This window comes from Falco cherrug, chromosome 1, assembly GCF_023634085.1.
Source record: "Falco cherrug isolate bFalChe1 chromosome 1, bFalChe1.pri, whole genome shotgun sequence".
NCBI classification, from domain to species: Eukaryota; Metazoa; Chordata; class Aves; order Falconiformes; family Falconidae; genus Falco; species Falco cherrug.
Window position 1 is genome coordinate 43,618,053 of NC_073697.1, and position 72,089 is coordinate 43,690,141.

The 72,089-nt window shown below is 38.6% G+C and overlaps 1 pseudogene; it reads left to right on the plus strand.

The window, feature by feature from the left end:
- Nucleotides 1-8,428: 8,428 nt before the first annotated feature.
- On the plus strand, nucleotides 8,429-11,686 carry LOC102052114 (uncharacterized; annotated as a pseudogene).
- Nucleotides 11,687-72,089: the final 60,403 nt, after the last annotated feature.

Genomic DNA, 72,089 nt, shown 5'->3' on the forward strand with positions numbered 1-72,089 from the left:
AGCAGCTTTCCAATTCCAATAAGCTCAATGCCAAAGTTCTGTCTCCTGATGAAGAGATGAGGATGTATCTTTGCTAGTTATTTAGAAACACATATTAAAATTATATTTGAAAGTTAAGTATGCTTAGAACAGCACTATTTGAAAAAATATAAAAGGAAATTCAGTTTTGCTACCCTGGTCAAGCAATTCTGCAAGGTTGAAGCTTTTTCAAGTTACCTCTGTGAGAAAGGCTTTGCTTAATATCTTGGAACCAGTAACTAACTGAATAGGCATTTTTCTTAAAATGCTATAGAAAAAAGGAAGGGCTGGTCTATTAAGTGTGCTACAAAACACTGTGCCATCTCAAAGAAGCTAAGTTACTTAAAATGGTGTTGAAAATGCTTTTGCCAGCATGAAGCACACTGCCCACAGAATAAATGCAGGGACTGTGGTCTAAGTCCTCACACTTATTTGTGTCTATTTTGTCATTTTTTTCCAGAAGATAAGACACTTCAAACAGGTTCCAAGCAGAAATGTTAATTTCTAAAATCTGAACATAATTTAAGAAAAAATAGCTTTTGTAGTTATTTCTGTTTTTACTTGAAGGTGATACAGTTGAAGTTCCCGTTCTGATATTTCTGCAATTAAATTCTTGTTTTCTTCTGTTTTATAAACTTCATTAATTTTCCATGTATAACATGAAAAGAGAAGAAAAAGTTGGAAAGTTACCAAGTGTTTTCACTGACTGACCTGTGCACTTTAAAGAAGTACTTTGAAATTTTAAATGAAAAAGTCATGGGTAAACTACTTCCTTCCCAGTCCTACTCACCCTTACCTCACAGCTCTCTTTAGAGGTCAGCATCTCTGTAACTGGTTTGAACCATGACCAGATCTCTCTGTTATAGTTGCTATATTATATATATAGTTGTTATATTATATATAACATATATATATAATTTATATATATATATATAATTTTTATATATATATAATTTTTATATATATATATATATATAGTTGTTATATTGTAAGAATCTAATCAGGTTAAAAAAAAAATAATTATATGTAGTGGGTTTTAACACTGGCTACCTAACTAATGTATCAAAGTAAAAGTCTGGGTCTACATTAGCATGAATAAAATATTAGGCGAGGGAAAACATATTGAGTAATATGGTTTTCCAGATCCTCAGATACCCACCCTTGTATAGTTTACAAAATGATATTATTCTCTCCTCTCATAAGCAAATTGCATAGAGATGTACACCTGTGCATCAGAAAACAACTTTAAACCCTGTGGCCAGCACAGGAGAAGAAACTCACTATCCTACTCCTAAACGCAATTCAAGTCATGCAGTTGAGAAAGTTTTGCAGTCAAATGTAGTGATACAATCGCAAGACAGAAGCCTGAGGCATTCCTTGGAAAAATCAAACAAAATAGGAAGGAAAGACAAAAGAAACCAGAAGATGAAGTCCCCTCATTCCCCTCATCCTGAAGAATTGCATGATAATAAATTAAAGAAAGCTAGGACTGAGTAAGACTCTAGCATATTTGAAAATATGGATTAGTATGACATTTTTATTGGAGAAAAATCTAACAGGTCAGAGATATTTATCAAGGCATAGGTATACAAACCTCTTTATGCTATCATGATAGTGTCATCCAGGTTGTGATGAGATAGGAACATAGTGAACATATGAGTTTAAAGAAACAATTTAAACTCATAAAGAGTAATAATAACACTTTTCAACTACCTTCATCATCTGGCAAGGTTAAAAGAGATATTTCCTTCTTCTTGAGACAAGTAAGAAACACAGCTTGTCATCTTTTCATTTTCAATGTATTTTTTTATTATTTCTCAGAGAAAAATTACCATTCATCAAATATGACAAGCCTAAATGTCTGGACCGGTGATTTTAATGCAGATTTCTGGGAAAACAAACATGTCAAACACCTTTTCTTCAGCAAATATTTAGGCTGCTAATCCAGTTTTCATCTGAAGCCAGAACTAAAAAAAAAAAAAAACAAACCAAAAACCACCAAACCCTCAAAAAGTATTGTTTTCTCAGAAATCCAACAAATGTTTCCAAGAGCTTTAGAAAATTTAAGGCATAATTTTCTGCCACTGTATCACCTTTCATGTCATCTGTTAAAGGAAATCAGAGAAATTTTTTATCTATTACTATCCTGTCTTAGTGTAACAATGGACGATAATAAGGTTCACATGTGAGACCATATTTTTTATTTTAACTAAAACCAAAATAAGACAGTCCTAAAGCATGGGGGGAAAGCCCTGCATGCATACAATATACAGAAATGGCAATTATCACCTAAAAGCTTTCAGCCCTTTGGGAACATTGAGGTATTTATTTTTATGTTAGCTGGAGCTGTAAGGCCATAAGGCTAGGTTCAGAAAAGTGTGCTGGTGGAATTAGCGTCCCACACAACTTCCTTAAGAGCATCTGACACTTCAAAATCCATTATTCCAGGTCACCATAGTAGTCTTCTGAAGACTCAAAGCATATTTCATCCAACTTATTTCCATGGAACGGTGAAGTCTGCTTCTAGCCCAGATCCAGCTAACTCAGAGCAACACTGAAAAGAGTGATAGCCAAAAGCCATTTGGATTCACATTTGAGAAATTCTAAGTTCCCTCACTTGCTGGAGGAACTTGCTTTGTGTCCTCAAGAAACTCATTCAGCCTAGGAACTAGAAAGTTTTTGAAATCCCAGCTGCTGTCTGATCTCTCCAGCTCTCTTGAGTGTCTAAGATGATAATCCTTGATGGGTTTAGCACAGTTTTATTAATGATTGGCAAAGTACTCAGGATAGATAAACTGTTTAAATAATTGGATAAGTGCAGTAAGATAGTACCTAAAGATCAAAACTAGAGTGTGTAATTCATTCAGCTTCCCTGAATATAAAAAATGAAAGAGAAAGACTCTGCTGATATAAATTAGCACTGACTTTGAGCAACACCAATGTGCATCAATCTGTACTCTGCCCCTGTACAAGGACACAAAGGATGGCTTAGATGTCAAACAACACAAAAGGCCAGATGCACTACACCGTGAACACCTCCATGACTTGCACAGGATAAAGTACCTGAAACCAGAACAAGTATATCATCTTGGTAATTCTGATGGATGTTAACTATGTCTCAGTCTTTCACACTACTAAGAGACAAAGACTGGCAGTTCACTGGCTTGGCTGTGAACTGTTCCTCTTGGTTTTTTCTTCTGATCTATGAGGATTATGTTGCTACATGTGGCTTTGCATATTTCTCTCATGCCACTGGTTCTCTTTCAACAGTTTCTTCAAACACTCTGTAAGTTTCTTTACAAACCGATACACTGACATGCTTCTTTACACAAACATCTTATAGCTTTGCAGCTCCCAGTATCAGAAAGGGCAAAAGAGAACTAAAACAACTGCAAAGTTCAGAAGTTCCCTTATTCTGTTTCATGCTGTCAATAATGTGATTCTTTTCCACTCTTCTGATGTTCACTCAGGGCATCACTTGCAACATTTCCAAAAATTTCATATATAGAAGGAAACAGTACTTTTATAGTGAGGTATCCTCTCTCACACAAATAGGCATAACAAGTGATAGAGTGACTAGAAATTTTTTCCTATTTGTTCATACCTAACACTGGGCACATTTATTTGGAGTGAAAGTAATTAATCATTGTGAACAACTTACTTGAATCCTCCAGCAGTGGCCTTTGTACACCTTGAAGCTGGAAAACTGGAGACATCTATGTAGAAGCATACGTATATCAAATGCATATCTAAGTATGTCTTAGAAAGGTAAGATAAATTGTTCAGTGAAGAATTACACTTGGAAAGTCTTGGTCTTTTGCTATGAAAGGAAGACAAACTCAAACTGTTTTAATCAGCCTGTACTCCACGGATCTGTAGGGTACTAGGTAGGAATCTGCCAGAAGTAAATAAGAAAAAACATGTTATTCATAGCTTTAAATTTGCTACAAGGGGAACTTATCTCTGCTGAAAAATATGCAGGGGGTATGCGAATCTCAGTGACTGGAAAACCCTGGGCATACATGCTGAAAATGGCTTCTTCTGCCATCTCACACAATTTTCCTGTGAGTCTCTCTACACTTGTTTTCCTTCGAAGTTTCATTGAAAAAAACCCCAAACCAACCAACAAACTAAAGAAGAATCTCAGCTTTCATTCAAAGCAGAGAGCAATTTTCTGTCCCTCAGCTGCAGCAGAAAGCTTGAAAATGTCAAATGAGTGTAATCCAGAAACCGAAGGCCAAATGGACTGTATTTTTGCTTTCCATCTTAAGTCCTTTGAGCCTACCAACCTCAGTTAGTTGCCATGAATTTATTTTCTAGTACTACAGAAGCTGACTTTCCAGCCAGCCAGTAACATATACATAATATTATCATAATTTTTGTTACTTTATTATAGTCATATTTAGCAGAGCAATCATTGCATAACTTGATATATAACACCTCGTTGTATTCTATTTCTCTAGAATCTTTCCCCTTCTTTCCCCCCCCCAATGGGGAAAAAAGTGTACAGAAGATTAATAAGACAGTTTGTTGGTAGCTTTAATTACCTAGATATTTTTTCCCCATCTTACAGTTTTGCACAGAGCAAAAGAAAGGAACTCACTGTGCATTTCACACACAAACACAGCCAAATATTTTGGTTCTGCTCCCAGAACTGAATCACCGACACTGCTGTGAAGCAGCTGAGAGCTGGAAGTGTAATCTTGGTATCAACATACCAGGAAGCATACAAAGTAGCCCAGCTTGGTGTCTCAAATTCCTGGAGCTGGAGCTGCTATGAGTAACTTTCACAATCTAGGCCAGGTTTTGCCCACTGGGGGGTTCATTATTTCAGTCACCTTTTCTTTCTTACAGATCTCTAGCTCTGCTTCTGCCTGTGTACTTCTTTCTCCTTGTCCTTTGCCTCCCTCCTATCTTAATCTCCCTCTTTCTCTCCCTACCTCTTTTCTTACATAATTTTTGCTTTGTTTTCTTTTTTCCTTAAAGCTTCTTCAGACAAGATAACAATTTACACTGAAGATAGTTGTTTCCAAGATATATAGGAAAGGGTATGACTTAGCACAGGCATCAGGACTGCAGATTGAGGATTGCAGCAGAGTATCTTCTACTTCACTCCAGTTAAAGACCTGGCTATATTTATATCCAGAACTGGTAGAACTGAGGAATGAACACCTCCCATCTCCAGTCTCTGATATAATTAGAGGACAGAAGTAACAAGTTGAAAGTATCAAAATACAGTTATGTCCCTTTGTATATTTTAAATACAAACATATACTGGTGCATATGCTGTTTCACAGTCTTTAAAGTATACCTGATGTCTTATATTAAATCTTAAATAAAAAATTATCTTCACTCTGACCTCCATACTGCCCATAAGCCACAACCTAGGGTGCCTATGCTATTTGTAAACTTTGCCTGAGTTTCAAATGCAGGTATTATCTAATTTCTCTTTTCTCACTACCTTTTGTAAGTGTTTGTTACTTTACAGATGGGGGAAGCTAACTCAGTATGAATATATTTGGTAATGTACTTTAGCACCATCAGTATCTCAGTGTTATGGTTCTTAGTGCACAGCTATGACCTCCTACAAGTCCTCAGCCAGCAGATGTTGATAGTGTAAGACACCCTTCTGTTCTTTGTCCCTTGTAGAGTAGCATGGTTACAGAAAGTAGAATGGGAAGAGACAAAGGGGATAGGAAGGACCATTGTGATCTCCATGCGTCACAGTGAACCATGTTTTTAAGATCTTGTTGTAAAGAAAGGGAAAAAAAGTAGCAGCTCAAGGATGTGAACATCCAGTATCTTTGTTTTCATTTCTGTATTGCTACTGGCACTCAGGGTGCAAACCTTCTTTTTTTCCCACTTATCTTTGAAATGCCCAACACTGCCATCAGAAAAGACAGTGACTCTGCCTTGCACTATGGAAACAAATAAATATATAGCAAGTAAAAAGTTCAAATCCAAGTCTTGGCAGCTAAGAAACACAGGTTTTCACCTAATCTTTTCCCCTTTCAAAGCCAGGAAGAGGCCTTGCACCGGAGGTTTTACAATCTAAATAGAAATAATATATAGAGAAATTTCTCTTACAACCTCCCAAGCTGTTGCATCTCCATTATCTATATTCTCTGACCTTGACAACTTGAGTCTTTTTTTGTTTGGCTCACCTTTTCATTTTGGCCTTTGCACACTATTCTATATATCTTTCCCCATGTGTCTCTAGTGCATCTGGCAAGTTCTTTATCTCAAATTCTTTCATTATCACTATTCTGCTGCTCTCTATTATTAGGTGTTCAGAAATTGATTTCTGCTTTCGTCCTGCCCATTGCACAAACATCCTTTTCCAACCTATTCAGTTTGCAGATAGGTTTGTTCCTGCTTTTTTCCGTGGGGAGATACTGCTTCCCACAAGCTGGGAAGAAACTGCCCTTTCTCTCCATTATCCCAGGTCAAAACCTCTCTTAAGTCTTACCTTTGCCTTGACACTTCTAAGAAATATTGATAGTCATATGTATAAGAATACATGTTCCTTTACAGAGCAATAAAACATCAATATTTCCCTGTACTTTCTGATCTGTTATAGCCATTTCTTGTCTCTAGTCTCTTGTTGAAACTAAAATCTACTTTAGATCCGCATTTTAAAAGTTCTTAAAGTCAGATCTTGGCTTATGTGAAAGGTTGTAAGTGTCACCACAGAAATAGTGAGGATAGATGGAAAAGTGTTATTATCTCCCTCTCACAGAGAGCTGAATCAGGAAGCCAGCAAGCAACACACTGGCGCCAGAACTGGCAAATTAGTGCCCATCTTCCAAATTCCAAAATGGGCTTTCCATAGGAAAACAGTCTTTCTTGGTTACCAAATACGCATTGGAACTGTGCATTGCACCTCTTTTAATGTTATGCTGTGTATGTATGTGATTAACCTGATGTCATGTTATTGGACTTTCATTGCCATTATTTACTGTCAGTGAAGAGGTCTTTCTGTTAACCCTTTAGCCATGATACATTTAAGCAAATGGTATTGTTCTGCCACTTTTCAGAATCCTCCATTTATCATTCCAGGACTGAGAGGTAAAAATAAACAACTTATTCATTTAATCAATATGATGGCCAGTTTTCTTTATCCCACATTCCCCTTTATTCCCCTTTACTCTCCCAGCAGTTGTCTTCATGATTTCAGAAACGCCTGACTTCCAGGGACTTTTTACCCATTTAGCTATTCACTTTCCAGTGCCTTCACTTCTTTGCTTGTAACAAAGACAGATGTGTGTTGATTTTTGTTAAGCTGTTCAATTTCAGGTGTAGTGTCTTATTTATCTATTTATTTTATTTTACTTGCAGCTACTGAAGTATAAATATGGGCAATACCAGTATTTCACACTGCCTGTTTTGTTCATACGTTACAGTACCTTACCAAACTATGCATATTGGTAAACTTTAATAGTTCCCAAGTCTCCAATAAGCCAGGTTGATTTGAAGAAGTTTACACTGGAATTTAATAATATTTTCATTGTTAATATGCATACAGTAAACCTAAAATCTGCAAGTAGCAAGAATTTTTAATAAAAATTTTCCAGCTTTTAGTAAGATGAACTGTACCTACACCATGTTATAGCAAGATCTGCTTAAGATTTATAACTTCTGTGAATGGATGAGTTTTATTATGTCTGTTTAATAACAGAATGGATTAAGGCAGAAGACAGTCAAGCCAGCATTTCTTGATGTACATGCTTAGTCCCTTCTGTGTGCCCTGAGACCTTACCACTTCATTTTATCTTTGGAACTGCAGTACCTATACCCCAGGGGGACTTATAGAGAAAATCATACCACTGATTTAAGGGTCTAAAAACACATTTCGATATCTACCTTCAGGGGCTAAATTTTATTGAGAACAGCATGTTCTTTGAAAGCAGTGTTTCAACACCCAGGACGTCACATCACACTGGGACTCAGCTGGCGTAAACTGGACTGGAAGGGCCCATTAACTTCCCCATGGGGAGTTAAGCATTACCGATGTGTGATCTCTTAGAAATGATGCAGTTCAGGAAGACTGTCCATGTGAGTGTGTAAAGTACAGTGTTTGGTAATAGCAGGAGTGCTAGCAATTCAGCACTATCGGTTTTAAACTCAGATAATTGTTTCCCAACTACTCTGTCTGCCCAAGTTATGACTGATTATAATAGTTGTCCTCAGTTTCCTTACGTGTAGACCTGCACCATTTCATAGTCCCTCTGATCTGCCTGCATCTCTTCCATCTCGGAGGGGGGGGGGTGGGGGGGTGGGGCGGGCCGGGGTGCAGGCTGCTTCTACCTGTGGTGACACAGTGCATTTCTTTCTGGAGTTTGAAATCATGTGGGAGCCCATGCTGCGAGCGGGCTGTCTCACAGCTAGTTCACAGCCCACCGGGCTCGGTATGAGGCCCCCCACCAGCCACAGGCCAGACTCGGAGCCAACTGCCGCCCGAACCAAGGCACCGGCCAGGCCCAGGCACCACTGTGGTGTTTTAGGGCTACAGTCGGACAAGGCCGCTCGCCTCAGCTCACCCAGCCGTGCACAGCCCACTACAACAGGCCATGCGGCCGCCACGTGCACCCTGCCCCCGCCCCCACCCAGCGCGCAGAGGCGGGGTGCAGGCTGCCCGCAGGTGGCACGAGCCACTGTGAGGAAAATGGCTCCCCAAGCGACTTCTGGCAGGCCGCGCCACCGGGCAGAGAGGGGCTAGCCGGGAACCACCCTGCTGCCAGGAGGAACTGCGGGCCCCTGGCGACCACTGTCTCTTGCGACACTGTCCCAGCGCGCACTGAGTCCCATCATTCCTTGTCCTTCCTTCCCTTATGGCTGTTTTCTTCTGAACACCTCGCGCCAGTAACCGTCCATGACTGGCAGCATTTCCCTCAACCAGGCCTTCCGCACACAACAGGTGCCACGTCGAGAACCACCACACCACACCCCCCGGGTGCAGGCAGCCCCGGGCCGGAGCATTCCATGGGAGCTGTCCTGAGGGGAGACAGTCTGTGCTCTGGGGAAGGAGCAGCCATTATGGGTGCTGTCCTGAGGGGAGTCAGTCTGAACTCTGGGGAAGGAGCAGCCATTATGGGTGCTGTCCTGAGGGGAGCCATGCTGCGCTCTGGGGAAGGAGCAGCCATTATCTGTCCTGTCCTGAGGGGTGCCAGGCTGCATTTTAGGGAAGGAGCAGCCATTTTGGGTGCTGTCCTGAGGGGAGCCAGAATGCGTTCTGGGAATGAGCAGCCATTATGGGTGCTGTCCTTAGGGGAGCAGGACTGCGCTCTGGGGAAGGAGCAGCCATTTTGGGTGCTGTCCTGAGGGGAGCAGGACTGCGCTCTAGGGAAGGAGCAGCCATTATCTGTCCTGTCCTGAGGGGAGCCAGGCTGCGCTCTGGGGAAGGAGCAGCCATTATCTGTCCTGTTCTGATGGGTACCAGGCTGCACTTTAGGGAAGAAGCAGCCTTTATGGGTGCTGTTATGAGGGGAGCTAGTCTGCGCTATGGGGAAGGAGTGGTAATTATGGGTGCTGTCCTGAGGGGAGCCAAGCTGCATTTTAGGGAAGGAGCAGCCATTATGGGTGCTGTCCTGAGGGGAGCCAGGCTTCGATCTGGGGAAGGAGCAGCCATTATGGGTGCTCTCCTGAGGCGTGCCAGGCTACATTTTAGGGAAGGAGTATACATTATGGGTGCTGTCCTGAGGGGAGCCAGGCTGTGCTCTGTAGAAGGAGCAGCCATTATCTGTCCTGTCCTGAGGGGTGCCAGGCTGCACTTTAGGGAAGGAGCAGCCATTATGTGTGCTGTCCTGAGGGGAGCCATTCTGTGCTCTGGGAAGGACAAGCCATTATGGGTGCTGTCCTGAAGGGAGCCAGGCTGCGCTCTGGGGAAGGAGCAGCCATTATCTGTCCTGTCCTGAGGGGTGCCAGGCTGCATTTTAGGGAAGGAGCAGCCATTTTGGGTGCTGTCCTGAGGGGAGCCAGAATGCGTTCTGGGAATGAGCAGCCATTATGGGTGCTGTCCTTAGGGGAGCAGGACTGCGCTCTGGGGAAGGAGCAGCCATTTTGGGTGCTGTCCTGAGGGGAGCAGGACTGCGCTCTGGGGAAGGAGCAGCCATTATCTGTCCTGTTCCAGGTGCCAGCCTAGGCCTGAGAACAACAGTGCATGGCAGAACCCCAAATCATAAAAGCTTTGCAATATCTGGTCCAGGCTTTGCAAGGACAAGTAGGGAACTTGAAGGGACAACTGAAAGAGGAAGGAACGCAGGCAGATTATTTACAATCTGCTTTGAAAGAGCAGCTTCTCTTGGGTGAGGACAGTTCTCCACTGCCTTAAAAGCTTATTGCATATTCCAATAGTTAATTGGAGGATTAAGTACCAGAATTGGACAACTGGATATCCCCATCTGTTCTCTGCGGCTCTTGGTTAACACTGAGTTTAAATAGGAAGATGATGAGGATGAATTCCCTCAAATTACTACTAAAGAAGTTCCGTATTCTGCTACTGAATTAGCAAAATTGAAAAAAGTGTGTGGCCAGACTCCTAAGGTGTCAGAGACAGAATGTGTTTGGAGAGTGTAATTGTCCGGGGGTATCAGATATTGTTAAGCCAAAAGGAAGCTGAGGGCTACTGGGGGGCAGGAGTGTTCATGACCACTGGGAACTACCGTGTGCCCTGGTCCCTGATACAAAGAGCAGCTTCTTGCTTTGGTGGTCTTAACCCTTTGGAAACAGGGGATCCCCTTGCTGGTATAGTGTCAGTTGACCAACTAGTAGAAAATGTGCAGAAGGCAGCATGTCTGCAAATGTTTTATGACCAGGAGCTTAGACCTAAACAGTAATCTCCAATGATGATAGCGGTCAACCCAGAATGAATGACTGCTCTCATAAGGGGCCTCCCTGACTCCTTAAACTAGACAGGTCTTCAATTACAGGGGAAAATACAGTCAATGTCCCAGGGCAAAAGGGTTATTGCTGCACTAGAAGGAATAACGATCCCTAATCGCAAATTCCTGGAAAAGAAAATGTAGACTTGGGGAGAAGTTGCTCATGATTTAATAAATTTTGGATGAAAATATGGCTCTGTCAGTGTTCCATGCACAAAATGGACTGAGAAGGTTTAAGGTGCACAGAACTGAAACATCCCCCACACCCAACTAACAATAAAAGGATGCCTTTCATAGCATCACCAAGTGGGAGAGAGAGAGGACACAGATGTAAGGGTCTGTGGACCATGGGGTGGCGGAAGGGTATTCCCCAAGATCTTATGAACAGGTTGCCAACTGACAAACTGGAGAAGCTGGTGTCAGGGTGGCCTGAAAGTCTACCAGTTAAGAATGAGAGCCCAGTTCCTAGTGCCCCCTTAGCAAAGCCAACTGCATCCCTAGGCCAACAGCAAACTAATGCCTTTGCCCCTTGTTGTGAGTGGGAGAGTGAAGGGTGGGTATATATGAGGCAGCTCACTGAAAATCATCAAGGTGTTCTGTTAGTAACTTGTTCTGTGGAACCTAAGTTGGTACCAATGATGTTCCTGGTAGATACTGGAGCTGAAATTTCAGCTATTAAAGCTGAAGATGTGGCACAGAGCAGCATGGCTTTGTCTAAGCAGTGTATGTTTGTTGCAGATGCTTTTGGTAATGTTCAAGCGCAAACATTGGCTACTGTTGGTCTGTGATTACCTGGGGAGGGTACAGCCACTCCAGTAGCGATGGTTGCGGGGCCATTCCCGCTCAACCTTTTAGGACTCCATGTTCTGAAGGTAAAGTGTGGATTGATGATAAGGGGAGGAATTGGACATTTGGCACCCCATCTATAGATACATGGCTATTACACGCCTCACCTTTGCTCCCTCCCTCATAACTGATGAATGTCAAACCCTCTCCATTACCCTTAGGGGCACAGGAAGGGATAACCCCAGTATTGGAGGAGTTAAAGGAAACAGGGAATTGTAGTTCCAGCCCACCCTCCTTTTAACTCCCTGGTATGGCCTATTCGTAAACCAAATGGAAAATGGATACAAACTGCAGACTATTAAATGCTTAATGCTAACTCAGGCCCATTAACAGCTGCCATGCTGAAATTTGCCAAGCTTGTAGCATCTATCCAGCTGTTAGTGTTTGAGGCTGCTAACCACCCGGCTCGTGGCCCAGTCCACCCTTCTGACCCAGTCCAAACTCAATGGGGTTTTGCCCAGTCGGGATTATCGATACACTTCTGGCAAAAGGGCCCTGAAGGACCCACTCGACCTGTTGGGTTCTACTCTCGCAGCTTTAAGGATGCCAAGAAACATTATTCCACCTGGGAAAAGGGTTTGTTTGTGATCAGCTTAGCCCTGTGAGAGGCTGAATGCACCATACATAGACAACTGATAGTGCTCAGAGGTCCTTTTAAGGTGATAAAGCCTGTGTTGATTGGGACACCACCCCCTGACAGGGTGGTGCAAGGAGCCTTGGTACAGAAATGGTGTGGTTGTTTAAATTGGACTAAAGAGAAGGGGGTATGGTTGGGACAAAGCACCTGTGAATGGACGTTATCACCTGGTTAAGGTTGTATAACCACAGAGTGTAAACCTCATAGTTGTTCAGGGTATAAGGGCAAGTGGAATCAGACTCATGTTCAATTATCCAATAGCACTTGGAGCCCTAATGAACTGGCTAGTGGTGTTTGAGAACCTATCTATAATTAAAATTGCATCATACGGTTACAAGCTGTCGTGGTTTAACCCCAGCCGGCAACCAAACACTACTGGCAACCAAACACCACTCAGGCACCTGTGCTCACTCCCTCCCACCTGGAGGGGTGGGGAGGAGAATCAGAAAGGAATGTAAAACTCGAGGGTTGAGATAAGAACAATTTAATAATTTAAACAGAATAAAGAGATAAGAACAACAGTAATAACAACAACAACAATCAACAACAACGATGATGATGACAATAAACAATTAAAATAATAAATAACAGTAATAATAACAATTAGGATGGAAAGGTGGGGTAAAAAAGGGTAAAATCCAAAGGAAGGGAAAAGGAAAAAAAAAAAAGTGATGCACAGTACAACTGCTCACCATCCACTGACCGATGCCCAGCCAGTCCCCAAGCAACGATCCCCCCCAAGCTAACCCTCCAACGGTATGGAGTATGGAGGTCCCATGGTATGGAATACCTCTTTGGCTGGTTCAGGTCAGCTGACGTGGCTGTGTCCCTTCCCAGTCTCTTGTGCCCCTCCAGCACTCTGGCTGGCAAGGCCCAAGAAACCGAAAAGTCCTTGGCTTAGTATAAACATTACCCAGCAACAACTAAAAACATTAGTGTGGTTATCAATATTGTTCTCACATCATAGTCACAACACAGCACTTTCCTAGCTACTAAGAAGGAACTTAACTCCATCCCAGCTGAAACCAGGACACAAGCCATCCTAGAAATTATCACCAATAAGACTGTCCATGCCCAAGATCTGTTGGCAGATCAGGCCATGCAGATGCAAACAGCAATATTCTAACACCAAAATATTCTCGATTACCTGCTAGATGAAGAAGGGGGTGTCTGTGGTAAACTAAATTATTCTAATTATTGTTTAAAAAATTATGATAACGGACAAGTTGTTAAGCATATTACTTCAGTAATATGAAATCTGGCCCATGTCCCTGTCCAGACCTGTCCAGAGAGTTGGGAATTGGATCCTTTCTTTTGGCCTCTAGGTACCCCATGGGTCAAACGCATCCTTTTCTATATGTTATGTGGTGGCGCATTGTTATTGTTCCTCCCATGTTTAATTCCATGTTTTGTACAGTTGACCCAACGTGCTGTTTCAAGTATGCAATTTGTATCTGCCTGATCTTTTGATGGTGTCAGTCATATCCACGTGGCATTTCAGTCTAAGTGTGAAACTTCAGTTGTAAAAATTGTATAAACTATGTTCTTTTCCACACTACTATTTTCTCTACCTTTCCACCACCATGGACAAAGAAGCGACAATCTTTGAAACATGGGGTGGTGTGTGAGACGATACTGTAGGCTGACTGTCTCACAGCTTGTTTGCATCCCTGCTGAGCTTGATGCAAAGCTACCTGACAAAAACCCTGCAGTTGTGGAGCAGGCAAGGACCAAACAGCCACCCAAAACCAGGCATCAGCCAGGGTCAAGGAATGGCCATAGTTTTGGGGAACAAATGCAGACATGAACAACTACCTGAACCTGCCAAGGCATGCACAGTGCATGACAAAGGACCATGCGGCCATCGTGTGTGCCCCTCGGAACCAGTGCTCCAACATGGGGAACATGCGCGGATGGGCAGTACACGCCATTGTCAGGGAAATGGCTCCCCAAATGCCCTATAGCAGGCCACGCCATCGGGTGGTGAGGGGCAATCCGGAGGCCCCCACCCACCGACTGACAGGGGAACTATGGACCGCCAGGCCACCACTGGGTCTGTAGTGGCCACTGTCAACTGCAGCTCTGTCCTGACTGCTTGCTGGTTTTTATTCTTTTATATCCTTTCTATCAGTCTTTTCAACACTGCTCCATTAAACTTTCCTGTTTAGTGGCATTTTACCTCATTTGTGTCTTCATCCCCCTCTGGGTGTAACATCAAATCTCCCCAGCTTGGGCTGTCCCAGAATGGAACATGGCCCTACTGGAGGTGTGTGCTTTAAGAAAAAATGCATACACCAAGCCTCACAAATTACTTTTATTGCATGTGGAGATAACTTACTAGTAATGATTAGATTGTCTCCCAGGTCATATACTTATGCAGGGCATAAATCTTATATATATTTATAAGACAGCTGTATAGGGAGCCTTGGGTGAACACTTCAGATACAAATGTCTGCATTCATCTAATATTAGGTGAGAAGACTCCCACAGAAGAGATCTAGAAGTTTGGCACCTAGATTGCCTGAAATCCAGGATGGCTGAAGTGAACTTAATGCTGCTGTGAATGAGAAAATAATTGGGTTCAAGTGGTATTTTGAATGACTTTTGTAAAATATGAAAAAAATCCCATACTGGCTGAAGCTAGTAACTTTTATTGCAAAGTTTTATCAGTAGTTGTTCTATGCGTTCTTTTCTTGTTTTAGGTTTCTAGGATCAATAACAGCTATGATAGGTAATTTATTCCACAGTTCTCTTTAAAGTTCCAGTTCTTATACTGTTGCTAATAATTCTAGATATACCTTAAGGTATGTTATTTTCATAATTTAAAACAGAAAAATCTTTCTTACAGAGAGTCATCAGCAATCATTTTAGCTAAATTATATATGCAATTAATAATACAAATAAATAAAAGAATTTCTGTTGAAGAAATTAAGTGAAAAATGAGTGGCAGGAATTACTATTCTTTTACATAAGGCAATGCCTTGCTTGTCTGCTTTGTAGGTTGATGAGATCTGCCTTAAACACAGAGTGATAGATAATTGCAATGAGTTATAAATTGAATATGAGTCAGCAATAGAGGGAGTAATAAGAGAGTACACGTGGGAGAGCATCTGTTGGTGTGTGTGAATTTGCATGGCTTACATATCAATTTGGCTGTTGCTGAACTAGTTATAGACTGCATACTGACATTACTAAACAGTTTCATCTACACAAATCATCTTTTCTTGATGCCTAATACATGGTTCTGCGTCTAAATAACAAATGTTCAGCCATTACATCATTTTCCAAATATTGTTGGGGACCAGAATGGCATCTCTGAATCATTGGAACTGTAACTTGTAAATGGTTTGAGAGCCTTTCTTTTGAGTTCTGACTAGGGCTAACCTCAGGGTATGAACCACATACAAATGTGGAGATTTGGTGCAGAAAAAAACTCACAAAACCCACAGATGTGGAAAGCTGACAGTGACCAAAACCTAATACAACATACTGCCCAAAGAGGTAAGGATATAATGGGGGGTTTCAGAGCTTATGATTTAAGTAATCCATGAGACAGTTTAGGTGGCTTTAAGGAAAATGTGGTTAATTCAGCAATGGCAGTAGTCGCGAATACAACAGATGCCCACATTGTTCATTTCCTTAGCAACAGTCTATATGATGAGGCAGAGTAAGCCTTCAGCAAATTTGCAGATTATGATAAATTACAGGAAGAAGTTGAGGTACCAAAAGGTAGAATTTCAGACCAGGAAAATTTGCTAGTCTGGAGGACTGAGTCAGAAGACAACTTGCAAAGTTCACCAAGGAGAAACTGAAGTTCTGCATGTGGGCTGGGAATTGCTCCAGAGTTCTGCACAGAGCTCTGCAAAGCCAGGGCACTCACTGCTGAAAAGGACCTGAGAGTTACAGTGGCTGCTGAGTCAAATATGAGCCCAAGGTACACTCTCATCTTGAAAAGCATTTTGACAGATACAGGTTATCTGTTAGGAAGAATGGTTTCCAATAGGAGGATTGTGCAGCACAAAGGTTACTCAAAGAGACCGAATTCTCCACTGTCAATTTTTTTTAGACTTGGGTAGGTAAAATTACCAGTTAGATGGTTCATGGTTGCCCACAGTGCTACTTTGATCAAAAGGTTGAAGGTCTCTTGAGATTCCTTCCAGACAACATATCTATGATTCTCTTATTTACATTTGGCTCTGTGGCTTAGAGGTGAAGAAACAAGCTTTCGGAGCTAATGCAAGTACCTCCAACCCTCACATTTCAATGCTATGCACAGATCTTAGCTCATGTTCTGGGAAAAGTACAAGGCTATCCTTATTAAAGGAGGATTATTAGTTCAGGAGCAACATTACGCTGACACGGCTACTGTGTTTCTACATCAAGAGCCATTTTTCTTGTAGTTAAATTGAGTGTCTCTGTAGAGCACTGATGTAAAAGGTTTTAAAAGAAGTTACAGACGTTTCAGTCCACATTGAAAGCAGCAAATTCAGTACACAAAGCTTGTAAAGTACTACATTAGCTGTTTTAAAAGAAACTAGAATGTTGAGGCTGGAGCAAATTTTGTGTAACTTTAAACTCATTTTGAACACCACTGATACAAATTTCATTGTAGAGGTAGAGAACTGCTGCACATAATGGCCACATTGGATTGGTATTTTAGATGACGACAGTATGGGAGACGGAGACCTGCTCTTTAAGATCCTGAGTGTTACTTTCATAACTAAATGAGGTGTATGAGTCCCACTGACTGCTTGTATTCTCTTCTTGAAGTCTAGTCTTTGAGGCTGTATCTGTACTGTTTATGAAACCATACCCAGGGTATCTTCCATCACACATGATATTTAACTCTTAGACTGTACAAACTAGCAGGTGTCAAAATGCCCAGGAGAGTCTCATGGGACTGCAGAGGCCAACGGCCATTCCCGGTTGGGAATAAGGGCACCGCTGAATGAGACTTAATTCCACAATCCTGAAATGGCCTTAAATCACCTCCAAGGTATGCATCTTAAACCCCTGTAGTTTCATGTTATGGAAACAGCACAAAGTATGTCAATCATGTCATAAGCTTACAGGATTACTACTCGGAGCCCAGAGGGAGCGCAGATTGAAGTGCTATGTTGCTGTGGATGTACTCTAATCTTGTCAATAACCTCACAGACAACCTATGGATTAACTATGCCATTAGGAATATCCAGACATTCCATGTCCTTTGAATTTGAAAAATCATCTCTCTCTGTACTTGGAATTATGCTTTCAGAGGGCAAACCTGAATTTGAAGGGAAGCCTTCAAAATAAAATATAGACATTGAAAGTGTCTTTGCAAGAAACAGGAAACTAAACGGTTTCCTCAAGTCCTTGGCTCATTGTCAGTGTTTGTCAACAACACTGTCAGTGTTTGTCAACAACACGTCCTAAGAATTTTTAAGGCTCATTCATGATTTTTAACAGGTATTCTGAGTACTATGGGTAAGGTGAGTTCTCTTCCCTAGCATAAATCTCCAGGCAGAATGCTACAGAGATGAAGGGCATTAATTTTCAAATATTGTGGACACTTTAAATGAAAAAGAAGAGAAATTTTAAGAAATCAATTATTTGAAATACAGTTAAAACAATGCAGTTAGTGACTATGATCGTGTTTTGACTTACAACGGCTAGTTGACAACATTTACTTGTAGCACCTCAGGGGATAACAGGGTAAGCCAAACTTTGATGATTATGGTGATGATGATTATTGTTCTTACTGTTACTGTTGTTGATGAAGTTGGTTTTGTTCTGGTAGAAGCTAAAAGCTTAAGTCAGCAATTGGATCCCACTGTGCTGGCAGATCTTTATACATATCATGAGAAATCGGCTTCCGTTCAAAAAAGCTTCTCACCCTCTGTGTGGAAGAAACAGTATCTTAAGAGAGGAAATGCAAGAAAATGAAGATGAAAGAATTAGCACTCTAAACAGCAATACCAGCGTGCCAATAGCTAAGCCTTTGTTCAGTATTTTATAAGGATTAGGATGGAGGTGAGCTTTAAAGAGGGATTTTAAGGTGGAAAACGAGTTTTGATTATGCATAAAAGGGAGCGCAGGAGGACATATCAGGAAAATAAAAAGGGAGAAACGAGAAACAGATTCTGAAGCTAGTGGAGCAGGTTACAAATTGTGCTAGTTCGGCAGTTTGCGCAGGAAAAAGAATGCTTTTAGGTCATCTTCCTTAATCTTACCTATCCAAGGAGTAAATACATATAAGAATTTCACACTAAGTACTTTTTATACTTGATAAAGGAAATGTACATTTCTAAGTTATGAATAATTTCAGATATCTTCCTTAGACTAAAATGGTCTGTGCCCTAGAAATTCTGCACTTTGTTATTTCTTGAACAATATAGAGATCCTAGGTGAGTATCTCAGATGTAGACATCTGTGATACTGATCTTTTAGGGTGGCCGGATGCATGTAATACAATTTCTCCCGTTGTCAAACTTATTTAAGTGAATAACCCTACAAAAGAACCTGGATATTAAGTTCTTATTGGTTTTAGGTACTTAACTGTCATTGAGGACATGGCCACATAAACACGGAAATTAAACAATGAGGTTTAGTGTTCTTGTAGTCACAATGGGGATGGTAATATATTTAAGCAGTAAACCAGGAGATTTTCTTAATGTTATTTAGAAGGGGTTTAAGAGGAAGAAAATGCCACTGACTGGGATAAGCAAAGAAGATCATAGAATCAAAGAACTGTTAAGGTTGGAAAAGACCTTTAAGGTCATCGAGTCCAACTGTTAACCTAGAACTGCCAAGCCCACCACTTCGTAAGTGCCACATCTACACATCCACGTCCTTAAGTGCCACATCTACACATCTTCTAAATACCTCCAAGGATGATGATGCAACCACTTCCCTGGGCAGCCTGTTCCAATGATCGACAACCTTTTCCATGAAGAAAGTTTTCCTAATATCCAATCTAAATCTCCCCTGGTGCAACTTGAGGTCATTTCCTCTTGTCTTGCTATTGCCTGGGAGAAGGGGCCAACCCCCACCTTGCTACAATCTTATTTCAGGCAGTTGTAGAGACTCTTCAAAATGTCAAAGTCAGTATCTAAAAGGGTGAAAACTATAGTTTTATCTTCATGGAAAGGCTACAACTTTACAGAATCAAGCTGGGGAAAAGGAAAAAAAAAGAAAAAAAAAGAAAAAAAAGAGTATTTCTAGCATCAGATCATTGTATGCTGTGCTTAGAATCTAGAAATACAATGAAAATCCATTTGTTTCAAGAAAATAGCAAGTACATGCAACCTCTAGGTCCATATGAAAATTCATGCCTAGCAAAGACACTTTATGACAGTTATTCTTGAGCCCCCTAGTCCAAATGTATTCAGTCAATGCATCTCTCTGTTTCTCAATAGCTTTCTTATCAAGGTAATGCAGGTCTAATAATACAATCAGAGTAATACTTTTATTTCCAGATTCTACTGGAAACTATGCTAAGGCACATGGAAAATAAGGAGGTGATTGGTGACAGCCAATATGGCTTCACTAAGGGCAAATCAAACCTAACACCAGGACCCCCAGGTCAGCAGCTCTCCAATGAAGACAGGCTGAGAGAGTTGGGGTTGTCCAGCCCTGAGAAGAGGAGGGTCCAGGGAGATGTTCTGGTACATAAAACGGCCTCCAGGAAAGCTGGAGAGGGACTTTTTACAAGGGCATGTAGTGATAGGACAAGGGGGAATGGCTTTAAAGTTAAATAGGGTAGATTCAGACTAGATCTTAGGAAGAAATTCTTTACTGTGAGGGTGGTGAGGTGCTGGCACAGGCTGCCCAGAGAAGCTGTGGATGCCCCATCCCTGGCAGTGTTCAAGGCCAGGCTGGACGGGGCTTTGGGCAACCTGGTCTAGTGGAAGATGTCTCTGCCCATGGCAGGGGGTTGGAACTAGATGGTCTTTAAAGTCCCTTCCAACCCAAACCATTCTATGATTCTGTGATTCCCAGCTACCTTTTTGGATTATTTTCTTTATTTCAAACAAATAGGTCAAGCTGTATTTTGCATCACATCTTGATTTCTTAAGACAAATCTGTTCCTTCTAGTCATTTAGATATTGTCATAATGCCTGTTTGGTGATGAAGAGTCATAGGCTTCTGGATGGCTGCACATTAAACACTGCAGAGCACAGTTTCCAAGTTCTGACGCTGCTGTAGGCAAGAGATGCAACTTCTCTTGCTACCTCCAAAGGCTATTAGAACATCTAGCAAGATGACACAGACAAATAATATTTTTGTACCATGGTGTATGTTAAATTCTACAACATTGTCCTCAGAGGAACTTAATATAAAAGATTTAAGGCTTAGGGGTGTAGCCTGTCTAAATCTTTCTTTAAGACATGAAAGGTGTATGGGAACCACTTACAGGAAACTCATCCTAGCTATTTAACCATTATCCTATGAGTGAACTCTCAGTTTTCAGTATAAGAAAGATCTTAAGCATGTAAATGCTCCCTTAACTTCAGAGTAATTACTCTTATTTTTCAAGTTATGCACAAAAAAGCTTAAAAGCTTTTGTGGTTTAGACTTAATCTCAGTAATAGTAACCATTGTATTACTTTTTATGTTGGAGACACTTCTCGCAGAAGTTACCGCAAGTTATAATTTCTTTCTCCATTGCTGCTTGATCAGACAGTGGAGAAGTTAACTATATGCTTAACTGTTTTCATAAACCAGGACCTACGCTAGCGCAATGTAAAGAAGACTTCAGAATACTTTATATTATGACAGACAGAACTCAAAACACAACTTTGGTTGTGTTAGCTATCGGTATTTCTTATATATAAGAATAATAGTCAATTCTGCAGCAGAGATTCCTTGAGGGGTGGTCTCTGGGATGGTCAGATTGTCCATCTAGGGTGTAAATTAACACATGTATAAGCATACAAGCCATGCCTATCAATTGGTTTAGTACAGCAGGAACTATATATATACATATATATATATATATAAAAAATATAAGTATATATGTAATTGGTTGCTACCGACTATTTCACATGCATTTTCACACCTTTCTAGGACTTACATTTAGAGTCAGTGGCCATGCCTAACACCATTCCATTGCAATATGCCTTGTGCATGTCCCAGAGGACAAGTACTCTAATCTCCTTGCAGAGATCCTTATGGCACCATATAAAAAGCTGGAATACAATTCCAGGAGTGCATTAAGATCGCCTGCAGACATCCCAGAAAGCACGTCTAAGTAGCACTTGTTGTTGTGCCCTTATTACACACTTCAGCTTCCTCCTGAAGAATGCATCTCTAAAAGCATCACACAGAAGTCTCCTAGCCTTTTCATTCGCTAGATTGCTCTGCTACACACACAGCATTATACCTGCCAGGACCAAGCTCCCTCACAGTAAAGAAGAAGCCTGTGACAAACTGTTTCTAGTGTGAGACTGATTACAGATGTGTCTGCAATTGTGACCAAGTTCTTCATCAGCCCTCAAAAAGATATGTCTGGAAAACTCAGTACAGCTACAACCTCCGGCTTTACTTCCTCCTTGACAGCTGCTTATTGAGTCTTATGATCAAATACTCCCTACTGAGAGGGACCATGTGCCAACACTTCTGGCTGGCTGTAGAGATTTTGTTTGCCAAAGAACTAAAAATCATTTGGCAAGCAGAAAAGTTAGAGCCAGACTAGGCAGCTGGTCAGTGCTAGCCAATAGTCAGGATAACAAGCCTCTCAGATGTTGTCGTGTCTCCAAAAGTTAGTGTCAGAAGTGAGAAGTAGGATAAAACTAAATTTTTTTTATGGCTATAATGTGGCGTACTAGGGTTATCAGCATTGTGCCTGCAGGCCCACCCTGAGCTCCTAAATCATCAGCTCCTGGGTGGTCCTGGAACCCCATCTAGATGCCTGCACAGAGGGGACAGTGGGCTCACCTGAGACAAGATGGTTGACAGAATTCTCAGGCACCTTTACAACAAAGGCATTTGCCTAATTCACACAGGAGCACTCCAGATGGAAATTTTTGGCTGTCTCAAAGATTGCCTCAAGCAGTTCCTGCTGTACTAAACCAATTGATAGGCATGGCTTGTATGCTTATACATGTGTTAATTTACACCCTGGATGGACAATCTGGCCATCCCAGAGACCACCCCTCAAGGAATCTCTGCTGCAGAATTGACTATTATTCTTATATATAAGAAACTCATAATTAATCTATAAAAATTGTTCCTGCAGATGCAGGAATGGTTATATGGGGAAAAAAATGTACATAGCTAAGATAGGAGATGTTTTGTATGTAGTTTAAGATAATCAGTAATAATGAATCATATGTATGCTGAAGTTGGCATATAGCTGGCTGGATGCATAAAAATTGTGCAGAACAGTGATTCAAGTAGTTTTTGTCAGTGTAGCTGAAAGATTTCTGCATAGACCCCTGCAGCACACACTCTCATCATTGTTCAAATGAAGACTGTCTAGTTCAAGAGAAATTATTTCCTGTGGCGGGGGAATGTCCAATGCCAAGATCCCAATTTTAGAGGTTTAGGGTTTTTTAACAAACACTCTGACGATGAGTGTCTGTACAGCATGACCAACTACATCATTCTTTAAAGAGAAATAGAACTGCCAATGAGACCAGCCCTCGTGTTACCCTTTCCTTGTTCCTTGATCTTTGTCATATTTTACAATGTCCTGTTACGTTACATATCTTTATCAAAAGGCAGAAACACAGTCTTCAAAAGTACCTTCAGCTTTCAGAAGAACTTGGAAGATATATCTGTCTCTCTAGACTTCACTAAATTTGGATACTCTGGTGATAACAGAGCTATCTCATAGGACCAGGGTTGCTTAGGAACTAAATATGTTGTTTGAAAAAAGGAGTGAGAAGGCAAAGGACTGGAGACCAGAATAGAGCATTGTTGGTTTTAGTGGGATTCTGTTTTTTTAAAGTTAAGTATTGGTAGCACTGGGGAGCAGTAAATTTGAACATTTGTGGGATGGTCACTAGTGTAGGTGATACTTTTTTTTCAGAAATCTTCCTTGGATGTATGGTACACATTAGCGTGTGAGCTAGTGTTTTTTAGATGACTGTCAAAATAGCCACCAAATTAAAGATCGCATTTAGATCATATTAAGAATTATATTCCAATTTATTCTAATTTATTTCTAGATTATTAGATCTTCTCTTTAATAGTAGTCATTGTGATAATTTCTCTTGTAAAATATCTCATTAATGTGAATAAGTATAAGAAAATCTAGCCTTAAGTATACATATGATAACTGGACTTAGCTAATAAAAAATGTGGGGGGAAAATAAATAAAATAAGCTGTCTATAGCTTTTTGCAATTTTCTTCAGTATTAGACTTGTTATCATGCATTCTGAAAAACAAAAGGATCTATGGCTTCTTTAACATGATGTTGGGAAAGATTCATGATGGATGAATGGAAATGAGAATGAATGGAAGTTGAGAATGAGTAAAATAAAATAATAATCTCTAGGCAGATGCTTTACAGAAAACCAACAAAAAATCTTGAGTTCACGTAGGATGGAAATGAATGAGCTCTGGTGTAAGTTTTCTGTTGGATGTACAGTAAGTCTTGACAGAGACAGACATAGCTTTCTGGAGTGCTATGAAGCAGAAAAGAGTTATCTACATGTGAAAAGTTGGTAACACTAGAGTCCTCTCCCAATTATCATACGAGAACTTGTTGTGTCAGGATTAAGGCTCTGTGAGGCTTGCCTATGAACACAATAAGAAGTTTCACAGACATTATATAGACAATGTTAAAAGAGAAACAGTAACATGAACAAGTCAAAAAAACCTTCACGTATGGAGTAAGTAACTTTTGTCAGCCATGCCAGTGGGTCATCCCATGTTCATTCTGCACTGAGTTTGACTAGCTCTGAAAAAAAAAAGTGCAGCTGTCAACTTAATCTGGATGCAGAAACTTTGTGATACTATTTTATGGTACACTTCAGTGGCACCACCTGATTTACATCTTTTAAAATACTTCTTTGCTGCAGTTTTCAATAATCCTGTCAGTAAATAAAATGTCAGTCAGGAACTAAAATGTCAGTATAGCCATATTCATGCAGGAGGCCTTACCACTTCTCAGCTTCCATATGTGCTATGTACTAGAAGACAATACCATTTTCAGCTTTTGAATCTGAAAGAGGACAATTTCTTTTTTTTTTCTCCAAAGTGAAAATTAGGTTTTCAGAAAATATTCTATACACACAAATGTGTATATATTTACTTAGACACACCAGAGACCATGGTCTTAAATTTTTCCAGGCTCGTACGATTCTTTTTGTTCATTTCAATGGATTTCTAATCTTATTTGGCTCAGTTTTGCAGGACTTGGGACTATTAGCTTTGAAAGTTTGGCCTTTAAAACCAAATTTTATATTGTAGGCTGTATGGGGCAAGTGTTCTCTGTGGTACATAAAATGCCAACAAAAATAAAATCTAACTGAAGCCCCTTGGAGATAATTCTAATAATGATTGATTAATAAGAAGTACAGATTTTGTGTAAGGATGTGCACTGTGTTTGCATGCAGCTATAAATGAGAAATGACCTGGAATGGGTTGAATTCACAAGTATTTTCTAGAGGGCTTGCCACCCCCCATTCACAAACCAGAATACATTTTCAGGAAATGTTGGACAAAGATACCACTAACTGGATAGCTGGAAAAAAATTTTGCTTAATTGAAAATAAAAGGAAAATGTCTGATGTTAAATTTTAAAGCGTGTAACTTGCCTTCACTATAACCTGAAGTCATTGACGGGAACATTAATAAAAAACTGGACAAACATTGAAACTAATTATATATTTCCTGGGGAGGTAAAAAGGATGCTGAATGAATGCTTTTGGGATGAAGAACAAGCAAATGAAGATCAAAGTTTTTAAAGAGCATGAGATTTAAAAAAAAAACAAACAAGAAACTTGCACAGTGGGTAGATGAAATAGAAATATTTTACAGCATATCACATGAATAGACTTTCTCTGAAATGATGAAAGTGCACCTTTTGTTGTAGAAATGTAGACAAATTAATAAGGAAAAGCATGTACTGCACCAGAAAAATAATGGTAAAATATGACACAAAATAAAAGCACAATGTGAGATTTACTGAAGTGACTGCTTGTCACTTTTGCAGTTGGTTATATGCCTGTTTCAGCTGCACGTCATGAAAGAAAAGGCTATTTAATGATTCAGGAAGGGGAGAGGGAGCAATTTCACAATGGTTTTATATAGTTGAACTCAAGTTGTATGGATGGAATGAGGAAAAGGTTAATTCTTTGAATTAAACTCTGAATATTTTTGAAGCTTTAAGAACCTGACAGAATGACGAGGAGGAAGCTAACACTCTAAGGTAATGCAGATGGTATGGCTTCCTATGTTTATTGGAAGACCGGAGGGGAAGGGCTGAGTGCAATCAATGCTGTTGAGAGACACAGGTGTATTATTATAATTTCTATAAATATAAACACAGTAAAATGTATGCTAGATAAAACTAAATTGGCTGGATCTTGGATCAAGTCCAAAAACCAAATGAGCAGTACATTTCTGGTGAAAGCCACTTGTTAGATTGGTATAACCAGAAGACACATAAGTAGAAGATATTAGTTAAAAAAATTACTTGGAAAAATGTGCCTGTGGGGAAGAGGTGGGTGGCTGTTTTTCAATTGTTCTTATGTAACTAAAAGAAAATAAAGTGAATGATTAAAGAACAGTGAAAAATAGAAAAGATTAAATTTACCTTGCTGAACTTGAGATATCTACAGGAAGTATTTCTTCATTTAAGCTAGATGTAGTCACTCCATTTACAGCCAGTGGAAAGAAATGGACATTTCTAGGACACAATTCCTTTCATCCTAATGAAGACATCTAAATTAGGCCAGATGAATTGCACTCAAGTGGTGACTATGTCTTCCCCAGTGAATACAAAGAGAATTTAGATGCCTGCCTCATATGTAGATAGCTGCATTTGTAGACATTTTGAGTCGGGTGATACGAGTCTCATTTTAAGACTTTATTTAGAGTGGCACAGGAGAACATGAGTCAAAAGATACATTAAAGGAAATGCATTGTATAAGAAAGGATTCTCCAGACCCAAAACCCAATACTTAGGTTCAAGCATTAGTATGAAGTTGTCAGATAACAATATTAAACATCACTGGGTCAGAAGCATTGCTCCCTAAGATATGGACCTCAAGCAGAAAATAAGTACAAATAAAGTGCTAAAAAATGTTCATGTAAAAAAAGAGGGAAATTTCATTTGAAGTATGTGCTAGGTCATGTATATAGTAAATGTAAAAAAAGGGAGAAGGTTCATTTCATCATAAACTTCACTTTGTTGAAAATGTTCATCATTTATGTTGAGTTTAGCAAAAACTCATCATCTTCATCATGAGCTCAGAAACAGCTTGATAATTAAAAACATAAGCAAAAGACCAATTATTGTTGATCTTTTGGGACCTAGGGACGGACAGGATAGCAAAACCGCATGAGCTGAGTTTGGGTCTATGTTAACATTTTTTCACAGTATCACTCCTATTCTTTTCCGTAGGAAACTGTGGTGGGAAGAGAAGATCATAGCAATAGTAGTTATGGTGGTAATATTACCCAGACCAAATAAAAAGAACACATGGCATGCACTGAGAATATGTACTTTTTAAGCCTTTCTCTTAATTTCAAGAATCACAAATTAGACACTGAATAAAGTAAAGGATCTCCCTGGAAGCACAAGTATTTAATTCTTTAAAAGAACTAGAAGACTGTAAGTAAAAAAGTGGAAGATTGTAAGGAGTTGCAGCTTTTCAAAGACATCCAGGAGCTGCAGCCTCGTTACAATTAAAGGAAAGATGTTTGGATATACGTACCTGATTTTGACTTTGATATGGTTTACCTCGGTAAGCTCTATCTTACAGCTTATATTCATCAGGTCTTCTATAAACTCATATTCATCAACCATGTGGTATAAAACAACTTGACACTCTGAAGAACTTAAATTCATCCTTTTTCTTCTTAGTCCAAACTTTCCATAACCTCACAGGAACATCTTTAAAGGGTGTATCTCAAACGCAGGAAATCTGTCAGTATCTAAGACACAACTTCCTAATTCCATCATTTGGTCTTTAAGTATGTATAACTTCTCTCCCTGTGCCTCCCTCCATCTTCCTCTCTTCTTCCAAGATATAAAGGTAAGTCTTTAGAAGAGCTGAGCAGTTAACATATCACAAAGAAATCTGGGATGCATTATATAGCACATGGAAAAAAATAAGTATGATGTGTGCAGGTTCTGTGTTGGTCACAGTATGTTATACACGAGAAGCTCAGATGATTAAATGATTTGAAACTGCCAAAATACTCACGCTAGTACAGTACACTTTATTCATACTATTATACTGGGGGGGAAAGAGATGTACTTAAAATTTCTTTAATGGGAAAGGTTTCTTGGTACTGGATTCCATAGGCATTTGTTGCAAACCAGATTTGCAGCAAACCCAACAACTTGAAAATTGAACTGTAGAAAACATATCAACACATGCCTGTAGAGTGGTCTTACTCTGGCAATGAGGACTTAGTGCTGTAGTAAGTAAAACCAGATTATTTCTGTGGATTCTTTTTATTGTAAGTAACTTCTCTTGTTAGTAAATAGCTTTGGTTTTGGTTTTGATACTCTACTAGTATATTGTGTTTATTATTCATAAGAATTTGCCAAACAAATGTGCTTGTAAGTAACCTCCAGGCTCTGAATCATTTGCAAACTACTTTCTCAGGTGCTGCTCTACAGATGCAGTCTGTCACACACTGGTATTAATGGAGTTTATTCTACACTGGACTTGGTGTCAAGCCATATTCACTAGTCTGTGTGCTTTTGTATGTTGGTTGCTCACATACTTTAATAACATCTCAGGATTCAAGAGCCTGTTTGGAAATGAAAAGCACCTGTTCAGATACAGTCAAGTAACTAACAATACCTTATGAATCAAGATAATCTGGATGCTGTACTTCTCTTTCTTGCAATGATTTCAGAAACCATGAACAGGAGCCCTTTTCTGCTTTGACCTGGGAAAGTGTAAGGTAGAAAAGCTTAAAAATCTGCAGCTTCAACAATGAGACTTCACAAGGAAAGAGATGCAAGAAGCAAGTAGGGTGAAAGGATTCATGTGTTCCATGATTTTATTTTGCCTGATCAGCTTTACTTTCAGAATAAGGCAGATTTTTTTATGGAGCAATAAATTACATGGGAAGAGAAAACTGGAGACAGAGGCACTGTGATGAGGTGAGTGGAACAAGGAGAAGGAAAGTATTATGAAAGGCAGAAACACAATGTAGCGGGAGAGAAAAGACTGCAGTATAGGAGACAAGCTGGACTAGGTCTCCTGGCCACCAAGGAATAAGTGTGGTAACAAAGGTATCCTGCTTGTTGATGACAGACCACCAGCTATTTCCTGGGACCTAGTATCTTGACAGGTTTATGTCTCCCTGGTGCAAAAACTTACTTTTTCCTCTGAAATATATTTGCAAACCTTTGGTTTCCTGGAGCACATACATTTCTACCTTCTTTCAATAAATGAATAAGTGTTAATGTGCTAACAATGTGTTTGTTGCCCAGGGTGATACCAGATGTTGGGAAGCATGCAAAGATAAGTGCAGAAACAATACAAATACACAATCTTTGGAATAATCTTTGCTCCTGGAGCCATAGTCCACTATTCATTTGTTCAGCCTGCAGATCTTGGGGTACTCAGCTTCTCACCTGTCATCTGCCCACTGCTTCTTTCACTAGGTTCAGTGGTGAATACGGTGAAGAGTGAAAACTCTAGTGCACATTTCATCAAGTAGGATTAAAAAAAATAAATGGTGTTCTTTATTTCATTAATTTCACTTTGTGAATTTATGCAAAAGGCCAAACTGAATTAATATATTTTACATAAATTATTTTCCTAATTATTCATAAATTCTTATATTAACTACTCAATATTTAAGGTTAATCCAAACTTCTTGTACAATTTTACTACCATGCCCCAAAGAACTGTACTCGCCAAAGGCAATAAGAATTCCAAGTAGTTTAGTAGGTCACAACAACAAAGGTTTTTGTAATATGGAATGGTTGAACAGTAAAAACTTGTGTTTATGAAACTGTCATGATTTTCTGTCTCAAAGTGATACAGTGATTCAAAATGCATGGATGGATGGGTCATCTGACTGTGTATTGTCTTCATCAGATCTACCCTGCAGCAAGAAAGGAAAAGCTAATGGATCATATAAAATGAAACAGTAAAGTCAGATAAATGCAGACGACATTTCTGTATCTTTTAAGACATTAATGTTGAATACCATAATGTGTCAGTTCATATTTTTGCTTCAATACATTCATAATCAAATCTTCACCATGCTTGCTTTGAATCAAATAGAGTTGTTTTGCTTTTTGGGATGCTCATGGAATATCAAAGGATGTATAGAAGAATAAAAAAAATGTAGTGAGTTATAAATGCAAAATGCAAAACTTTTACATAATGTGAATCTTTTTAGAAGCAAAGTTTTGAAAGCTGTAAATTCCGATAACAAGTGTTTCAGAGTATGATGGCAGTTAAATAATTCTGTATTTTATTGGTGCAGACAAATAAATGTAGTGTATGTCTATGGAGAGAAACTCCAAATGCTAATTTCCATGCTGTTTCAAAAAAGTGATCGCAGAAAAACTAAATAAAAAAAAAAAGAAAAAAAAGAAAAAAGTACACTGTGATTTTCATATGAGATGGCATTTTGCGCGTCATATATATTCGTGTATGTCTATGCCTATTAATACACTGCTATTTAATAAAAGAGGTTTTGTTAACATTTTCTCTTGAATGATTTCAAATCCATTTAATATCAATTTGTAAATTTTGTTTACAAGTTGTAGTTCAAATTGTAATTACATATCTCTTATTTAAGAAAAGAATTTCTGGGAGGTTGTCATTGTTGTAGCCGTAAGCCAAGGCTGATTATGAGTTATTAGTTATTTTAAGATTTTTCTTTTCTGTCTCTCTTGCCTTTTGTAACTACAAAACCCATGCTTTATAATTGTCTCTATTTTAAGATGGAAGCCATCTATGAGACAGCTGAAGTGTGATTCATTGGACAAAACATAGACTAGATAGAAAGTACCACATTGGGTACTTTATATTCTTTCATCAAGCTGGATGCTTTTAGATGGTTTGACTTGTTTCAGATACCCATTTTGAAATAATTTTAATTGTGCCCTGATAATTCCTATTTCTCACTGCTGCCTACGAAGGGAGATTAATGTGGCTGGTACATATAGTTACCTGGCCTTTGTCTAAAGCAGGGGTCCTCAAACTACGGCCCGTGGGCCAGATACGGCCCCCCAGGGTCCTCAATCCAGCCCCCAGTATTTACAGACACCCCACCCCACCACCCCCCACCGGGGGTTGGGGGGGGAAACCAAGCAGCCGCAGATGACTGCCTGCCACTTCATCTGCGCGCCGGCCCCCTGTTTAAAAAGTTTGAGGACCCCTGGTCTAAAGCAAGGTGAGTTCATTTGCTCCCTTGTCCTCAGCTGATTTTCCCAAAACACCGCAATTAGAATGAAATAACCTCATTCTTTTTTCTGTAGCACGGAGATGTACATTTACATCCTGAAAGCAGTATAGGCAATTTGGTGATACACCAGGATAAAAACATACTCAGACACACTAGGAAGACAGGTTAAAATCAGTTGTATTTCTCCCATTTGTATGGCTCATGTGAAAAGATGTGATGCACAATGAACATTACTAAAGGCTTCTTGTCACCTTAGACAAGTTACTTGCTCATTCTTGGTCGCAATTCATGTGCAGAAACAGTTGTCATCTTTTTCCATTTGCATGCATTTCTATTAAAAGTCTTTGAGACGGGACTGGTCTTTATTATGGGTTTTCTTAGTGGCACTTCCTAAAGAATTATCTGGTTACTGTGAACTTATGGAGAAGTACAAACATGCCCAAAATAATGAGAATAAATAGATTATAAATAGATGTATTTATATTTTTTTTTTAGTCATAGCTACCAGTGGTAGATACACATACATTTTAAACTTGTTCAGAGATCCCAGTCTCAGCACTCCGACACCATATGAGTGCTCTCAGATGTTGCTTCCCTTTACTGTAAAAATAAGTCACATTCAGCTGAATGACTGTGAGGGAGAATATTGCATGACACAATACAATACCAAAGGACAATGTTAAACTTTGCATTTTGAGATGTAAGCAAACTGATTGCTTGGTAAAATGGTATTGGTAGTACTGGGAACTCCCAGGGCCCCTTCAACAGCCACAAAAGGGGCTTTAAAAAGACTGCAGTAATTGCCTGCAAAGATCTGTGTGATCATTAACTGTTAACCCGAAACTTCAGTAATGTTTTATTTTACCCATGAGTGCTTTTTCACTTTCAGAGTAAGCTCTGCTATACTGTCAATCTTCTCAGAAAAATCCCCTTGAATTTGCTGGTGCTTTGGTATGAAAATCAATTTGCTCTCTGACCAAACATTGCCTGGCACGTTACTGCCACAAACAGAAAGTAGTAGCATAAAATAATCACTTATGCAATGTAATTGTAATGATTGCCAAGAATAATGTGGGGTTTTTGTTGCAAAACCACAGGGAGAAGGAAAAGCCTGGAGATAATTTTTTAAACCAAGTCCAAAAGAAAAACGAAAAAAAAAAAAAAAAAGGCATATGCTTGTTTAGCTGAATTGTACAGTTATCCTCCATGCCCTCAGATTTAGCATGTATTTATCACACTGTATAAGCAATGTGGAGCTGTAAGTTTGTTTCCTGGAAGCATTATAGACAGGCTAGCTTGGTTTATAGCTAGCATAAATACAGGCTCATACACATAAGCAAGCTGGAGTTGCTATAGGAGCTCTGTTTCTTCCATTAACACTGCTAGGTGTGGCAATTCCCATTGACTACAGGACTAATTAGCTGAAATGAGTAATGTGTTTAAGCAATAACATTGCTGTTAATTCAGGACCTACCAAGTTTACAAGAAACATGATTATCTACTTGTATATGTGCACTCTGTATCACAGATAACCATGCACTTGTAGCATGCTATATAATCCCATGCTTTTTAACCTAAGGATGAGCAAGTGTGGGCTTTGCAGGATCTTTTGAAAAGGATACAACAGAAATGTAAGTTCTTCAGCAAAAATGTCCACCAGTACTGTCAAGTTATTTAAAACGGGTAAATTGAATTGTCTTATTCACTAAGAGGGAAGAGAAAAGGTGCTAGTTAAAACAGTTTTGGAGAAAATGTAGATGAAATGTTTGAACTTAGGTTTCATAAAAAGGTGAAATATTGACCTGGATTTAGGGTTGGATAGTTACCTAGGATGGATACCTTCCTTGTTTGTTTTTTCCAGAAGCCTTGAAACCTTGACAGTCATTTCAGCACTTTTTCCTGTGGAACATAGTGTCTTTCTGCTCACCACATTCTGGACCAAATCACCAAAATCCAGTGACCAAAGTGCTTATGGACTGTGTCTCTTAATAACAGGCAATTAGGACACAAACATGATTAATGGAGAAGTGGTAATGTATTTATTGCAGCTCAGATCATCAGACAGGCATTAAACGTAACACCGAGCAATATCTTAGAAAAGTCTGAGGTGACCACATGGTGCATATCCAGAATAAAGGCCACAAAGACATTAACCAGACCTTAAATAAAAAGCTGAAGCTGGGGATGAAGAAACAGTCTTACATTCAAAATTTCATCAATAAAAATCGGTGAAGAAAAGTAATTTCTATCAGAGGAGAAGAGGGACTGTCCTAAATTCCTGGATTATAGTTTCTATTTAATGGTTGAATTTCCCCAATATCTTTTCATCTATTGATCTTTAACACTATACTAATCAATTGCAATATTGTAGACATTTGCAGAGAAATTATGTTAATAAATATCGGCAGATTCTTACTAAGCCTGAGAAGTTTGTATGTGTGTATCACCAGAAAATTTGGCCTTGCCAAATTTTTAATGCTTTGTTCCTATATTTTTATCAGTTCCTTCTCTCCTTAGCACATTCTATGATTTTAAAGCCCTGATTATGTCTTGACAAATATCCTGATATTTTTCATTGATATCACCAAATCAGATCTATGAGAAGCTAGTTCCAGCTTTATGTTGGTCTACATCTAGCATTTCTGTGGGTGAAACCTGAATAATCATATTTATCACAAGAACACTGTCTGAACAACATATCACAACGAAATCTTTTTTTCTTGGTATTTCCCTGTTATGCTATTTGCCTTCTACCTTTTATGTCATGTACTTTTCTTTCCCATCTATTCTTCTTTTATATCTACTATTTTACAGACAGTTATCCTTTCTGTTTCCTTGTTCTGTTTTGCTTAAACACTTCAGTGTTTTCTGCCATTCTCTGGCTACCTGAGTACATTCAATTTGGGTATTAAAGTTATCCAGAGATATCTAATTTCAGAATATAATTAAAATCACCTCTGCTAGGTTCTGTCTTTCTAGTGAAAAGTGTTTGTGCAGCATTTAAATTTTCAAGATATGATAACTAACAATATATTACCAGAAAAACTAAAAAAAAATCAGTTACTGTGCAATAGATAGCACCTCGTGCATGGTGTCTCTATGATGAATTAAAGCCATGGTAGTGTTTTTTGATGCCTTATTAGTGACTAAAGCATAATTACAAAAGCTGTTGAGGTATATTTAACTATAGTTCTTCCATATTAAGGTCAGGAAAGACACGAAGTAACGTGAAAAGGAAACTGAGCTAGGGTTAGAAGGGATTTTTATTACTTTGGCTATGAGTTCATGGGTTCTCACAGATGGAGCTAGAAAGGAAAAAAAGTAGGAAAAAATAAAATAGTAATAGTAATAGGTTTAAACAAGAAGTAAGATTGGACTAGAGACTTCTATGATGCTAAAATTTTTAGAATTATTGGGAAGTATGTGCTAATTTTATGCTAATCTCTTGGGAGTAGCCTGGAAAGAGATGTTCTGCTGTAGGGCAGTACAGAACAGGAGCTTAATATATAGCTTTTATTTGCTCTTCTTACCTTTTTCCTATTGACTATAAAGTGATTCTCACAAACTGGAGGTACTTCAGAGCCTCAATTCACATCTCTGTCTGTTAGGAGAACCCTGTGGTTCTAAGGCCAGGAAGAACTTCTGTGACTTTCCACTGTCATACAATGTTCACGCCAGCCATTGAATATTTCTCAGTAACTGCATGCAAGAATAAAGACAAGTAATCGTATGAATATGCATTTTATAATTTATGATTTAGAATTACTTTGATTTTCAAATAGAAATGGGGTCTAAACTCCACTGTTCTTGACATCATAGCAGACTGAAGAGATGATGTGTGTGTATATGTAAGTAAATAGAATTTTGCCTGAATTTTCTAATATCAACAGGGAAACAAACTGATGTCTTCTAATGAAATTATTAAAAAAAACCACCCTAATCACTAGCTTTGTATTCCCTCTTTGCAACAATATAGCTGAAAAGTTCTTTAAATAAACACATATAAAGGAGAGAAGCTACAGGTCATCGTAAAGCAATAGATTATGGAAAATCAAGAGCAATAGAATGAAAAAGAAAACAAACTTCTTATTTCTTTTTAAACTATCCAGCTAGTTAGTGTTGAGGCCTGTGGAGAAACAGAAAAATAATTATGTGCTTGAGTTACCTAACATTAGGCTGGATAAAGCTTCTTAAACTATGCTATAGAGAACAATTCCACACTAATGGCACATGAATTTAGATGATCTCAGATTATCTTTTCGAAAGCTGATTCTTATGGGCCTACTTTTTTCTCAGATATACCCATTAATGACTTATAACAGAGAAATAAAGAGAGTGAATGCAAAAGGTTATTATTGAAAAAATTCCCCCCTAATTGTTCAAGGGATCTCTTGAGAAGACTTCCATTACAGTCTCTAGTAACTTGATCAGAATGTCCTAATGTTACATATTTTCCTTAGTGTAATTAATTCTTCTCTTTACATGTGTTGATATGTGTTGTGTCTTAGAAAGAAAGCTTTATAAACCAATATAGGAAGTGTTTATTTTGCCATATACTTTAATGCAAGTTGGTTTTTGTTTTTTTTTTGTCAGTGTGTCTTTGCTCCAACTTGTTTGATTGTGTGATCAGCAAAGTGACTTCGGAGTTACACCCAAAGCACAGCCTTCATGATACAGTACAGAAAGTAAATAGCTGGGACACGTGTGCAATGGGCATTGGATCCAGAATGCTGATAGTCTCCATAGTATTAATAGCCACTATAAGCAAGGTGATCTGGGTTGTATCCCCATTGCTGTGGTGAAACAGGAGACACTTAAGGTATGAAAAGTAATTTCAGCTATAAAGTTCTAAATGACTGCAGATGTGCAACAATATACAACAGTTTCATAATATATTGGAAATTTAAAAGAATAAATCACAATGTGACACCCATCTTATGACATCCAAAAAAAGAACTCCTAAAAACCAAATAGAGCTTTTCCTACTTGGTCCAGTCTCATAAGCCACTTCTCACCATGATACTGCCTTATAGCTAAAGTATATTGTCACTGGAGCATTGCTGTTGTATGGAGTTTTGCAGCCTGTTAAATGCTAGTACTGTTGTGGCTCCTGCAAACTTTTCTGTATTGTCCTTGGAAAGCACTTCCATGTACTCATCAATAAATCAAATCATAATGAGAGTTAATGAAAGTAGAGTCTTTGTTCAGTAAAATACTAATGCCACTTTTTGATATTCACTCAGTAAAAGCATAGTCAGTTACACATCGGAGATGATAGCTCAGGTAGGGACTGCCAGGAGAGCAAGCCATCATCATTTCTCCCCTGTGGGATGTTCCTCCACTCATCCTGAGGATGATAAATACTTCCCAAATTACTTGCCTTCCTGTGAAGCTAGCGAGCTGCAAAATCAGAATTAAGACAAAGGATAAAGGAGACCTTAAGTATATCAAAGAGTTATAAAAATTGCAGATGCTTCTTTTCCACTGTCCTTACAGAGTACTTAATTTAGTTTAAGACTGCATGGAGTCCAGGTCTCATCTGTACAGTAAAGGATTGGCATGGTTTGTTCCTACTGCCATTGCTTTCATTCACGACTACCTACCACCCATCCCAGGGTCTGTCCTAACGACTGGGAATTTGAGACACTCAGCTGATCTCCAACAATTTGAACTAAAGACTGAAAGCCAAAAGAACAATATTTTCTCCCTATATTATAGCTGGCTTGTACTAAAGATCCATGTTCTTCCATCTTCATAGTCAGGTGTAGATGACGTGACAACTTGGCTTTTTACATGGTACAAACCTGCGATGATGGTCCTGCTGTTGTTCCCTGCCTTGTTTCTGTCTGGGTCTTGTGTCTCCATCATGATACCAAACCTGTCATTCCACAAAGAAAAGGAGATGACTCCTATCTGAGTGAACCCACAGGAAACCTCTCCTGAAGTGTACACAGATCTCCCAGTCCTTTGCTGCAAAGGATTTGTCTCCTTTTCACAGTTATAAAATAAAGCATGTCTTATAAAGAGACAATCAGATAAAACAAGTTCCTATCAGGAAGAGAAAATCATGTGCATATTTCTTTGTTTGTGGCTTGTATAAGTTTACACAAAGATGTCAACAGTGGTCTGTCTCTAATCTCTGTTCCTGCACGACATTTCATTTTGGTATTCACATAAAAGAAACTTCAAGGACCTCAAAAACCCCAAAACATAAGAGTAGACAGTCATTTTTTAGTCTGTATTTGTTCTACTAAAGACAAAAGAATTATATGACATGGTGAACAATGAGGTCTCCTTTCCTCTTCAGGCATGGGAGCCACATCTCCTGAGTAGAGACTCTTATTTACGTATAGAACATGGTAAAAAATGACATCAGCAGTAATTCACTGGAGAAGCTGAAAATGGCAAGGCAATATGAGTCATCCTATTCAAAGCGGCAAAAGAGGAGAGTTGTATCCTTTGACAAATCAAAATTGCACTGAAACAGTGAAGTGTGTGTTGCCTGTTTATTGAAACAGCCAGGGAAAAGCCTGCGATTCCACAGCCAATTTGACTATGGAAGATGATAAGGAGCAGATAGTAGCTCATTTTAGCCATTCTGCCAAAATCAATAGTATTTTATAAAGCTTCAGTGAGAAACAGCTTGTCATGCCAACAACTGAAGCAGTGTGTGTCAAAGAAACTAAACTCTTCTTTTTACATGCTTAGGTGTAAGTGAAGGGAACATGAAGGAGGCATTCTGTAAGCCTTGCACCATTAATGGGGATGGAAGTTACCTCTCTCTCCAGCCTGCTGCTCAGCAAAGTTGCCCTCAAGGTCACCAAAACCTTTGCCTGAGTAAAGACTCAAGGGCTGGAATGAGTAGTGGGTCTAAACCAGATCACAGGTGTTTGCTAGTTTGAGTTCCTTTAATTTGGAAAACTGATCACTCAGTGTGAGCGCAAGCAGTCCCCTTTTTTTAAAGGAGAGAGAAGGCTTCACCCCACCACAGCCATCCTCATGTGTACATAGTCACAGCTTCAAGGATGTTTGAAATTTGACATCTACGAACCCTGGAAACTTAGTCATTTCCAGCATGCTTTAGGGTTGTTAATAGTTAAGAAGCTGTACAACTTTAGCCTCCTGTCATGCCTTCCTGTACCCAGTTACACTCCTTTCCATGGGCTGGGAGGCACAGGGGGAAGCTGGGGGCACTACCCAGCAAGGGGACACTGTCACAAGCAAGTGTCTGGTCAAGAAGTCAATTCCCTCCTGGGCGCTTGCTACCTGAAAAGGTCACAGTTGCATAAAAATCTGAGCTCACTTCAATCTCCCTTTCTCAGACCATTACATTACACCTTTGAAACAACTTCTTGTTACTAAGAAATGAACTGCAACTATTGAAGCTTCCAGGGCTGTGTAACACCTAGCTTTGGATATGTTATCAGAGCATTAGATATGCTATGGGCTGGAGGTTAAAACTACCTTAGTTGCTAAGACTTATGCAGTTTCCAATATTTGTCTTTCAGGACTAAGAGCTGTTTTTCCTCAATTGGCTGAAAGAGTAAAATTGCAAAAACCCTATCAAAGAATAAATGAAACATAAAAAAAAAAAAAAAAAAAAAAAAAGTAATTTCTTATTTTTTCCCTGAGGGAAAATACAGGGCAGGATCCTCAGATCTGATAATTATTTTCATTTGCCAATTTATTTTCTATGTAAACAAAGCAGGAGTTCAGGTCAAGATGTGTCTTATATAGTGATTTCACCTCTTGGTGGCCCTCTGCACTGACTCTGCTCTTTCTGGAACTTATCCAAAGGTTCTGTACAGTCCTGAATAAAGCTGCAAGTTTTGGTACCGTGGTTTAGCCCCTGTGTTTCCTTCCTACCTTTGCTGGTAGTTTCTGTCTGCATTCAGAATCTCAGCTGCTTATTTCTTGCCACAAAAATGTCACTTTCCAAAATTAGCTGTTGTATGAAGGTCTTCCACAGTGTTTCCTCCTCTTTTTGTTAACATTCAGGGAAGGGGTTGTGCCTGCATGGAGCACCATAGATCAGTCATCAAGGTAGTAACATGCTTTCTCCAGTCTGTCCTCTACTTCACAATGGCTCTAATTATAAACCTCCCGCTGATTACATCGAGTGCTCTGCAAGTGCTTTCACCATGGAGTCCTCAAATGCAACTTTGCAACTTACTAAAGACATCAGGATTTAGTAGAGGTTTGGCTTCTATCCAGGCAAAACCAAGAAGGCTTCCAAATTCATTTTACAAAGTCTCCCAGCCCGATACCTGCAATTACTAGAGAATGGCTCTAAAATTTGGGACTGTATGTGCTGTTTTCCCCATCACCTATTCTGAGAAGAAGAGAAAGGAGAATTTCTACTCAGAATTTCCCATGACCCATAGATTTGTCAGAGAAGGGACCCACTGTACGATGTCTGATAAATCTAAAATCACATATTTTTCTTTCCTTCTTTCAGCTTTCTTGCTTTGTATTTATCTCTCAGTTGACTGATTTATCTTATTTGTCTCCAGTTGCCCTTCCATTGTGATACTAAGTAAAATTATAAAACATGAATGTAGAAATACAGTTGGCTAACTTACCCTGAGGTTTTGGAGTTAGAGAGAAGACCATCATGGCATGTCTCAGCACCTGAACACTCTTTAGCCTTTTTCTTTTTTTCTCATAATATGTAATTCTTTAGATGAAAAGACTTCTGGTGAAGTAAATATTCCTAGGTTGAACTGTAGCTTAATATGTCATTGTAAGTGATATTTGTCCTACATTCACTTAATAATTTAACTTCAAAAGATTTACCCTTGAGTATTAAGAAGTAAATCTTTTAAAAACCCACTTTGCCTGTGAGTAGTTTTATTTTCTGAGGCATTCATAAATGTCAACTTACATAAAGTGTTTAATAATAATAATAATAATAATAATAATAATAATGATAATGATAATAATAGCGGTGGTAGTAGTAGCAGTCTTATGCTGTGAGGCTTCTGAAAATGTCATTTGCATAGACAATAACATTGCCATGCCTGGTTTGTCCAGCTATTTTTGGGTGAAGGGAGTATTATTTGGTTGTATAAACCAATTTAAAACTTCTTTTTTTTTCTAATGTTCATGTCCAATTTCTGGATATTAAATGCAAGGTAAAAAAATCTAATAAAATTCTGAGTTTTGTCATATGAGATTTTATTATACAGCTTTTGAATTACTTTTATACCTTGCGTAATGTGAAAAAATCATAGTGTTCCAATAGCGGCAGATATTCAGTCACATACCTTATGGCCTCATGGCTTCAGAATACTAATTTTGACCACTGGTTTTAAAGCATCAAATCCCAGGTGATTGCTTTCCCAATGTTTATTTTTAGAGTCCTTTTTTAGACATCACTGAATATGAAAACAGGTATGTCGGCAGATCATCAGAAACTGCTGGAAAACCATTTATCTTTGCTTGCTGAAATAGTTTTTGTAGATATTGATTCACGTTCATTTTTTTAATACAGATTCCTTTTAATACAGCTACTTCAACAGTAGACAATAAAGTATGGCCTTAACGGAATAATTTTTCATATTTCTCTGGATCAGTAGTCTATTTAAAATGTAGTTTGTCAGACTCGGATGCTACCACCTATTTGTTCTTTAACAGGAAAAAGAGAAATAGTAAGTAAATAGGTGGATAGATAAAACTTTTGAAGATCTATTTATTTGCTCAAGAGAAAGTGAAGCTTTTTACTGTCATCATGAGTATCCTATTAGACAACCAGCTGAAAAAAATGCTGGATGCATACTTCCCATTTAAAACAGGTGCCAGGCAGATCCTGATTTGAATGCACCAGCTGCATGGATTTACATGTGATATGCAGTGCTTGAACTGCAGTGAATTTTAAAATGGAAGGTTACCGTTCAAAGCTCTCAACCAAGTCTCACTAGATCTTAGACTACTACTGCAACTTTCCACACATTGTCCATGTGAACATGGAGAAGAAAATTTCTTATCGTTGCTTCTCAACCTTAGCCCCACTTTAGATATGTCATTGGTCTTAAATTTGAAAATTGAATTGCAGTGACAGAGTCATTTGATATCTGGCATTTCTGATGAATATTTTTAAGGAAAATAAATAGCACTTCCTAACCCCCAATGTTATCTAATGCTAAACCAGGGAAAATACCTTCTCTCTACTACAGTCATAACTTCTAAACACTGAAACATAAAACTAAACAGGTTGCTTAGCATTACCCTAACCCATGGAACTGCAGAAGCAGCACTTAGTCACACATGTGTATGTATTTCTTTAAAAAATAAATCAAATTATTTCTCCTTAAAATATTCTGTTGTGGTGAATTCAAAGAGTTAATGGCATCAGGTGTGTTAGCAGTTTTATATGAAGCTTGGTTTATGTTAATATGTGTATTTCAGGACTAGCTATTCCCACAAGAGTACATACAGTAGAGTATGTGGCTAAAATGGGCTAAGTATAATATTTGATATATTGGTTCTCCAGAGGGCATGTTCTTGTGTTATTAACTGTTAGCACTAAATCTTCAGTAGGTGTCCTGACCTTCCCTAGAGTCGAGTTAACACCTATCACAAGTAGTAATCACCATACAGATCTGCTTTGCTAAACTTTGTATAAGGGAATTAGAGAACTGAAGAGGGATTACTGAGCATCACTCTGTCTGTGTTTATTAGCAAAACTATTATGGCACAGTGTGCTCTCCTGCATCACAAAGCCAATGTAAATATTCCCACCTCAAGTCAATGGATGTGAAATCACAGTGAGACTGAACTACCACTACAGATCCTAATCCATGGGCTTTCTAAGTTTTTTTAGTGTTTGCTTACACCATAATACCATATTTCTACACTTTTGCCATCAAAATCACCCTTTCAAATCTTGCACAAAACAATGTATCTCACTTAGGCATTGTTGTTGACATCCTTAACACTACCAAAGTTTCAAAGATGTGTATAGTTTCTAGGCAACAAATTCCTATCAACTTTGAGGGCAATTAGGTTTTTCTTTCCCTTGTAATTCCTCTGAAATACTATAAACAGGCATTTAGCTTAAAATTGAAATAATATATTCACAGTAATTAAATGTTGTTAAAATACATTGCTTTTTTGAAAGTGAAACATTTCAAAATAATGTAATATTGTTCAAAGTATTGTCTTTGCTCCACAGAGGAGCAAAACCAAATTTCAAAACCTTAAAAGGTGTTGAAAACCTTAGCAAGTAAGAATTCCTTAAAACATCATCTGCAGCTCTTGGTGCAAAAAAGCAGATGACCCATTACAGATTCACACAAATACTGTTTCCACACAGTCATCATGTCTCTAGTAAAACTTGGGCAGTCTTACTCCTATGATCCCTGCAGAAGTGTGTGGAAGGTAATGAAAACAGCTCCTAAGTAATACCCTAAAGAGGGATTTTTGTCATTGGGGTGGATTAAAGATTTTGACTAAATGAATTACATTGCTGAAAGGAGCTTCAAATTGCACATCATCAAAACCATTTATTTGACAGTCAAAAGCCATTGTACATGTCAAGGTGCAGCTCTACAGGACAGATTTAGCTATTTCCACAAAATCCCTTCCCTTTGCAGAAATATGTTCTCTTTGACAGCTGAAGCTCCCAGTCGAAGACCCTGATGAAGATACATGACTATGCAGAACTTTGCAGGTGTTTACAAGTGAAGAGAGAAGGGTTTTTCTTCACATCTGGGGAGAAAATTATCAGGCAGATTTCAGATACTTGGAGTCATACCAGCACTTTATTGCTCATGACCTTGACGCTCTTATACTGTGTTTAAACTGAAGCATTTATGAAAATGTCAGATTGGTAAAGCCAAAAACTGAAATATGTCATGTATTCACAGATTACATAGAAACAGTCAGAGAAATGCAGTTTAGAAAGAAATAGGAGATAGTGTATTCAAAGCTCCTGTACATCCCAGATTCTTGAAAGTCTGTTGGAGAAAATTAAACTCAGTAAATTTTCTAAATGACAAGGTTTGTGTTTAAAGGGTCTTTGGTTCAGTATTGTAAAGCAGCATACCAAGCCATAATTTGTTATATTCCATAGAGATTAATTCACAGGCAGCACCTGTACCAAAATTAAATAGGTAGTTCCTTTAGAAAGAGGAACTGGAAACAGCTGGAGACTACCTAGCACAAGGCTCTAGACCTTGCATATATTAGGTGGAAACTGCTCTACACCATTTCACCTGGGGAATTCAGAACATACTTTGTTACTAATACAAATGTAGTGTTGACATAGCCGCATAGCAGTGTGGATAGAAGACAGGAGACATCAAGTTGCTAGCAACTTCTCCTTCAGCTAGGAATGCACTGGGATATGCTGAGATGACACTAGAAGGTGACATGTGTCCTAGGTAGAGGGAAAAAATGCAGAAGGGGCCTGTTACTGGTGTCAAGGAATATGCGTTCTTGGCCCCATACTATTGTTTTGACTCTACTATGTATAAAAATGATACTGTAGTCAGAGCTCATAGAAAGAGGATTTTCATAGAACACTAGCCTACTCTATGTTGTGTCAGCTAACTTAAATATGGTGATATAAAGGAGACAAAAAGGGAAATACAGAGCCCATCTGCCTAAGGTTATTTTATCTAGCCAGTAAGCTATTTAAACCCCTTTTATTGTAGCTCAGTGTGTCAAGTTACCTCTCATGTCCAGCATTTAGAATCCTGAACTACAGAAGCATCCAGGTCACACTAGAAAACAACACAACTAGCTTGTGTAGCAGTTCTGCCATTTTCCTGTTATTTGAATTTTAACAAGTTGCTTCATTTCCAAGGATCTTCCTTCTTAACATTTGTATATCCTGTCATATTACACTGAGAATTGCCCAAGGCTGTCTGCCTTTGTGTCTGCTTTCGGTATCAACTTTAAGCACAATAGGCCCAATTCATGTTCAACCGCTCCAAGGAACTGCAGACAACTGCTACTGTATGGCATTCCTTAAGCGTAAGGAATTCCTTAAGCGTTTCCTCAAGTACCTGCTTTTATAATAGATTTAATTCAGAGAACACTCCTTTATAGTTTCAAAAGGGAATGCCCCAGGAGTAAATAAATCAATGTTCAAGAACTTACTCCCAGAACTGCGTATTTTACATTTTTTACAATAGTTTTGATTGAAGGGGAGACTGAATCCAGGCTTCACTTTACAGTAAATGCCCTCACCACTAGGCTGGAAAGCCAAATTTATTCTGGTCTCTCTTTCACACAGTGAACAGAACACACAAGTTAAGGTTCCTTATCCGGGCTACTTAGCTATTAAATCCCTCTTGACTGGATTTGGATCCCCTCCAATACCAAAAAGCACTGAACCCAGGTCTTCCACTTAAACAACAAATGCTCTCCCTACTGATGGTTTTGCAAAAACAGGTGCTGGTTACCTCTGCACTTGTCCTAAATGAAAGCACCAGACTTCAGACTTCCATGCTTTGATTTCTGTGAGAGCTCCATTAACCAAGTGGTATCTGATATATTTGCTATACTAATAGTTTTGGCCTTTGGGCTTTCAGACAGGTTGTACAGTGCATCAATGTTTCCATTGGCGAGGTACTCAAGGTTTTGGTTTTGTTCTTGTTTTTGTTTTTGTTTTTTTTCTGCATTTCCACCCTTTATGATAATGTGTGTGTCCACACATGTATGTCTGTAGTGTGGGATGAGCTAAAGGAGAGAGACAGTATTTCATGAACATGGACATGTAAGATGATACTTCTTTCCACAAGGAGCACAATAGAAGTGGATCTGGCAGAGAAAAAAATACTAAGAAAATCAGTGCCTTTATGTGTTTGATTCAAGACATCAATTCATATTAGATTATTCACAAGAGAAAAGATGGAGGAATTAAATATTTGAATTAGGTGATAGTGGGGTTGGTAAAATACCATTTACCATGACAGGCATTGTAGTAGTACCAATGCTTTCCTTTGTTAGTTACTATTTAATTTAACCCAATGTATAATTAAGAATATTGGGACCTTGACCATCAGAAAAAGAAAAAAAAAAACTAACGAGTCAGTCTATTAACAAAAAAACAGCTTAGACTTGCTGTTTTATGGTTTGGTTTTCCAAATACCTAAAATATTATTATGACATCAAATGATGGGATTTTCCATGACTTGACTTATAACCTTAATTCCACAAGACTTTAATGATCTCAGTACTGGTAATCTGCAAGCAAACAAATGTGGCATTTCTTAAATATTGTTAGAATGTAATAATTTACAAGAAGAAACTTAATAAGTGTAACTCAGTTATGTCTTTAAAAAATTAAGTTGTGTCACCACAGAGGAGCTCTACTATTATTTTTATTATTAGTATTTCCCTTTAGCTTTTCAAAATGCCAGCTTCTGATAACCTGTGAACAAAAATTTTGCAATTTTATTTAAGAGAATATCCAAAGAAAGGGGAGAAAAGAAAGATGCAAGGATAGGTAAGGAAGAAATAGATGTGCTTCACCAAGCCTAGCAGACAGCGCTATGTATTTATTACATTAAGTATAAGCAAACACAAATGACTTCATTAACATTAACATGCTTTGTAAACTTCACAGTAGAAAAAAGATTCTGACAAGGATTTCTTACCTAATTCCCTTAGGAAATGAGGTTTATGAGTTCCTTCTTTCTTTATTAGTCCATCTGGCATTTCTGCTTTCCATTAATATTGAACATATTTTCCAGCTGCAACCAAAATCACTAACATAGTGCAGATCTGAAAAATTTACAACAAATTTGAAAAAACGCAGGCAAACTGACACAAGGAAATTTGTTTCTCTATCAACAGCACAGAGTCAGCAACAGAGAATCCGCAAAGGAGGACAAAATCTTATGAACGCCTCGACAGAGTTGGAGATTTAATGGCTATTATTGTGGTTGCCATTACTATGGAACAGACATGTAAAGACGAAGGCAGAGACAAACGTAAGCACTGCTAGTGGAATAATGCACTACCAGGGGATGAAATTCGGGTCAGTGGACAAAAGGACTTATTTTCACAGCTCTTTTTCGCATCTTCCCTGGCCGAATTACCTAGGTTTAAATTAAAGAGCAGGATCCAACGACATACTGATTCATATCCAGGGCACCCTTATGTCTCAGCTTTTTACCATTAAGGTGGAATCTGGTAGTTCTGCTTAATGTTTTAAGAATCTTGAAAAACATCAAGCTGTACTGCAGAAAACAATATACTAAGCTCATATTTTATGATTTTACTCAGCTAATTGAAGCTGCTTTAATGAAGTGACCAAATGAAGGTCATAATTAAGATTAAATCAATAAATCAATGTTTTTCTAACTGTTCATTCATCAGAATAATGCAGAAGTTAGTACATTAAATTTTCATTTTAATACTAGAGTAATTGTTCATTCTTAGCCTTTTCTTGGGATTATTTAGAGTCCTTGGCTTATTTTATCTGAAACTCAAAGTTCATTCTGGCCTACTTGGTCTTTGCACAATTAAGGATCAGATGCAATAAAACCCCCAAACATTTAGAGATCTAATGCAGTTTGGAAGTCAGTGCAAAAAAGAACAGTTCTTTTTTTAAAAAAATATGTCTGAAGCTATGTAAAGTCAGTAGATGGCTTGAGTTTCTTCTTGTCTTGATGAAAAAGTTAAGCAGATTTGGCACAACTGTGCTTAAAGGTTTAGCTTTCTGTGTATGCCCAGCACCAGATTAGCTGTTCATGTAAAATATCAATAATATACATAAATTGTAAGCTACATTCAATGAATATATTGTATATACTGAATAGGAATACCTAGGCATCTGTATAAGGTCACAATTGACATTTTTCTCTCCATTTACATTTAAGTCATCTAAAGGGAACTAGATAACTGTGGTTTTATATTTAAAGGAAATTAATAGTGGTGTGACTTCTCTTTTCCACAAAACCTCTTTTTAAATAGTTAGGATCAAAAAGTTCTGCATAAGGTCATGACACTTGGTTTGACAGGACTAAAACAACTTTCAGATAAATTCAGTCCTAGTCAAGCTAAGAAGCAGAATTATATGATCTAGATTTATTAAGAGGACATCATCTCTGTTGAAGATGAGACATAGTAGCAAAAGGATTGAGAAATTCACAGAATGAAAAAATAGTTAAAGGAAGAAATGTCTTAGAATAGAATAATAGAATCATTTAGGTTAGAAAAGAGCCTTAAAATCAAGTCCATTAACCCAGGACTGCCAAGTCTACCACTAAACCATGTCCCGAAGCACCACATCTCTGTGTTTTTTCAACGCTTCCCAGCATGGTGATTCCACCATATTCCTGGGCACCCTGTTCCAGTGCTTGACAGCCCCCTCAGTGGAGAATTTTTTCCTAATATCCAGGTGAAACCTCCCCCGGTGCAACATGAGGCCATTTCCTCTTGTCCTGTCACTTGTTATCTGGGAGAAGAGACCAAGTGCCCCCCGCACACACCTCGTTTCCTTTCAGACAGCTGTGGAGAGCCATAAGGTTGGCCCTCAGCCTTCTTTTCTCCAGACACCCCCAGTTCCCTCAGCCACTTCTCTTCAGACTTGTTCTCTAGACTCTGCCCCAGCCCCCTTGCCTGATTCTGGACATGCTCCAGCCCCTCAGTGAGAGACCCAAAACTGAACCCAGGATTCAAGGTGCAGGTCCACCAGTGCCCAGGGCAGGGGGACGGGCGCTGCCCCGGCCCTGCCGGCCACACCGTTTCGGACACCGGCCGGGACGCTGCTGGCCTCCTGGGCCACCTGGGCACGCTGGGGGCTCATGCCCAGCCGCTGCCGCCCAGCCCCCCCGGGCCCTGTCCCGCCGGGCAGTTCCCAGCCCCCTGCCCCCAGCCCGCAGCTGCCGGGGGCTGGTGTGACCCAGGGGCAGGGCCCGGCGCTCGGCCCTGGGGACCCCCACACCACCGGCCCCGGCCCCTCGGCCCGGCCTGCCCGGAGCCCCCCGCAGAGCCCCCTGCCCCCGGCACAGCCACGCTCCCCCCCGGCTTGGTGCCATCTGCAAAGTGACCGCGGGTGCACTCGATCCCCTCGCCCACATCATCCATAAAGGCATGAGACAGGGCTGGCCCCGGCGCTGGGCCCTGGGGACACCCCTGTGACCGGCCACCGGCGGGAGGTAACTCCATTCCCCACCGCGCTTTGGGCTCGGCCATCCAGCCATTTTTTTACCCAGTTATAATATTCTCTCTGACCCAGGCAATTTTCAAACTGTATCAGTTTATATTTCTTTTAAAATATGAAAACTGGGGGGAAAAGGGGGAGGGCATCAGTATGCCTTTGTTGTGTTTGTTTGTGGATGTTTTTTACTCTGTGTATGGTTTGGGTCTGCTTTTATTTGATATTCTATTCAAATCAAGCTTAAGATTTGACATTGTCTTAAGTGTCTTTAGAATAGGTTTCTCAAAAGAGAAAGATCAAAAGGATGGACTTTGTCTCTTATTTCAAATAGTTCTTTCTTGTACAAAAAGACACGAATGTTGAATTAGCTAATGAAGTCCTTTCTCCTAATTAAATCACAAGTACTTTGCACATTTGGCTTTTTTACCAAGTCTCTTTTATTAGCTAAAGGTTCCATTCATTTACTATTAAAATTCTTCAAGGCCAAAAAAATCTCATTTGCGAAATATACTTAGATCATTCATTCCATTTTTTAATACATAGAAGAAATATCTGCAACATTTAAGGAAACATCTAATTTTCTGCAGTGAGCTGTCTGTTTGTGTATTGCTGGTGAAATTGCATGAGGCGATTACTTAATGTTTTAATTTTTCTTAAACCCTGAAAATGTGGTTCATGAATTGAAAACATATTTGAATACAGGAAAAACTCCCTGCATAGAAATGAGCCATTCTTTCACTTCCACAGCACACAACTCACAAATATGTGTGGGTCATATAGAGAATAGAAAGATCCTGCTTAAATGCTTAATGCCAGCAGAAACAAAAAAGCACCCAGGCTAAACCATTATTAAGATATAAATAGGCTTGTAAACAATTTAATTGCATAAAAGAGTTGGTTTCCTTGAGACTACAGCAATTTGCATAATGAACTGCAGCAGTAGCCCTACAATATTCTGTTAACTGACATCAAGTGAGATTGTCAACTTCTGCAATGCTAGACAGTATTTGCTTCCGATCCTTTATTTGGGGAAGAAGCTCTGAGAACGAAAAATGTGTGTGTGAGGGGGAATTTTTCTACACAGTTTTTAGCATTCATCCAACCCAGTCTTTTTTGTAAGCACTGGTAAACAACACGTGCTTCTTTCAAATAATATCTTGATGAGAATGATTTTCTATCTTACTAGAACTCAGATTTCATAAAGACTGTCTCAGACTACCATGCCTATTTTTGTTAGCTGTGCCTGAAACAATAACTTAGACCTGAAGGTTTCCCTTTTTATGAGCAACTTCTCCTTAAAACCCTATTTTGTTTACAGTTATAACTTTGGGTTTGTCCTTCTCAAGGGAGCTGATATTTTTCCATTATTCGATTGTCTATACATACCTGTCTAGTGCCATTTTGGGTAATTCTAGGGTAACCAAGACATCTGAATAAGACTTGAATATACAGGGTTGCAGGATTGGGCGGGACCTTAGGAGGTCTCTAGCCTGATCCCCTGCTCAAAATCAGGTCAGCTATGGCTTCAGACCAGGTTGTTCAAAGCTTGATCCAGCCTGATCTTGAAAACTTCAGAGGATGTAGATTTCACAGCTTTTCTGGGCAACCTGTTACAATGCTTCATTGTGGCTCAGATCTGCACAGCATTTTGAAGGAGCAGCTGCAAGCCAGACAGATTTTATCCTAGAGATATTACAAAGCCAAGATGCACTGAAATATTTCAAATTGTGCATGAGGAAGTAACCACAGTGCTACTGGTGGAGATTGCACCTAATGGCAAAGAAGGAAGTTGCAAAGTTAGACAGTGTAATGCCAAATGAATGATCAGAATACTACCGGGTGCTCTTTTTTTATTGACTTAAGTTTTTAATATGTTTGGAAGATGCACAAGCTTGACAGTGTTTAGTAAGAAACCCATTCATTGTCATAGCATGGTTGGGAAGCCTATAGGAGGTGTCCCTATCTGCTGGTCTTGCTTCTTGCAAAGTAGCCCAAAATGCTGGTTGCCTTATTCCTGGTGAGAATGCACTGCTGGCTCGCGTTCAGCCACACGTCCACCACCACCTGCCCAGGCCCCCTGCTTCAGGGCACTGCTCAGCAAGTCAGTTCCTTGTCAGTGCTGATGCCGGAGGTTACTGCAAAGTGCAGAACTTTGCATTCCTGGCTGAACTTCATTTCCGAACCTCACTGAGGTTTTAATGGCATCTTGTGACTTTTACCTCTTTAGATGCAGTATATGCATCTCCAAGAAGTAACATTGTGGCATTTGCATATTAGTTTGGATTTGCGCTTCTTTAAGGTGCACTACAGTGCTGTATCAACAATGTGAATAATAAAGCAAGATTGGTCTGGAGGAGACAATTAGCTAATTATGGAAAGAACTATTGAACCAGTGCTAATCATACCTCAAATGGACAATCTTAAGCAGACAAGAGGATATGCACAGGTGTCCTTTTCCAGATCTACATGTGGCTGTTTGAGTCATTTTTCACCAATGGACTTATCTGCAAATTTTTTCTATTTCCCAGATACCAGAATTTCAGCTGATTTTAGGTTAACTTTATGAAATGCTAACAATAAACAGAAAAAAATAACCTCTTTAAACTAAAAATATTAATCAATGTTGATATTAGATTAGTAAAACCACAGCTGCACAAATATATTGATGTAACACATTGTAAATTTAAATTTTCAAATTGAGCTGAAAAATAACCATGGTGTTCTCCTAAATATGGGAGAGTTGGGGTTTATTTGTTTTTAGTTTTCTTTTTGTTTTTTAATTCCAGAATTAGAAAGAGTTAATAAATGTCCTGTCAGGTTAAGATATTTTAAAAATAAAAATGTTTGCAGACCTTTGACACTTTTTAAGCTATATTTCAGTGCACATCAATGTGCAAAGGACTACGCTTTGAGTACCCAGAATCCTCTGGCCTGAGATTCATCATGCAACAACATAATTACAGCAAATGAAAACATTTACTGAATATAATATTTTTGCTTCTCTTTGGACGTGCCTGTGAACTCTGGATTCCTGTAGTCTCCTGTAGTCCTATCAAAGTATGTCATCTGGCTCTTTGGCTGAAAGGGGTTTTAAGGGAGGATTAAGGTTAAGTCCTTTTCAAATATAAGTGTAGCCTTGGAAAACTCATCAATGTAAAAAGACATTCAAGAGTTATAAGAGATACCACTAACAGTATCCCTTGTTGCCAGTGCTTTTGGCTACTTCATCTCCATCAGTTTTCTCTCTGTTCAGAAACATTAACTCTGCTTTAATAATTTCTTTATGAACAAAAAGAAAAACAGCTGAATTAGATTCTTTCAGTCTTTTAATGGCTCTTAATGCTTAATCTGGAGAATGTTTAGCAAATGTGGTAAACGCTGATGTTACCTATATGTCAAAGGCTAGTCTTTTGTAGGATATTTAAAATATTTACAGCAGATGCGTAGGCCAAAAAATTGCTGATGGAGCACATACAATAGTTTTAGCAGTTTTGAGGCCATAAGCAGCTGGTAAGGATTTAAGGGTGATGACTATATGAGCACTGCAGATTTGGATTTCACTGTTGTCGTGATTAATTTAGTCCAATTTCTCAGAGTGAATAATGTCATTAACACTGAATTTCTTCCAAAGGAACAACACAAACATAATAACTAAATTCATTTTGAATTTATTTCCCTTCCCTCTGTCAGCCAGCGCTCTTGGTCAGACACTTTGGAAGATTATTTCCTGGACAGAAAAAGAATCAGAAATGCTATTCTGACTAAAAATATGTTGCGTATAATATTTCTGGAGTATTATAAAAGTCATGTTCACAATAGTGGCTGATTGCTCCCTGTATTTTCATTGCTCTTCCCTATTTTGATCTATTCATGGTGGCATTGGAAGGACAATCAGGAGTTTCATTTCTGTGTGTCTCTGGATAGTTAGATAGCTACTTTTTCAGCTTGCAGAAACCTGTTACCTAGTTCCACAGTCTTCATTAATGGAAAATATGCATTTATTGCTTTGTTCATGGAAAAGATACAAGGAAGGCCCGTGAGATTAAAGGTTCACAGTGCAGTCATGTGTCATTTTCTGGCTGCAGCTGAATTAAGTGAGGAATTTGCTGCTTTAATTTATCCCCAGCTGCTGCGTCAGGAATGGATGTTTCTTCACCTTCCAATTTTCCAGTATATTGACTTCTGTGAGGTCTCCCTAGGCAGGTTCAAGCTACATAATCACAATGATACATACTTTTTCAATAACTTTTCAGCTTTCATCTAAGCAGTTTAGAGATTTATTACTCGTGCAGGTATGCTGGAAAATCTGAAGGGTAGTAACCTTTGGAGGAAGAAGGGGAAGAGGCTGAAGAGTCATCTTAAGCAAGGCAGAGCAAAATATATGTGCTCAAGGCTTCCAGCTAAAACGGCAACATCCAAAAGCTTGGTACTAGGTATTCCAGCTTCCTCCATAAGAAGAAATCTAGACACCGAGGGGTGGGGTGGGGGGTGGGCGGGGAATCACATGCTACAAGAAGAGCTAGGTAACAACCCCAGAAAATGGAGTTTTGTATATGAGCTTGAGAGATGGAAGTTAATTAATACCGATTTCTTTCAGGTTCAAGGCCTCCTTTTGTAGGTGAAAATTCATTTTCCATCTGTTCCTTTAAGGAACTTAAGTTAATTCATTATTTTCCTTGCAGACTTTGTCTAGGACAATGATGTGTAGCTGTGGCACTTGGAGTCACGGTTAGTGGTGGACTTGACAGCTAGCTTAATGTTTGGACTCTATGACTTTAAAGGTCTTTTCTAACCTAAATGATTCTGTGATTCTATGATTTGCACGCAGCAGAGAGTAATAACAAGGTTACAGTTTTCTCAGATTAACTTCCTGGGCCATTGTGGCAGCTCTTGGACTATCATGTAAATGTGAGAGGTGATAAGACTAGGTGGAAACTTTGAGTTGCATTTTTTTTAATTTAGGTGCTAACTGGTAGATTTGTCTCAGCTGCAGACATCTGAGAGTCAGGCATCCAATCAAAGTTAATTGTATGAACTTTGTATTAACTCAAAAGATAGACTGGAGGACTAGTTTATTCTTACGTCTATGTGTAACTTCTGCATGGTTAGGTGACAGGGTCGCTGTCCCTCATGTAAGGGAGACACTGATGTTTCTAGTATTGAGTTTCAAAAGTGAGAAAAAATGTCTTACATGCAACATAAGTCTCTGACTGGCCTTTCATTCCATGAGTAATTTTATCTTCTCAGTTCTCAGTCTTGACTAGGGAAATCTTCCTTTGGTATAAGTATACTGCTTTATATAAGCCGTAAATTAAGTCAACTTTTAACAGTATTTTCTATTGATAATAAAATACTATATTCTCTAGTAAAAATATAATAATATCCTCAATAAAGTATGCAGTCTAAGAAGAGATCATTTTGAAGGGAAAAGCATTTGCAACCTTGCTGAAGAATAGTAAAGCTGATTTTGTTAAATTTTAAAGTATTGCTCTTTCGCTTGCCTCCATTCAAGAAGTGTTTCTGTAATTACTGCTTAGTAACAAATGTTAAATGAGAGGGAAAGAAAATGGCTTAACTACATGTCTCATTTTTCATAACATTAAAGCTATTTCAGAAGAAAATTTATATATCCTCTTCCCATGGGAGAAAAAAACCTTGAAATACATCTGATATATGTATTACAGAGATAACAATAGGACACCATTATATAAGTAGTTATAGGAAAGCTGTATGCAAAACAAAATTAAATGAGATTAATATGGCACCTTTTAATTGGTCTGCAGGAGATGAAGAATTTACATGTAGGTTTTAACAAGCGCCACATTCGACTGCTCACAGCATTGTTGAACATCTTGATAACACATTGCCCTCAATGTGTATTGAGCTGACCATAGCCTCAACCTACAAAAAACCTGAAAGGGTGGTGAGTTTAATCACCTATAGGAGTAGCTGCTAAATCCATGCCTAAATTTCTGCTGACTTTGCAGAGTCAGAGCTAAGTGTCCCTGGAGGATTTTCTGGAAGCTCGCATTGATATGAGTCCTGCAAAGTTTTGAGCTGTGTTTTAAAAAAGTGAATACCATTTTTCAGTATTGTGGGAAAAGACATTTTCTAACTTTTAAGTCTTTGTCCTGAAAATTACGTCCTTATCTTTGTACATACAAGTAACCTCACCAAAAGTTACCATTTTTCACCAGTACAAACACAGCACAAACTCAGCAGTTGTGTTGTAAGTGATGAAATGGAGAGGAAAGGATGAGAATTCATAGCAGGAAGATGTTTTCTCTTTGATATTTACCAATTAAGTTTGAATTTTGGCTTTGCTTGAATTTCTGGGAAAGTCACTTAAAAAAAAATTTCTAAGAAGCATTGACTGTATTCTCATTTTCTAGGTGGATTGTTTGAGATTATTTGTGGAAGACTGATTTTGGTGTTTGTTGAATATTTACAACATCCACTGAAGAGAAAGCGAGCACTGCAGAAGCTCAAAACCTCTGGCAAAAGAGGCCAAAGGAGCTGCAAATGTTGAATAAAGTTACACAAACAACTAGTTCCAGCTCGTGTGTGTTCCTGACTTTTGGTTCTATAAGCCTGCTACTGATGTAAAACAAAACATCAGTTTTAGTGGATATCTATTGCTGCACTACTATGCAGTGAAATACTGCGTGAAATACTTTAAACCATATGAAAAGTGTTTTGTTGTAAAATCATGTGTGTGTGTGTATATATATATATATATAAAACATAGCTTTAAGACTGATGCTACCAGTGAAACAGTAACCAATATTAATAATAATATTTGCAGCAATAACAAAGCATTTTTCCTGTGAAGCTGCAAGTTGAATGTTCTTAATTTGTAATAGAAATTATGAAAAAAGCTAAGAGAAAGACTTCTCACACAGCAGTAAAAACTTTAGGAATACAGAAACTTAGAGAAACTGACACATTTCTAAGGGTTATGAGAGCAAGAAGGTGTAGTTAATATATTAAAGAAAATAGAAAAAAATATGGAACATACAGGGCAAGTTACCAAGGAAAGCAGTGCAAACTGAGGTGCAGAATTCTGGCCTTTACTATGTGGAGACACAAATACAGGCATACAGACACATACACCTCTGATTTTAATGTCTGCAGCTCTTTTTACATTCTGCCAAAAGCTAGTTTTCAAGGATTAATTTCCTATACAATAAAGTCAAATTATTTTACATTAAATGTACTTTTGACATTATATTAAACAACAGCAACGCAAAGTCATTAGATTGGATAAATAGATCAGTTAGCTATTCCACTAAAGTTACTAAACTTTTATGTCTCTATAATTGATTCAAACACCACAATAAATAATTTCCTTTACAGTTGTATCTTCAGTATACAAATATACTAATAACCAGTGCAAAGTCCTGATGTCTCTACAGCAAACTGACACAGCAGATACCTCTGAACTCTCTAAAAACAGTATCTGCATGCAAGGAATTGTACCCAGGAATTGTTTGATCACATCGTGGTAGTGTGGGGTAAAACCATGTCATAGGGTAAAACCATGACAAGAACAGTGTTAACAATGGACAGACGTGAAACAGTGCTTAGGCCCCTGTCCTTGCACTAATTGACTTGTGCAAATGTAGCCTTTGTTACAAGCCCAGGCAATATTTAAGTCTCATTTAAGCACAGTATTTGCCTACCAGTTTCTGGAGATCCTTGATGAAAAAAATCAGCTTGGTAAAATCCCTCAGCGCTTCATGGGGTGGTTGTAAAATGCTTAACAGCATCATGTCAAAAGCAGCCAGGAACCTCAGCTTCCTAAAAATGAGAAGAAAATCACTTTTATGCTGATTTACTGTGTTGCCTAAGCAAAAGCAAAAGAAAATAAAAAGGAAGAAAGACATCAGGCAGAGGAGGAGCTGAAAGTAGAAGAAACAGGAACCTCATACACTTACTTCCAGAAGGGACTCAGTGTATCAAGGGAATAAAACAATAACTGAAATCAAATCCTAGACAGATGGACTGTGGGTGTTGTTGGAGCAAAGAGAACTGGTAACATTTTCCTCTTCCTTACACAGAAGAAGTAATCTCAATTACTCTTAATGCCTAATGAAAAGTGATGGTCCTGGGATGCATTTTTTTGGGAAGATGTTCTGATCAAGTTAATTCTTGGGCCATATCTGTGCTTTTTTTATAAAGGTTCAGGGCAGCAGCATGCAGCTGACTGTCTGTCTTCTAAATGTTGGAGATTTCATGTTTGGTTGCAAAGTTCAGCAGAGTGATCCAACTGTACTTTTATTTGTTGCTGATTCGCTCTTTTGTTTTACCAGCTTGAAAACACCAAAGACCATTAATCTGGACTCACAAATTATAAACACTGTTTCAAAACCATTTTGGGCTCTTCCAGATGTGAGTATGATGGTTCAATTAGTATAAGTACAGCTACAGACATTCTTTCTGCTGTGTCAACACCCATGCATCCATGTCGCTATATGCTCCTCATAACTTGAGTATTTGAGCAGCTCTGCTGTCTTTCTGAGTCACTAAAAATATGTGAGCACATGGGTAAAACACCAAGATCAGGTTAATGAAGCCTGCTCAGAGGCAATATATGACATATTTAGAACTCAACATAACCTTAAAAAAGTCTACATAGCGTTTGAGCTGACGTCAGCTCCAGTCCCACCAACTTGGAGTACTAACAAAGTCAGATCATATTTTTCTACCGTAACCAATCTAGAAAAAAAACACACTGAGTGTGCAGGTACACCCTTCTAATGCTAGGCAGAAGCCTACAAGTGAGCCTAGAAGTATGCTTTCCCATTGCTTTATAGTGCTTTGTAACTCATAGAAGTATTCCAGAAATTTAAAAATTGCTATGTTAACCCCCAGCAAGTTGGCTGGAGACACAGAGCTGGGAGAAGTGGCTGATGCCCCAGAGGCTGCGCTGCTGTCCAGGCCCTGAATGGTCGGGTCTGGGGAGATTCTTTGTGATTCCCAGAATGAGATTAAGACACAAACGAGGTCAAATGCTGTAAAGAAAAGAAGTTTAATGGTACTCGCATAGAAGCAGGAAATGGAGAGAAAGAGAGGAAAAATAAAGTAAGAGAGATGCAATAGCTACCACCGCACGGAGCTGGGGGTCCCGTCAGCCCGGATCAACTTCACGTCAGGTAAGGAATTCCACCCGGTGCTGGTTGTCACAGTTCTTTTATAGATGTTCGAGAGTTGTTCACCCAAAAGTCTCTGCTCCTTCCAAGAACTGTTTTGCATAGCCTCACCCCTCACTCGGCAGTGGTGCAAGCACCCATACCGTCTTTTCAGTATGGGCGTACTTGCTGGGGTGAGGGTACAAAACAGGAGATGCGTGGTTTTTGTGGTTGAACAGATGCGGTGATGTCTGGGTAAACATCCATGGTTCACCGAAGCAAGATGTAGACAAGTTCTTTACAGGGTCTCTGTGTTGTTTTGCGGTCAGCCAGCCATGTTGAGACAGATAGCACAGTCCCAGTAACATCCTTCACAGCTGCCACTCAGCGAGGCCTGGGCAGGCTGGAGAGTTGGCGGAGAGGAACCTCATGGAGTTCAGCCAAGGCCAGTGCCAGGCCCTGCCCTGGGGAGGGACAGCCCCACGCACCAGCACGGGCTGGGGCTGCCCTGAGGGGATCCTGCCCCTGCCCTGCCCCGGTGAGGCCGCCCCTGGAGTGCTGTGGCCAGGGCTGGGCTCCCCAGTTCCAGAGACAGGGAACTGCTGGGCAGGGGCCAGTGGAGGCTACGAAGGTGATGAGGGGACTGGAGCATCTCCCAGATGAGGAGAGGCTGAGGGAGCTGGGGCTGTTTGGGCTGGAGAAGACTGAGGGGGGATCTTGCCAACGCATATAAATACCTTCAAGGCGAGAGTCAGGAGGACGGGCCAGGCTCTTTTCAGTGGTGCAAAGCGACAGGACAAGGGACAATGGGCACAAAATGCAACACAGGGAGTTCCTTCTGGATATGAGGAAGAACTTCTTTACCGTGAAGATGGCAGAGCTCTGGCACAGGCTGCCCAGAGAGGCTGTGCAGTCTCCTCTGGAGACATTCAAACCTGCCTGGATGTGACTCTGTAGCTGGCTCAAGGGGAACCTGCTCTGGCAGGGGTTGGACTGGATGGTCTCCAGAGGCCCCTTCCAACCCCAACCATGCTGTGAGTCTGTGATATGAAGTCTGGGGGTTTTTTTCCCAGATTTTCTGTGCAGTATGCCACCAAGTCATGTGGTGTCTATCACCTTTTCTTGCCTTCTCTTCCAGTGCAGTAGTCTATACTTGGCAAGAAGATGCACTTTTCAGACCTTTTTTACTGCCTCAGAAAACCAGCTAAGACATTTTCACTGTCAGCTGTTTATTTGTAGTATTTTCCTCTTTGTATTACAGACAGAACATACCAAGTGAAAAGACACAATGTGAAAACCTAAGCAACAATGAGACAGGATAGACCTTTCAGAGGCTTGATATTTACAATGTAGAGAAGGATATATGTCTCCAGAAGGATAAATGGCTAGGTTTTTTTAAGTACTGTGTACTGCCCTGAAATTCTTTCAACATTAGCTTTAGATTTTTAAATAATATTGTCTCATTATTAAATTTTGAAATACAGTCCATTAAAATTTAATTTACTAAGCTATACCAAAGAAATCCATTTATGGTATTGCACAGAATAGTAAAGACTCTGGAAATAACTAATTAATTAACAGTAAAACAACTTTCTCCAGTTACTGCTGAAAATTGATTACCATTTAAGGATGATTGCATAGAAGTCACTAATCCAAGATTTCCTCATCCAAGAAGTAATAGGTATGAATTTCGACAGACTTTTAAAGTGGTAAGACCAAAATGTTATTCTCTGGGTAGTAAAACTGACCTCCTTATCTATCATTAGGTCATAACAAGAAGTCAGGTGATTCACAGATTTAGAAGCAGCATTGCAGAAAGATAGTCTTTATTTTATATTTAGAACTATGAATACCATTTCAAGGAACAGTAGAATATCCTGTGGATCTATTTATGATCTTAGAGCAGAATTCACAGAAATAGTTTAAACATTCAACTCCACAAAATGACCACATGTTGAAGGATATGTTTTTAATATTTGTCTACAGCAATCTGCTATGATTTATTCATTGACCATTTGTATTTAGCCACTGCTAGATATTAGCAAATCACTAGAGGTTTAAAAGTTTTTTTCTGTATAGATGCAGTTCAATCCCCTCCATTGTTGTTCTTGTTCCTTTTTTGGTTTTGTCAGATTTATTGTTCAGAATTAAAACTATATGGATTCCTTAATTACTTGGAAAATATTCAGGAATTACTTCCAGTGATCAATACATATTTATTTGCTTGGAATTCAGTTAGTGCCTGCAAATCTATGGCAAAAAATCGTTGTAAATTTTGCACTAAAGGATGACAAATAAGTAGTTACCAGCTTATGCAAGACTGGAGGGAAATTGGAGCAGATAGCCAATTCCCACAGAAAAAGTAGAGGTTTCAAGTTGACTGATGTACAAACACTTATTTATTTTTTTTAGTCTGACAAACTTTTTATTTTTATTTTTTACATTAGCTTGAAAATTTATGAGAATGGCTAATCAAACACTCTTAATGTCTTTCTGGGAATTCTAGAAGTTAATGGGAGATAGTAAAAAAGTATTTCTTCTCTTATAGAAGAAAGCTCTCATTAGACTCTATTCCCACCACATCTGCAAAACTTACAGCAGAAGTAAAATGTAGGTGAAAACAGTTTGAGTGAAAAACTGGGCACAAGCAACAGTAACGAGCTGCATCGTCCAGGAATAAGAAATAGATGTCAGGTAGGACCAAGTCTTAATATATGGAGCTTGCCTTTAACCCATGGAAATTCAAGACCTTTTGAATTGGAATTAAAACTCAGATTCCAAGCTTGTAGTCCCAAATTAGTAACAATAATATACACATTAGAACAAGCAAAATATAATAGCTTATAAAGTAATAGTTTTAGTTGACTGCTATCCCAAAGTATATTGCTGTGTATCCCTTACCTCTATAAAATGCAATTTTATAGCAACCATGGAACTATATTAACAGAAAATGACTTAAAAGTTGTACTGGAGTGGTCTTATCATGGATGATCTTCCTGCTTGAGAGGAGAGTTAAGTTTCTGTCAGTCTGCAGACAGACATACCAACAGAGAAACATAGCAAGATCTACAGCAGTGGTCAAGTTGATAAAGGTTTGAAAAATCATGACAGTGATAGTCAACGTCATTAGATCACAGGAGACTGACAATTTTAGATCTCTCTGATTAGCCAGTTATTCCTATTATTTCATGAGGTCTCAGACAATCATTGGTCTTTTAATCTTTACAATACACAATGAAAAACACATTTTTGAATCCAGGTTTCTGTACTTGTACCATAAAACCGTGATACTTTTCCCAGATGTCAAAGTGGTTTCTTGAAGCCAGACTTATTTAATACTCTGTTCTCTTAATAACAATTCTAGAAAATTATGTCTTCATACTTTTTTCTGATATATAGGATTCATGAAGTAGTGTAAGGATTCTGTTTCAGCCTATCAGAATTCCATTTTTATACTGTGAAACTGAGAATATACACTGTGTGTCCTGGGATGGAAAGAAGGCATATGGGGTGTTTGCTTAAGTGAGCTAAATCCTGGGACAGCGTTAGAGACTGCTTAGATCCTTAGCAGCCAAACTTGGTGCATTTTCAATACCAATGGTTCATGAGAGGGATCCTTGGGGTGAATAATAATAAAACTACCCACATGATTTGTTCTGTACTTTGTCAAAAGAAAAAACAGGATAATATTAATTTTTATGCAGCATGAATGGTTATAACACCAGTATCCAGCTCAGGAATTCTTGACCTGGGCATGTAACCCTATTTCTTTATACAGATCAAACCACCCATGGACAAATGCATGCCTTTATTTGCAGGAGATTCTCATCGTAATGAAAATAATTCAAACAGTCTGTTTTTTAAAGTTAGATGGGCAAAACTTCCCCACTGAAGTCAAAAGGAATTGTGATGATGAAGGCCGTCAGGAACAGAGCCCTAGTTCTTCATTTAATATCAAGTGTCTTTCTCAAATCCTGTGACTGACTGGGGACACTGGCTCTAGAACAGGCCCATTTCACAATTATTTTCAAAGCTTCTTTTTTATTACATTGCTTTGGCTTAGAAAACAACAACCAGCTTCAGCCTCATTGTTTTTGCAGTTATTACTGGACAATCACAAAGTACATATTAATCATATTAATGACAGCGTACATCACTGAAATGTTAACCTTCAAACCAATAACTCAGATTCAATGGATCATTTTGGTACAGGCTTCTGAATTTGAAATGACCTTTCTCTGTCTGAGAAAAATTGATACTGTCCATTTAAGTCACAGTTTGTCAGCCTAGATGGTCATGCACAATCAGTCAATGCAATTTAGACTGGCATCTATGAAGGCAAAGAAAATAAGTCCCACAGGACTTCAGACAAAAGCACATGATATAATGAAGTAGCGTGGGCAAAGACATAGCATCTTAAAGAGGAGCGTACAGCTGAAATGGAGATGGACCTACACAAACAGCCAGAAGTCTGCTGGTGAAACTTCTAAGGTTTTTAAAAGAGACAGAGATAAAAAATGGCTCTTATAGTCATTGGGAACCAGTTCTCTAATTTGAAGATAGTGAGACTGAACATACACTAAGCCATCTCCAAACACAACTTTTTCCTTATCTCTAGGAAGGGGGAAAAAACAGGAGGAAGTTTATGGCATTTCATATTGCCTGCTGTTTGATTTCTTTTACATTTTTTTCTTGTCACTTCTCTTCACAACTTTTGGATTAGTTTAATTATGTGCATTACTGAGATCCCAACAGTGTCAATGAAAAAAAACCCTATTTCCTAGAAGCCATTAGTGAAATTTATCTATGAATATCTCTGGAGGCATATAATAAACCAAATTTTCGCTTAGATAACCCTTGTGATTTTCCTAGCCTTTGTTTCTAGAATTTGGAGTTGCTGTTGTGGGTTTGGATTTTTGAGTATACTCCCACAGAGACTTTCATTGATTGTGACACAAAACAGCGATTAAAACAGGAAAAAATATGGCAGAACACATGAAGTAGTGAATTATTTTTTTAATACAGCTCCCCATAGCCTTGGCTTTTCAGGTGTCGTAAGCCTCCCCAATGAAGAAGAGCAGTCACTTTTGCAAATTTTCAACAAGAACTGTCCAAGCAAAGAACCATGAAAAGGCAAAGAAAAGGAAGTTAGTTAATCAATTTGGATTTGTTGTATATCTCACATTCACTTTTTGTTTCCATTTGCTTTGAACCTGATCATGATTTATATTAGATTTGTACATGCAGAACATTTTATGTTTGCAGATTTAATTCATTAGTGGTGCATGCTTTGTGATAAAAATTATCAGGATTTTGTTTCTCTTTCACAAATTAGGCTTTGATCTTACCCCATAATTATCATAGTTAATAATGAAAGATACATAAATGTTTCAAGTGTTCAGCATCTAATAATTTTCAGGGAGTGAACTGATTGAGGATATGGATATCAAGATGATTTGGGATAGCAGTGAGGAGAGAGAAAAAAGAAAATTCTTTTTACCATGTACGTTTAGAATTTTACTTAGTGCTTTTACATCACTGTAGAATAAATTTACAAAGCGAAAGAGGCAGCTTAGATTAATTTTCTTTTTGGATTGAAAGTTTTTTTAAAAATATACCTTTATTATCATAAATAAAATCCACTAAACCTGTTCTTACATATAGTGGAACCATTTTGATCTGGTGTTTGCAGAAGGTTGATTCTCTGAAGTGGATGCTGGAAAACTTCATCTCAAGTCTTGAGACAATACGCTGCATGTTCATGTATGAATTTCAGAGAATGGCACATATGTGATGATCATGCAAGAGAAAAGACACAGTGATAAGACTGTCTGTCCTGTAGACAAACAATGTGTAAAACCAGGAGGTGACAGATTAAGGCTACAGATGTCTTATCTCCTTTTCTTCCTTGGGAAAGCATGAAGATGGTGGCAAGACCTAATGTGGTTCACTTTATCAATTGCAGCTATAAGGCATTATAAGTAAGTATTTCACTCTGTTCTGTCTTAAAGTATTAGGTGAAGGTAAAAGGTCATCTGAAACTCTATTGTTTGCTTTTATCCATTACATTTCAACAAGTAACTGTTTTGTTATATCATTATTTTAACAAGTAACGTAACACCCTTTTTCATCCAGACACCTGTCTGGGTCCAAGTTTGAGTCCTGTCTTCAGGCTTTGGTTAGTTTGTGCTATCTTTTAATTACTTTTGCACTGCTTTTAGACTTCCTAAGTAAAAGTACTGTGTTGGGTTCATGGCATGAGTTTTCACATCAAAAACTTATTCCCTGCTGATCCAGACTTATTTATAGATAAAAAAGGAAACCATTTCACCTAACCTATAAACAAAAAGAACGAAAGCATGCAACCCGTTCTGACTTTTGAAAGAAAAAAAGAGAGGGAGTGCCCATTTGAAATGGCACTACAGTGTATTTCTTTCAGACTTGACTTTTTTTAAGCACTGTAGCTGTCCAACAATGCTGTCAGTGCTTTTACAGTGTTGCTGATGTTCCTCATTTCCCCCTTTTGACCTAACTGCCATACCTGCTGGTGACCCAAGGAGATCAGGTGGAGCAGCTCAGCCAGACTCTTCCAGGCTCTTATTTCTATGAAAGGAAAAATGTCTATCCTAGATCCATTAATTTCAAACCTAGCATCTATCCAGGTGTTCACCTCAGTCTGCTGTACTACACAAGCCAAAGAATTTCATTGCATCTCTTGGTTGAACTGACACTTTGTTCTTTTGTGCATGTTCCCAGAAGCTGGGTAATAAGCAAGAAACTAGTTCTGGGTTGTTTTGGTTTCTTTTTCTTTTGTCATGAATCAGGCTTTTTTCTGTGAAAAAAAAAAAAAGAGGGAAGTTTTAAAAAAAAAATGTTGTAGGTCAGCATTCTCATTTGATTAGAAAAACAAAACAAAACAAAAACAAAAATAAAACCTACTCTCTACTAGCATAACAAAAATAAAACCTACTCTCTACTAGCATTACACTGGAACCATTGTGGTATAGTGCTTCTTATACTCTTGGTGGTTGTTCTACTTTTGGAGTGAAAAAAAAAAAAAAAAAAAAAAGAACCTGAAATGTCTTTGGAGAAGCTAGTACTTTTTTCTGCTGCTTATTTTAACTAAACAGATAATTACTTTGAAAGGAAAAAAGACTTAACTAACACCTTACCTGGTTCTGTATCTCTGCAGACTGTGTTTTTCTTAGGATTTTCAAATGTGATCTACCTTAGGAGAATTCCATCCACACCTCACATGTGGTCTTGTGCAAAATACATCTTTAATATCCTGTCTGGCAATAACCTGCCATCAGGCTTGTAGCAGAGTAAAGAGGAATCTACATATCTTAGTATAGTTTTTAAAGACAACAATTTCTTCTCCAAGAGAAGCAAAAATATCCTTCCACTTAGCAGAGGGAGATGTCAAGCTGTGAGTCTACTGTGGTGCAAAGTTCACATAAAGAAGGAGGCCTTGTTCTAAAGAGCTCTCTACACTCCTAAAACATATTTAAGCTAAATGATGTACTGGTTTCAGGGAGGAAAAGTGATGATAGATAATACAATGTTCTATTAAATGCTGCAGAACACTACTCACCTTCAGATAATAAACTCCTAAAGAAAAGGGAGGGTTAGATTATAGCTTACATTAAATTAGATCAAAGGAGTTATTCTTCATTTACGCTCTAATAAGATAGAGAAGTCTTGGGCTCTATTATTTATAAAACTTTCATTAAACCAAAAAACTCCTGTTCATCATCTTACACAGAAGTATAATTTTCTACTGAAGTTTTGATATTTGAATTACAATACATTTTGTTCCTGTTTCATACTCATGTGAAATTCAGTCGCTCTGCAGTAATAAGTTCATTATATAATAAACATGGAACTAATCAGAATGTTTTTAGTTGGTTGGTTGTAACTTTTCGGTAAGTATGATCATTACATAGAACTTTAGATTTAGTTCCACAGACTCAACATTCATTTAATTAATATGTTTTGTTGGAATTTGGGTTCATGTATAAGTTCAAGTTCTGGCTGCAAAATTTTGGATCCGAAATATGAAGATGTTGGACTCCAAATTAAAATCCAGCATTTGAGATCAGTCTGCTTCATAATCATTTATAGAAAAAGGATTTCCTCTGAGAATTCTGATCTGAGTTCTGAAATTTGGGGATGATCAAGTTGTGCATTATAACTCTCACTTTATTGAGGGAGATAGCCTGGAGATCCTTTGACTTCAGTACTGTAAACTCAAAGATAATAAGGGAAAAACAAAAAAAGATAATGAACAGTATGTCTTCTCTACTTTTTGAGGGGAAAAAAAGAATTTTTTTGAAACAAACAAACAACCAGCCCTCCATGTTTTGCTTTTGCATTTGGCTTTCCATGGTAAAGCATTAGGGACACAACTTTTATAAAGCAGAGTCTGAGCACATTGTCACCATAGTCTCACCAGAGACTACCGTCACCCTGACAGCTAAAGAGACGGGAGGTGTTTGCAAGGAAGTATATCTTTCCTGGAAGTGAAATAAGCCAGAAAATTCAACTTCTCTTGACAGGGTTTTGGAACGTGCTTATTTATTTCACTCAGTGATTCCTTTTAGATATCTCCCATGACCTAAATGGTTTGGATCTTACACATAAGGGGTAGCTACTGTGGTGTACACTTAGTTTCCATGAAAGGGCAGAAGAACATATGTAATTTCTTATTGCTTAGCTGCATTTATATTAATAAACTTGTATTGTCTGTGAGTCTTGGTTCTTTCTACAGTCAATGGAGAGAAAAAGTAACATCAAAAAATTGGGTTATCTCTTTTTTAAAAGGGTGTCTTACAGAGTTCAATACATTCCAATCTAAAAAAAAAAAAAAAAATTAAAAAAAATGCTTCTTCTTGCTTATTCTTCTGAGCAGCCCAGGACTGTTTGCAAACCAGTGCTTCCCAGCTGCCAACTTCACAATATCACCTACAGCATCAGAAATACAATCCATTTAGGTTACTTTGAGACCCAATGGCCAAAATCCTGCTAGTGACCCTGGCTGGCTTCTTACATAACCCACATTCTTTTAGATAAGCTACTAGTAAAATAAAGGTTGTGTTATGTTATTCAATGTGAAAAGACAGATGCCCATAAAAAAGATGTAATCCACTGGTTGTATACTGCAGTGGGGAGATTCACTGCAATCAAAACATAGAAATGTGTGTTCTCAGTCTTCACCTAGGAAACGAGTGATGTGACAGACTGCATACAATGCCCAGAAAGAATTTTTCTTTTCCTGGGAACACGTCTAAGTGAAAGCTTGCAGGAGCTGTCCTCTTCTATGCATATCCTGTGATAGTACCTTCATCTGTTCCAAAAATTATTCTAAGAGTCATCTTTTCAGTGTGGTTTGTGAGGAACAATCCTCAGACCACAGCAAACAGCAGTGTATAAAACCAATGAGGCATTTAAGATGCAGCAAATCTGACCTTGAGGTCCTGGTATCTGAAAAGTTTCCAGTACTAATCTGTACATTTTTTGCCACTGTGAGAACCTCAAAGCAAGACAACAGTTCAGCAGAACTCCTTCGATATTACAGTTTATAACACAACAATGATTAAAATTTATATATAAAACTATTTAATGGAATTTGGAAGACTACAGATTCTCTAAAGTGAATAATTTAATATGATATGGGGTCTCAGAGCCTGAAATTGCCTAATGTATTTAAATATTTCAGCTGGATAGATTTTAACTAATCACTCTTGGAACCAAAGCAGGCCCCTCTACTGGCGGTACTATGAACCATTTCCAGGTTTTTTCTTCTGCTGCTGCTGAAGTTGTGCCAGCGCGTAAGAAGAAATAAAAAACTGAAAAAGCTTGGGAAAAGGGGATTTAAAAGGTCTCCGACCTGGACTGCAAACACAAGAGAAAAAGGGAACTTTTCTTGTAATATGAATCCTAGATCTTGTTCCCTCAGCTTTTAAAGCAATTTATATTAAAAAAGTCATTAGCTAAAAAATAGCAGCAATTTAAGAATCATAATTCAGGTCCCTTTATCTGCAGCTAAATGCTGACATTGCCACACAAGAAATTGCGTCCTTCTCGTTTGCTTTTCATCTGGATTTCTGAATCTGAATGCTGGGTTAGCAGTGACTATTCCTGCCTCCTCCCAGCATTAGGAGAAGGAACATGGTTCCCTTAAAAATGACCCCCTCAATTTCAGGTGAAGGTGCTTTAGATTCTTACACACAGGGGCAGGATCAAGGCATTCCAGCCTTAGAACCAACGTTCTTGTCACTAGTTTCCTATAAAAGGGACTTCCAGCAGCAGGTTTTTTCAACTCAGCATTGTTTAGTGCAAGTGAATAAGGCATGGTCTAAATGTACTTAAGACATGGGACTTCCTTCAGATATATAGACAAACAGTAACTTGTGTTTTTTCAACATTAACAGAAATTGGAAGGAGAAAGATAGTTAGATACTCAGTTTAATAAGAGTGACAGTTTAGAAAGTCCAAGAAACATCACCTGAAATTGTAAGTGTTAATGGTTTTCTACACGTTAAGTAGGATTTTCCTGAATCGTTCTTTGAACTTAGACTTCTGTGCTTTACCAAAAAGGCATCTCAGGTACTCAGTGGCTCTGCTCAATGTATGCTGGTCTATTATTTCTTCAGATGAGAAGCCAGCATTCACTACCAGATGGCTCTCATGACTCATAGGCTTCTCAGGCAGACACAGTGATAAAGAGGGAGAACAGAGAATGCATGTTCATTAGCTTTTACACAAGCTTTTCACAAATCAAGACATACACAAAGACGCTACCATACTTTTCCAGAGGCGGGAGGCAGAAAACCACATTCTTCACCTGGAGAATTTCTACAGAAGTCATGAGTCTTCTTGGCTTACAAGCTGACTAACTTAGTAGCACTGAAATTATGCAGTATGTTGTCTACACACCCAAGAAACACTATATAATGGAAGTTCCAGTGTGATGAGGTGTAGAAGAATTGTAGTGGAATGAAGGCAGGTTAATCAACATTGATAATATACAGCTGTGGGCTTGCTTGGGGGCGGTGGGTTGGCTGACATGGAAAATGTGCAGCTGTGGCTGGTTCCTGTTAAGTAGTTAAATAGCAATAAGGGTTGTAGAAGAGGAGTTCTGGATGAAGACAGACCTGGAAAAAGCAGAGAGAGAAGAGAGAAAATGTGCCTATGCCTTAGATGTAGGAAAGACAAGGAGGGGGCCCACATGAGGAGGGGCTGGCTGGGAGAGGAGCCTGGAGAGGGAAGAATCCAGATGCAGCAGAGGCAAGAAGCAGGGTGGACTGGCCTGAAGAGGATGAAGAAACAGCACAGACAGCAGATGAACTTCTGAAACCTTGTGGGGGATGGGTGGCTATGCTGGGGCAAGGTGTGGGCACTACTTATTGAAGTTAACCTAGTATGGGATGGTAAAAGTCTCGTTGCAGCTGGCTGGTTTTGACAGTGCTGTGACAATAATGTTGTTTATTCAAGTAGATAGAGCAGGAATGACCAATTGCTTCCAGACTGTGAATTAGGCTCTTTTTTTTTAAAAAAAAAAAAAAAGGCATCTCATAGATACCTTTACGTGTGCTGATTTGAATGTAATTTTCTAGCCAAGTATTTTAAACAAGGAGGTTGAAATAATCATCATTAGCCAAAAGAAGAAAGCAAAACCCTGAACAGAAACATCATTCAGCACTGCTTTGAAAGTATAGTGTACATTTCAGTCTCACTGAGCACTAAATGAAAAGCCTCTCTGTTGTGGAATGCTCACTCATGCATAACCATGGTGAATGGATGTAAACTAACAGCTTAGTTAACATGCAACAGATTCAGCTGTTAATGAAACTTCAGAGCCTTTTCAGATTGGATGTCTAGATTTGGAGTCCCTTTTGGGTCCAGAATTTAAGCCACTAGGAGCATCACCTAGGGATGAGACAGTGTTGAAGGTGAAGGAAATATCAACAGCTTCCAACAACAGTGACAGTTAGCAAGCTAACTCATTAAGAGACATTGTGAACTGGGCCACAAAGGAAACTACAGGTATTTACAGTGAATAAATTGTCTGATTCAGCCGTCCTCACCATGGTGGTCATGTATCAAACAGCTTACAACAGGAAGATTAAATTCTACTTCATTATAAAACAACCTGTTGAAGTCTGAGAGCTTTTCAAGAGTGAGATTTAGACGTTCACATCATCTGAATCCAGACTTTCAATCAATTGAGCTGCTTTATTTCCTTTGAAACATAACTAATGAGAACAATGTATTTCTGAGGATCTTGATTTCCTGTAAAAGAGAATTTCATCATTATAAGATTGGTTAAACACAAGACCAGGGCGTGAGCAATGTGGATTGATCTCTGTCCTTGCAGCTTTTCAGAACTTGTTCAGGCAAAATGCTGAAAAACCTGATGTCTACATATGTATATCATACCTGTATAATTATGTATAGTCATACAGAAAATACACATGCATATATATAAATTTTCAAGTACATTTTGAAACTTTCTTACTTCATAGGTACCTGCTGCAAAGGATATAAGACACCAGCCTTAGAAGGGAATGGCACTATAAATTTTTATTAGATGGATCAGAAATATTTTCATGCTATGGGCAGTGTCGGTTTATAAGAAGTACAGATTACTATCTGCTATAACAAGGAGCATTAACTATGATTAATGAGCTGACTTTGAAAGTCAGACCAACTCAACAATATAATCTTTTCTCCTCTAAGGCAATTTTTAAAGAAACTTAAATATTTAAATAGTTCAGCAGTCTTCTGAAGCTGGTGCTGTCTGAACATGTTTAGCAATTGCTTTTTAGACTTAAATTGAAAAAATAAGATCTAGTTGTCCAGTTACATTATGTGATCAGAAATGTAATATGTATGTTAATGTAACTGCATATTGGGAAAATTTAGTTTGGTAAAAAGTCGTGATTTTTCTTAACTGTATTTGAGCTGGTCTATATCTGAGGAAACTTTGCATTGCTCTTCACTTTTTTACTAGTAAAAAAAGGGAGAGTGTCATTGACTATATTCCTTTAAAACTGATTTTCTGACCTTGTGATTAAAGCATAGTCCAAAGATCAAATAAAACTGGAAGGAACCGCACTGCTCATGAATGCAGAAAAAGTTGCTATCCTACCAGAGCAGGTTAAAATGTCAGGTCTCTTACTTACCAGCTGGGACCATAAGGTTAGCTGAGCTAATGTAGCTTAATTTCAAAATGGACTGATGAGAAAGGGTCAATCATGTTACTGGTTTAGCGCTTATAATGCCATTTGCAAATGTGACCTTTGACACTTTGATGTAGCCCCTCAAAACTATTCACACATCTAACTCTCCCTCAGAAATCTGAAGTGAATAGCCATTGTGTTAAACAGTCACTGGATTATAGCACTTTGCATTAAACTGTCACTGGATAAAATACATGAGCTGTTCCCATAACAGTGATGAGAACACGATTGTCCTCACCTAAGGTGTAGACGTCCAAGCAAATACACTTCATAGTCCTCTTACATACAATGTTCTCAGGGCAAGATAAGAAATTAACCCAGATATACTGTACTGTCAGTGAATACTCTAATGCTTATTTTACTTGTTTTTAATTACTGTATAAAAATATATAGACAGATATACACATATAAGCTATTTTTCTTAGCTCTGTTATAGAAGAAAGAGATATGCATTACCTTTGTAGCTATGTATTACCCAAGTTGAACAATTTGAATGGAGTTCGTCAGAGTATCCAGTGAAGTGATCTGTGTTCTGTCCTGACAGTGCACTGTCTGTTCTGTGAGCTCACCTGTCCTACACGCGTGGAATGGATTTACTGACATGCAGTGAGTGATATGCATTTCAGCATCCTGAGGAACTCTGCTCAGTTCTGCATTTTGTGTCTACTCAGATAATCACAAGTGTCTGAGTTACCATCTTCTTAGCAACTTAAACATAGTGTATCTTATATGTGCAGTGAGCTACAGGAACCATAACATACCAAAACCAGAACAACAATATCCCACTCGGGTAGTGATATCTTGTTAAATTATGGTCCTTAAATTGTTTGAAATTATGTGTCAGCTCACACAAACAAATCATCATCCTCAATCTCATTGTAGGAAGTTAATCTAGTTAAATAATTAGAGCATGGCCCACAGAGTTATCTGGATTTACAAAAGATTTCATTTTAAACTTTACATCTGAAAATGTAGTGAAGTTTTACTGATTGCTCTTAAACAGCTTTTGCTATTCACTCTCAGGGAGGTAGATATTTCAGAGTAAAGCCAAGCAACGCAGCAGTTTACAGTTAAGAATTTGGGCTATATAATAATTTTATACGAAAAATGCTTCCTTTTATTCCTTCCTGACATGCATTTTGTGTATTTTCTGAAGTGCTCTGAGGTCTTTGCCAGTGAAAGGTGCCAAAGAAATGGGAGTGACTGTTTTTTACCATTTTACAGTTTCTTACATCCATTTTTCAGCTCTGTCAGCCCCTACTGAATTATCAAGACTGGTGAACTCTTGCTCAGCTATTTGATTTTGCAAAGGGGAGTTAAACATAGGAAAAGACTATCAAGTCTTTTTGACATTTCACATTCATCACAGAAGCAGAAAAAACAAGGGTGGCCACAACTGGAAATGTGCTAATCCCTGTGTTTTATTTCCTCAAACTTTTATTTAGTTTTTAACTGAAAACTAACAATGATAGCAAAATGCAATACACTATATGACTTATGTTGTCAATAAAAGCCTATGGGATTTACATTGCCATGCAAAGGAGGCCATTTACATGTTAAGAAGCCATTTATGATACCAATAAAAGTCTACAGGATTTACTTTACAATGTGTGGGAAGCCATTTATGATGTTAAGAGTCAATTTACAATGTCAACAATTGTGTTAGCAGTAAA